This window comes from Papio anubis, chromosome 14 (genome assembly GCF_008728515.1).
Source record: "Papio anubis isolate 15944 chromosome 14, Panubis1.0, whole genome shotgun sequence".
In the NCBI taxonomy this organism is placed as follows: Eukaryota; Metazoa; Chordata; class Mammalia; order Primates; family Cercopithecidae; genus Papio; species Papio anubis.
Genome location: NC_044989.1, coordinates 102,306,291 through 102,369,161, shown reverse-complemented (window position 1 = coordinate 102,369,161; position 62,871 = coordinate 102,306,291). Strand labels below are relative to the sequence as shown.

At 41.2% G+C, this 62,871-nt stretch overlaps 1 protein-coding gene and 1 long non-coding RNA gene across 4 annotated transcripts; both read left to right on the top strand.

The window, feature by feature from the left end:
* Positions 1-15,290: 15,290 nt before the first annotated feature.
* LOC103877154 lies at positions 15,291-42,660 on the top strand. Its single transcript, XR_002516790.1, has 3 exons — positions 15,291-15,574; positions 37,671-37,775; positions 42,620-42,660. It is a non-coding gene; the product is annotated as an uncharacterized LOC103877154 (long non-coding RNA).
* Positions 42,661-42,786: 126 nt separating this feature from the next.
* NMS (neuromedin S) lies at positions 42,787-59,217 on the top strand. Of its 3 annotated transcripts, XM_031655445.1 has the most exons (8): positions 46,360-46,939; positions 49,176-49,231; positions 49,866-49,916; positions 53,987-54,010; positions 54,104-54,157; positions 56,125-56,199; positions 57,563-57,598; positions 58,183-59,217. In XM_031655445.1, the coding sequence occupies exons 1-8, from the start codon at positions 46,759-46,761 to the stop codon at positions 58,228-58,230; spliced, it is 525 nt and encodes a 174-aa protein (XP_031511305.1). In that variant the 5' UTR covers positions 46,360-46,758; the 3' UTR covers positions 58,231-59,217. The 3 variants fall into 3 exon arrangements, with proteins under 3 accessions (XP_021780811.2, XP_031511305.1, XP_031511304.1); XM_021925119.2 differs by lacking the exons at positions 46,360-46,939; positions 58,183-59,217 and adding an exon at positions 42,787-43,010 and having other exon boundaries at positions 57,563-57,978; XM_031655444.1 differs by lacking the exon at positions 58,183-59,217 and having other exon boundaries at positions 57,563-57,978.
* The last annotated feature ends 3,654 nt before the right edge of the window (positions 59,218-62,871 follow it).

Genomic DNA, 62,871 nt, shown 5'->3' with positions numbered 1-62,871 from the left:
CCTGTCCCTACTGAAAAAAAAATAAATAAAACTTAGCCAGGCATGGTGGCATGTGCCTGTAATCCCAGCTACTTGGAAAGCTAAGGCAGGAGAATTGCTTGAACCCAGAAGGTGGAGGTTGCAGTGAGCTGAGATCATGTCACTGTACTCCAGCCTGGGTGACAGGGTGAGACTCCGTCTCAAATAAATAAATAAATAGATAAATAAATAAAATGTGAATGTGTCGTGATTTTAAAAATACCCTAACTGTGATGGTTCATTGTGTGTGTCAAGTTGACTGGGCTAAGGGATGCCCACATAGTGGTGAAATTATTTCTGGGTGTACCTGTGAGGGCATTTCTGAAAGAGATTAGCATTTGCGTCAGTAGACTGAGGAAAGAACATCTGAGCAGCCATCACTCCATCCACTGAGGACCCAAAAGAACAAAAATGTGGGGGAAGGGTGAATTCTCTGTCTCTCTCCTTCAGCTGAGAATCCATCTTCTCCTGCCCTTCAACATTGGAGCTTCTGGTTCTTGGGCCTTTGAACTCAGAATAAATTACTTTACTGATTCTCCAGCTTGCAGAGGGCAGATGGTAGAACTTCTCAGCCTCCATGATTGTGTGAGCCATTTCCAATAATAAATCTCTCGCTCTCTTCCCCTCTGCCTCCCCAACACACTCACACATCTATGTGTACAACTATATATATTGCATCTACTGTGTATGTATATATGTAAATAATATATACACACATATGCATATTATATATATATATATGCACACTATGGTTCTGTTTCTCTGGAGAACTCTAATACCCTCATGCATACTCCAATTCACTTCGTTGTATGCATCAAATGAATGGAATTGTAGGTGGAAAGAATGCTCAGCTACTGTTCATTTCATTCTGGCTTTGTTGACTGGTAAATCACTTAACTTCTGGGCTTCCATCTTTTAATAAGAAATCAGTCTGTTATTTTGAATGACTGCTGGGTTCCCTTCCAGCTCTAATACCCTATTATTCGATAGAAGCTAGGCCTGAATCCATGCAGTCACCATATGGAATATACATTTATATCTGGATCTATGTTCTGTAACAAAAGTAACAAAATTTGGAAGGAAAACTGTAGAAAAATGAGGAGAAATAAGGAGAAAATGTAAGAAATGAGTAAGTTGATTTTTGTGTGTGGCATATAGCTAGATAATTACCCATCCAGCTGGTTGAAAATATAATCACTATTTTCTCTCCAATCATGGAAGGGTGAGACCTATTTTTATGTGTCTTATGGTAAGGAGAATGCTAATTAAAATAAAGTTAACTGTTTTCTTTTTTCATACAAGGTATGTTGCTCAGAATACAATTGTGGGACCATCTCTTATAGTAAAGTAATGTAGTGCTAGGTTGGCACTTGAAAAATTGGTCCAGGGCCGGGCGCGGTGGCTCAAGCCTGTAATCCCAGCACTTTGGGAGGCCGAGACGGGCGGATCACAAGGTCAGGAGATCGAGACCATCCTGGCTAACACGGCGAAACCCCGTCTCTACTAAAAACACAAAAAATTAGCCGGGCGAGGTGGCGGCGCCTGTAGTCCCAGCTACTCGGGAGGCTGAGGCAGGAGAATGGCGGGAACCCGGGAGGCGGAGCTTGCAGTGAGCTGAGATCTGGCCACTGCACTCCAGCCTGGGCGACAGAGCAAGACTCCGTCTCAAAAAAAAAAAAAAAAAAAAGAAAAATTGGTCCCATCTCTCTTCTAATATTGAGCTCACATCGCATGAAAAAATGTATCCCTCTGAGAGAAGACCTATTAATAATAAAGCATGAATAGACCGCAAGTACAAAAAAGTAACAAACTCCTGCTTTCTCGTTACTGAATATCTTAGGGTTGATATCAGGAAATCTCTGCATCAATTGCAAAGTTGGAAACTCACCACACATGTGCTTTATTTTCTTTACCATCCAAATCTCTTCCTGATAATAATTTAGCTGCAAAGGAGGTGCATTGATTCTTCTGAGCAGTGGGCAACCACTTGGAGCATGTAAAAAAAAAATTGCAGATCTGTGGGCCAATGTTTCTCAAGTAGGTCCAGGTGAAACTGGGAGAACCTAATTTTTAAAAGCTCCTTAAACAATTCCAGTAGGCAGCCAGGTTTGGGAACACTGACCTAATCAAGGCCCCAAACTGATGGATATAGTCAGTACTCAGATGCCACTGACTGTAATAAGATTCTATGTTCATTTAGAAACAGTTTTTGTAGGAACAGGGTAGAGAAACACTACACTGATTGTACTAAAACTCTTTTTGCAAAGTAATCACATATCCCTGCAATTGCGTACTTTTTTTTTTCTTTCAGGACTACTTTCAAAGTTTTAGTCTAAGTCCTCTTTGTTTTTAGAGTCTGAAGACTGCCCTGCTTCCCTGGCAATAATACACAGCATTGTGGAAGCGAGCTGCCCTCCGTAATCCGAGTGTGTGATCTTGATCACTTGAGAGCTCTCAGAACTGAATGAGTGATTCTGAAGCACATCAAAGAATACTAGCATTTTATCTGCATTTTCTATTTGGTAAAAATAGTTCTGTACACACCCTTACCTCCCCTTAATTGGACCACTCATTACTGGATGTTTAAAAGCTCTTTTTCCAACTTGGCTAGAGGCTTTTGACAATGAGTAATCCAAAACACTGAAATAGACCATTGCAGTGTGTACATTGGTTACCATTGGTTACAATCACCTCTGCTAGCTTTGGGCATTCTGTGATAGGAGAGGCCTGAGAATTCCCCCAGCCTTTAAATTGCTTTGCTTTGTACACCCAAAGACACTGTTTCAATGCTGCATTGCAGTTGTGAGCCTTTTCTTTCTAAATGAAAATTAAGAATCCAAATTCAAGTTAAAATTTAGCCACACTCAATGCCTGTAATCCCAGCACCGTGGGAGGCCAAGGTGGGCAGATTGCTGAGCTCAGGAGTTCAAGACCAGCCTGAGCACTATGGTGAAACCCTGTCTCTACAAAAAATACAAAATTAGCTGAGTGTGGTGGCTCATGCTTGTAGTCCTATCTACTTGAGAGATTGAGGTGGGAGGATCGCTAGAGAGCAGGAGGTCGAGGCTGCAGTGAGCTGAGATCATGCCACAGCATTCCAGCCTGGGTGACAGAGCAAGACCCTGTCTCTTTAAAAAAAAAAAAAAAAAAAAAAAAATCAGCCACATATGGGTCCTCCAAAGTAATTTACCTAACTGAGGTGACAATGAGATGAACACTGCCTTCATGAATGAGTTTGTATATGTGCAGGCCATGCCAACTATGTTTTCTTCTTTATGGTGGCCAGCAAATTTATTTGCTATCAGTTGTAAGAGGCCATCAAGGATCCAAGTGATACCCTAATTCCTAGTAAGAGTCAAAGTAAATAATATCTTAAAAGAAGTCACTACTCTTAACCTCTATTGAAGCCACTCCATTAAAAGCCACTGATAAACAAATTAACTCATTCATAGATGTTTTTCAAGTATTCACTGTATGCCAGGTACTGCACAAGGTTCTAGAGAGCCATAAATTATTAAGAACAATGGCAAACACTTATATAGTGCCTACTGTATGCAATCTATGTTTTTCAAACTGCACATAGCAACCCATCATTTAAAAGAATAGAAGATAATTGAATCAGAAATAGTAGAGTGCTTCCTTCTTATGAAGGGTAAGAATTATTTCATAAGGCTGGGTGTGGTGGCTCACAGCTGTAATTCCAGCACTTTGGGAGGCTGAGGTGGGAGGATCACTTGAGCCCAGGAATTCAAGACCAGCCTGGGCAACCTAGTGGGACCCCATCTCTACTAAAAATAAAAAATTAGCTAGGTGTGGTGGCATGTGCCTGTCATCCCAGCTACTTGGGAGGCAGAGGTGAGAGGATCGCTTAAGCCCAGGAGGTGGAAGCTGCAGTGAGCTGTGATTGCAGCACTACACTCCAGCCTGGGCAACAGAGTGAGACCCTATTAAAAAAAAAAAGAATTGTTTTATAAAAGCTTTATTTTATACATATACTCACACACTTCACACACTCACAGATCTATGTGCACTGGTCACAATATAACGTTTTTTGTATTGTTTTGGTCAAAAGTTTTAAAATCAGTGATCTACAGCGTAATTACAGAGAAATGTGCATTTTTTCACATTTTTAGTCACATTACAAGAAAATAAAATTATAGGCCAATATTTCTCAGACAGAAAACTCTTAAGTAAAATAATAGCAAATTGAATTCAATTTGCTATTGAAAAGGGTTAATGCATCATGACCAAGTAGAGTTTATTCCAGGAATGCAAGGCAGGCTTAATATTTGAAAGATAACCAATATAATTCACCACATTAAAAGAATAAAGGCAAGAACAGTGTGATTATTTCAGTAGATGCAGAAGAAGGCATTTGATACAATTAAATACTCACTCTTGATAAAATTCTCAGCAAACTAGACACAGAGAAGAAAATGTTCATAATCTGATAAAAGGCACCTACAAACAAATAAAAGTAAACAACCCCCCCAAATCTTATAGCTAACACTATATTTGTTGGGTGAACAAGGCAAAGCAATACACTATCGCCATTTCTATTCAACATTACCCTGGAGGGATCTTAGTTTAGAGAGAAAGAATAAAACTATCTTTACGAACAGATGAAATGGTTGAGTACAGAGAAAAACCAAACAATTAGATATATTAAGTCATTTAATCCTCACAACAACGCTATAGCTGGATAGAGATTTTCTGAGATTAATATTTTCCCTCCTTTAAATGTTTGGAAGACTTCACTAGGGAAGTTTGCTGCTAAAATTCTTTTGTGAGAAAGTACTTAATTATAGACTCAATTTTTAAAACAGATGTAAGGCTATTCCAAATTTTTATTTTTTATTTAAGTTTTAATACGTGGTGCTTTGGAGAAAATTTTTCAATTTATCCAAGTGATATGGGTTGGCTCTGTGTCCCCACCCAAATCTCATTTTGAACTGTATTCCCATAATTCCCACGTGTTGTGGGAGGGACCCAGTGGGAGATCATTTGAATCATGGAGGTCGTTTCCCCCATACTGTTCTCATGGTAGTGAATAACTTCGTGAGATCTGATGGCTTTATCAGACGTTTCCGCTTTTGCATCTTCCTCATTTTCTGTTGCCACCAACATGTAAGAAGAGCCTTTTGCCTCCTTCCATGATTCTGAAGCCTCCCCAGCCATATGGAACTGTAAGTTCAATTACACCTCTTTTTCTTCCCAGTTTCCGGTATGTCTTTACCAGCGGCATGAAAACGGACTAATCCGCCAAGTTTTCGAATTTATTTGCACAAAGTTATCCGTAATGTCTTATTATCTTTTAAATTATCTGTCGAATCTGAATTGAGGTTTCCCTTCTCATTCCTGACATTCATCGTTTGTGTTTTCTCTTTTTTCTTGTCCAGTCTTGCTAAGATTTCTAATTTATTAATATTTTTTAAAATCCAATTTCTGGTTTTATTGATTTTCTCTGTTCCAGCCTATTTTATTAATTTCTGCTTTTATGTTTATTTCTTCCACCTCATTCTTTTATTGCCTATTCTTTTTGAATTAGAAGCTTAGATTATTTTCCAACCTTCTCTTTTCTGATATTTGCACTTAAAGCTCTAAATTTCCCTCTAAGTACTACTTTGGCTGTACCTCCTAACTTTTGATATATAAGATCATCATTCAGTGCATGTTCTATTTAATTTGGCTCGCTTTTTCCGTCAATGTCCAGTTACTGTTTCTTTTCTTTTGTCTTAGGGAGTTCAGAAGTAGACAGCATAATTTTGCAAACATCAGAGCAATAAGCACATAGTTTCACAAATTGTTTTTCCTTATAATGTATCTAACAAAATATCTTTTGGCATTGAGTCCTGAAATAGTTTTGATCAGGAGAGCATGTTCTCATTCTTCCCTGCTTCTATAAAGTATGTGAGAAAGAGCATCTCAGAGTCTTTAAAAATATAAACTATTAGGCTGGGTGCGGTGTCTCACGCCTGTGATTCCAGCACTTTGGGAGGCGGAGGGGGGTGGATCACTTGAGGTCAGGAGTTCAAGACCAGTCTGAGCAATGGCAAAACCCCACCTCTACTAAAATACAAAAATTAGCCGGGTGTGGTGGCATGCGCCTGTGGTCCCAGCTACTTGGGAATCTGAATGGGAGGATCACCTGAGCCCAGGGAGGTCAAGGGTGCAGTGAGCCATGATTGTGCCTGGGCAACAGTGTGAGACTCTGTCGTGTGTGTGTGTGTGTGTGTGTGTGTGTGTGCATGCGCGTGTAAGAGGAAGGGTAGGGAGGGAGAGAGAGAGAGAACTAAGCTCTGAATTTTTTAACATCCCCAAATTCCTACTTAAGGGGTCTGGGGAGTTACATCTTGTAAACCATAAAGTCTTATCAGAGGGGTTTTTATTTTAACCCTATAGAGCGAGGTCTGCTTTCTAACCTGCCTCTGGCATAACATCATGTAACAAATAAGGCAAGAAGTCAAAATATTTTAACCCCAAATATATTTCCTTGCCAAATCTTGAAATTGCCCTGCAAAGTTTTCTCTTGTGAGAAAAAATTTGCATTCTATAGAGAATCCACTTTCCCCCCACTTTTTTCCTTCCTCGCTTTCCAGATCCAGGAGATCAACTAAGAGCCAGGCACCCTTTTAGGTCCGATGAGAAACATTTAACAATCTACTCTCTCTGAGGCCTGCTATGTGAGAGCTTCCACTGCACAATAAAACTTGGTCTCCACAATCTTTTGTCTTAACCTAAACACTTCCTTTCTGTCGATCCCAGTCTTCAGATAAACTCAACGAATTGTCACTTGGAGAATATTTAAGTCTACCTGTAACCTGGAATCTCCCCACCCACTTTGAGTTGTCCCCCTTTTCTGAACCAAACCAATGTACATCTTAAATGTATTTGATTGATGTCTTATGTACTCAATTGATGTCTCCTGTCTCCCAAAAATGTATAAAACCAGGCTGTGCCCTAACCACCTCGGGCATATGTTCTCAGGATCTCCTGAGGGCTGTGTCATGGGCCATGGTCACTTATATTTGGCTCAGAATAAATGTTTTCAAATATTTTACAGAGTTTTGACTCTTGGCTCTTTTTTCATCAAATTATATCTATATATATATGTACACACACTGTTAAGTGTTATTGTTCTTAACTTCCTTGTATTTGGGCAAATAAGTGACAGTGATCCTCTTTGTCTTAATAAATAAGACTCAGTGTATTCAAACTTTCCAGAGGATGGAGATGCTAAGTATTATAATCAGAGAAATACCTTATTAAGACAACTAATCAGAATTACAGACTTTGTACATATAAAAATTTACTTTCATAGTAACAGTATCTGAAATCCAGTTACATTTGCAAGAACAGCTTTATTATGCAAAACAAACTCTGTTTTCCCAGAGATGTGGAGGAAAGCAAGATGTTTTCGTCTTTTCTTCCTGAGGTATCTCTCACCTGTGGTGAGAATGGCCTGCAGTCTGAGACTAACTACTAGAATTCTATTAGCACTGAGAGAAAATACAGGCCCAGGAGACTTAAATCTTATAATATGAAAATGGGGCAGAAAAGAATTATTAACAAATGGAAAATGTGGGGCTGCTAATGTTTTTCTTCTACAATTCTGAGTCATTTTATCATGTATGGAAGGCCCTTAAAGATTCATTTTAGCTCCTGATACAGACATTACTTGACTCATGGCACACAGTGGGATGAAAACTGGCCTGGTTAATTGCAGTGCCAGGCTTTCCGGAAGAAGGTAGAAGTTGTTTTGATTGTTGAAAATCCGAAAATGTGTTTCAGAAGCCTTCACATTTTGCATAGCCCTTGACTTAGCCCTTCACTTAGATTGTTCTGAGGAAATAACCATTTATATGCGTGAAGATTTAACTATAAGAGCGTCCATTATAACATCACTTATAATTCTACAAAATCTGCAAAAAGCCTGTGTTCTCAGGCAAGATAAGTATATTATAGTAGAAAATAATGGAGCAAAAATGATGCTGCTGATGGATATTTCATAGTATAGAAGAACATTCATGCTGTATTTTTAGTTAAAATATGTTTAATATAATTCAGTTTTCATATTTTTAAAAAGAGTATATATTTATGGTATATGATATATTATATATTTATGCATTGATAAAAGACCAGAAGGATAAATACCAAATGTTGACAGTGGTTATCTCTTCAAGATTATAGGTGATTTTATTTCCTAAAATAGTTTCTAATATTTGCATTTAAAGAACTTTTAGCTTATCTGTGGTTTAAAAAACTTTTTAAAACATCCATGCCTTGTGTTTGTAATACTAAAAGTAGAACCAATTGGCCAGGCACGGTGGCTCACGCCTGTAATCCCAGCTCTCTGGGAGGTTGAGGCAGGCGGATCACTTGAGGTCAGGAGTTCAAGACCAGCCTGGCCAACATGATGAAACCCCATATCTACTAAAAATACAAAAATTAGCCGAGCGTGGTGGTGCACGCCTGTAATCCCAGCTATTTGAGAGGCTGGGGCAAGAGAATCGCTTGAACCCAGGAGGTGGAAGTTGCAGTGGGCTGAGATCATCGCACCACTGCACTCCAGCAGGCCGGGCAACAGAGTAAGACTCTATCTCAAAAAAAACCAATTGTTCTGTAAATTGCTTTCAGCAATTGAGATATGAATAAATATGGACACTGGCTGTGAAAATTTCCAGATATCTAACATTTGGGTGGTTTGTTTTTGTTTTCTCCTCTGCACCCTCTGGGGGTAAATCTTGTCCCCCAAATCCTCCCTGACCTGTTAGCTGGCCAAGGCCTGGGAAACAAGTCACAACAATAACCATGATAGAGATCCCAGGCCAAGGGACATTTATGATAATGGTGGCTGCCCAGCATCTTTTGACCAACCCTTTCAAGTTTGGAGAAAATTATTGTAAGCCCGAGGGGTTCTTCCTGTCTGCTGCAGAGACAAAACCAATTCGCTGAGACCATGGTATTGTAATAGAGAAATCATTTAACTAGTGCAGAGCTAGCCAAGCAAGGGGACTGGAGTTGTTACTCAAGTCAGTCTCCCTGATAACTCAGAAGCTAGGGTTTTCACGGATAATTTGGTGGGCAGGCGGCTAGGGAATGGGTGCTCCTGATTGGTTGGGGATGAACTCATAGAGGTATGGAAAACAGAACAGTCCTCACATGCTGAGTCAACCCCCGGGTTGGGGGGTCACAGGACCAGTTGAGTTATGAGTTCTGGATCCAGGTGGTCGGTTGCCGGAATGCAAGAAAATGAAAAATATCTCAAAAAACCAATCTTAGCTTCTACAATAGTGATGTTATCTATAGGAGCAATTGAGGAAGTCACAAATCTTGTGACTTTTAGCCGCATGACTCCTGAGCAGCAAGAAATTATAGAAAGGCAACCTAGGGGACAATGGCTGGTTAACGTTTAGCTATACCTACATTTTAGCAGAATTCAGGCCCCTCCCGTAATCCTAATCTTGTGGCCTTTCCTTAGTCTTATAAAAGCAGTTTTGTCCCTGAGCAAGGCAGGAGTTCATTTTAGGGAAGAACTATTATCATCTTTGCTTCAAAGTTAAACTATAAACTAAATTCCTCCCATGGTTAACTTGGTCTATGCTCAAGACATGAGGACGGAGAGCCTGTGAGGCTAGGGGCAAGACGAAGTCAGGCTTGCTAGGCTTCTCTCACTGTCATAATCTTTGCAAAGGCAGTTCCACCTTGTAATCTGTTTCACAAATGAAGAAGTCAGAATTCCAGGCTTCCTCATTGATGGAAGCAGGGTTGGTAGCCACCAGATGTGCTATGCACAGCTTCAATCCACACATAAGCAACGTGAGGCTGCGTGTGATGCTTCTGTATGGCTGGTATGGGCCAGGCAGAGGTGTCTGGATTACAGGGAGAAGTGGTTGCAAAGATAAGTGTGGGACACAACGACATGACAAAGGGAATTCTGGGAAATGTAGTTCAGCCAAGTAGAGCCATGCTGGGGATAGTTGCAGGGGAGGGGGGTGTTGGGAGGGTTGGGGTGTTGGGGAGTTTGTTGGTCACAGGCCAGGAGCCGCAGAGGGTAGAAGGGAAGGGTTTCAGTGGGAAGTTATAGGGTTGGGGTACGGTTTGTACTTAGCAAAGTGGGGAAAAGAACTCCAGGGATGGAAGGATGGGGACAAACAAAGATTGAGATCCTGAAGAGGACTGAGATCAGTCTTGATCAGTCGGTCTTGGTGGTCTCTAAGTAGAAAGTTCAATTTTCTGGTCCAGAGTACTTAGTTTGCTCTTACAGGGTGCGGGACAAGGACTCCCTCCTGCATTGAGGGAGGTAGCAGTAACCTGGCAGGGGTGGGGAAGGAGTCAGACACTTCTCTGAGGAGAGGTGGAGGTCTCAGAGTGCTCTCCCCAGGAAAAGCACCTTGTGATTTAGGGGCAAGGTTTACCACCTTGTTGTGTATAATATAAGAGAATTAGAGGTAGCCTAAATTCCCACAAAGGGGGTCTCTGTAGAACACTCCAGTTGTCACATAAAATGGAATCACCTGAAACCATTACTAGTGATACCATGTGAGAATATTTAAAAATAAAAGAAGGATCCCAGGAATATGAAGGTGGTAATGGCAGCATAGTTTTTCAGTCTTTCAAAATATCCACATAAAAAACAGAGTAACAAGCTAGTAAAGCCAAAACCCATGAACAACATTTGCAACAAAAGGTGAAAAGGTATTACCACAAACCTCAAAACACCAGTGGGCAGGGACAAACCACAGACTTGTCTCTGGCAGCATCTGTACAGGAGGAAAAGAGGGAAGTGATAAGGCAGCATCCGAAAGACCAGAGAACAGAAGCCCAAAACAGCACAGCGGACGGGTTTCTTCAAAAAGACCAAAAAAAGACTGGGCGTGGTGGCTCACGCCTGTAATCCCAGCACTTTGGGAGGCAGAGGCAAGCAGATCACTTGAGGGCAGGAGTTCAAGACCAGCCTGGGCAACATGGTGAAACCCCATCTCTGTATTTGCCTTAAAAATACAAAAATTAGCTAGGCATGGTGGCACGTGCCTATAGTCTCAGCTACTCGGGAGGCTGAGGCAGGAGAATCGCTTGAACCTGGGAGGCGGAAGCTGCAGTGAGTGGAGATCGTGCCACTGCACTCCAGCCTAGGCGACAAAGCAAGACTCAGTCTCAAAAAAAAAAAAAAAAAAAAAAAAATCCAAAAGAAATGAAAAAACAAAAAGGATTTAAGAGAAAATGACAGATATTGAAGATACACGAAGAACAGTGATGATGATAAGAATCCTTGAAGAAAACCAAGGCAAGGGAACAAAACCTATACTAAAATTTGTAATTCAAGATGACTTTTCTCAAATAAAGGAAACTTGAAACTACATATGAAACAGCCCATAATGTACACCATAATCATACCGGTATTATCAACACTGAGATGAATTCTAGTAAAGTTACTGGGCTTTAATGAAAAACAAATTATTTTAGCATCTAAAAAATAAAAAGAATTCATGACTTCTGAGGGAAATGTAATTAGATTATCATCAATCTTTTTGACAGCAATTATTATGCTAGAAGAAAATGGAGGAACATAAGTATAGTCTTGATATATATATATATATTTTTTTTAATGGACAGAGTCTTGCTCTGTTGCCCAGGCTGGAGTGCAGTGGTACAGTCTCGGCTCACTGCAACCTCTGCCTCCTGGATTCAAGTGGTTATTGTGCCTCAGTCTCCCAAGTAGCTGGGACTACAGGCGTGTGCCACCATGTTCAACTAATTTTTGTATTTTTAGTAGAGACAAGGTTTTGCCACGTTGACCAGGCTGGTTTTGAACTCCTGGCCTCAAGTGATCTACCTGCCTCAGCCTCCCAAAATGCTAGGATTACAGGCATGAGCCACCACACCCTGCCAGTGTTGAAAATTTCTTAAAAGTGTGATATCCCTTTTAAGTTTCTTTCAATTTATAGGTTCCCCCTCCATCCTTTCATTTCTTTACAATTTGTCTGTTGAAGGACCTGGTCTCTGTGATCAGAAGAGTTTCTCACAGTATGGATTTTGCTGATTACACATTCATGGTGCAGTTCACATGTTCTCTGTCCTTTGTGTTTCCTGCCAATTGGCAGCTCCATCCAGAGACTGGATTAGAATTAGATTCAGTTCCTTTGGCAAGATTCTGGGCTGTGTTTGGCCACGGGAGGCATGAGGTTTCTGGTTATCTCTTTTGTAGTCTTATCAACCATTGATGCTTAATGACTACCATTCTTCGCCAGTTGCACAATGTGATCTTCCAGTTCTAAAGTTTCTTTTTCATTTATCAGTTGTGAAACTTGTACAAATAGTCACTACCTTCACTACCTCCCATCTACTATTTGGTTGATTGAGGGTCTAGTTCATATGGCAAAGGCAGGAAAAGTGCTTGATTCTTTCTCTTTACTTACTAGTTTGCAATATAATGAATTGATTCCTCATCATCCTCTGTAGGTTAATAAGTCTTCTTTAAAAATATCATCGTGAACTTATAGACTCAAACATATTTCAAGGGTTTCAATACATTGCAATGAACAGTATTAAAGCTTGTACTGGCTCATCTTTGATCAGTTGGAGTCTCCTTGGGCTGGCTCCTGAGTCCTTTTGACATGATCCTGGTAGTCTTTGAGTGTTTCCTAACCGTCTGGTATGATAAGATGTGCTAGGTTCATCCTGTACATTTCTTATGCCAGAGCTGGAGTCATTTCCCCAAGAATCTCTGGATTATTTTTGTAAGACATGGTAATTTAAGACTAATTATTATTTAGGCTCCAGAGAAGTTCATTGTTAGTAGGTTTCACGTTGTCTTTCTGCCTTTTCATCCAAGCTAAGAAAATATATAGAGAGAATATATATAGAAAATACATGCATACATACCTATATGTATACTTCAAAAGTTCATACTGTTACTTCCAATTTTAATTTAAGACTAGAGCTTTTCAGTTTTTATCGATTGCATCTGCATTTCCTTTCTTCCATGTTGAGGGTCATGGTTGTGACCCTGAACTCGGAATACATATTTGGGTGAAAGAACTATGAAAAAACACAAAGATATGGTTACCTTAAAAGTCAGGATAGTGGTAAATGATAAAGAGTGAGAGGACTAGGCCGGGCGCGGTGGCTCACGCCTGTAATCCCTGCACTTTGGGAGGCCGAGGCGGGCGGATCACGAGGTCAGGAGATCGAGACCATCCTGGCTAACACGGTGAAACCCCGTCTCTACTAAAACACAAAAAATTAGCCAGGCGCGGTGGCGGGCGCCTGTAGACCCAGCTACTTGGGAGGCTGAGGCAGGAGAATGGCGCGGACCCGGGAGGCGGAGCTTGCAGTGAGCCGAGATCGCGCCACTGCACTCCAGCCTGGGCGACAGAGTGAAGACTCCGCCTCAAAAAAAAAAAAAAAAAAAAAAAAAAAAAAAAAAAAAGAGTGAGAGGACTGACTGACAAAGTTCTTAACTTGGGTGGTGTTTACCTAATAATAATTCAATAAACTGTATGTTTTAATTGTGTGGTTTTCTATATAGTAGATCCCCCATCATCCTCAGGGCATTCATTTCAGGACCCCCAGTAGATACCTGAAACTGTGGTTAGTACCCACCCATATACTATGTTTTTTCGATCTGATAACCAAGATGGGCATGGAGTGAGTGAGGAGCAGGTAGTGTACACTGTGTGGACATACTGGACAAAGGGATGATTCACCTTCTGTATGGGGCAGAGTGGAATGGCACAAGATTTCATCATGCTGTTCAGAATGGCATGCAGTTTAAAAGGTATGCATTGTTTCTTTCTGGAATTTTCCATTTAATATATTTGGACCACAGTTGACCATGGGTAACTGAAACTTTGGAAAGATAAAGAGCAGATGTGGGGGACTATTGTGTCTATTTTTATTTTATAATAAAAACATTAGAAAACAATTCAGTGATCAAAGGATACAAAATTTCAGTTAGTAAGATGTGTAAATTCTGGATCATAATGACTACAGTTAAGAGTACCATACTGTAGGGCCGGGCGCGGTGGCTCAAGCCTGTAATCCCAGCACTTTGGGAGGCCGAGACGGGCGGATCACGAGGTCAGGAGATCGAGACCATCCTGGCTAACACCGTGAAACCCCGTCTCTACTAAAAATACAAAAAACTAGCCGGGCGAGGTGGCGGGCGCCTGTAGTCCCAGCTACTTGGGAGGCTGAGGCAGAAGAATGGTGTAAACCCGGGAGGCGGAGCTTGCAGTGAGCTGAGATCCGGCCACTGCACTCCAGCCCGGGCTACCGAGCAAGACTCCGCCTCAAAAAAAAAAAAAAAAAAAAAAACAAACAAAAACAAAAACAAAAGAGTACCATACTGTATAACTGAAATTCACTGAGTGTGAATATGTGAAATGTGAAGTAATAGCAATGTTAAATAGCTTGATTGTAATGATCATTTTATAATGCATATGTATATCAAAGCATCAAGTTGTATACTTTAAATATATACAATTTCCTTTTTATTTTATTTTTTTTGAGACAGGGTCTCACTCAGTTGCCCAGGCTGGAGTGCAGTGGCACGATCATGGCTCACTGCAGCCTCAGCCTCTTGGGCTCAAGCAATCCTCCCACCTCAGCCTCTCAAGTAGCTGGGACTACAGGCACATGCCATCATGCCCGGCTAATTTTTTGATTTTTTTGTAGAGACAATGTAGAGACAATGTCACCCAGGCTAGTCTTGAACTCCTGAGCTCAAACAGTTGTCCTGTCTCAGCCTCCCAAAGTGCTGGGATTAGAGGCATGAGCCACTGCACCCAGCTAAATATATACAATTTCTATTTGTCAATTAAACCCCAATAAAGCTGATAAAGATGTAGTGAATCTATATATTTTGATGTTAAAATGTTTATCTAAAAAAATAATAAATCATGAACATCTTTTCTTGTTTATGTAGAATACAAATACACAACAGTATATGCATAGCGTGTTCCCCTTTGTTTTAGGAAGATTCTTTTTTTTTTTTTTTTTTTTTTTTTTGGAGAGAGTCTCCCTCTGTCGCCCTGGCTGGAGTGCAATGGTGCGATCTCTGCTCACTGCAACCTCTGCCTCCAGGGTTCCAGCAATTCTCCTGCCTCAGCCTCCTAAAGTAGCTGAGATTACAGGCACCTGCCACCACACCCAGCAAATTTTTTTTTTTTTTTTGTATTTTGTATTTTTTTTTTTGTATTTTAGTAGAGATGGGGTTTCACCATGTTGGCCAGGCTGGTCTCAAACTCCTGACCTCAGGTGCTCCACCCCTCTTTGGCCTCCCAAAGTGCTGGGATTATAGGCATGAGCCACTGCACCCGGCTGATATGTGGTAATTTAAAAAGAATTGAACTTTCAAAATTATGTCACTCAGAGACTAGATGATACACAAACTGGAGACTTCCTGGGAGATAACCAAAGATCTCTCCCTTTACTTCCTCTTGCAGAAATGAAGGAGTACATCGAGGAGGCCATTTCAACCCTTGACAGAGATATGCTACAGATAGTCTGTGCTTAACCATCAGGTGACATGGGAGGCGTCAAGGGGACAATTGTAAGTAAGATTAGAGAAATAGCTGTGACAGTTCCTTTATAAACTGCTTTTGACTATGTATTCTGACATTTTACTGAATATTACATTTTTAAAAGTGTTTAATTCTTTTTGAATGACCTTGTCTGTAGGCATAGCATATGTCAGGAAGATAATGAACAGAGTGCTAACCACGGTTATACATGAGCGATGGGATTAAGTTTTTGCTTTAATTGTTTTATTTTTACTTAGCTGAATTTCTAAAAGTTTCATCATGGCATTGAGAGAAAAAACCAAAAGCCATAAAAGAAGCAAAAGAATCACAGTACCAAAATTCTATATTTAAAATGTTGTGTTTTGTTGTTCTGGTGAATTTTTCCTCGTTTTGTTTGTTTGTTTTTTGTGGTATACCTATATCTCCCCCGTTGGATGATCTCTGGATCCCTCAAAGTTTGAGTTTCTCAGTTCTAGTGAGTTAGCATTGATGACAACATTTAGAAAAAAATGGAAAATCAGCCAGGTGTGGTGGCTCACACCTGTAATCTCAGCACTTTGGGAGGCCGAGGTGGGCAGATCACGAGGTCAGGAGATAGAGACCATCCTGGCTAACACGGTGAAACCCCATTTCTACTAAAAATACAAAAAACTAGCCGGGTGTGGTGGCAGGCGCCTGTAGTCCCAGCTACTTGGGAGGCTGAGGCAGGAGAATGGCGGGAACCTGGGAGGCGGAGCTCGCAGTGAGCCGAGATTGCACCACTGCACTCCAGGCTGGGCAACAGAGTGAGATTCTGTCTCAAAAAAAAAAAAGGAAAATATTGATTTTGCTCATATATCCATCAGAGTTCAATAAAAGAAGCACATGGCCACTAGGAGTGATAGAGAGTATGAGACCTATTATGGGGCTTTGGCCTGTAATAAATCTCAAGAAAGAAAAGAAGAATGTAACATGAGGGCAGGCAGGGACAGGCTGGGACCCACAAGGAGGGACTCCCACCAGCATCTACCTCCTCTCTGCCTCCACATCTCAGACTTGGATGATGCGTTCGACCAGCGGGAAAGGCTGGTGCCCTTTGCCACAGAGCTAAACATGTACCTGGCCCAGGAGGCAGAGAATCCGGAGGAGAAATTCAGCAGGACTGGAAGAGCTGTGGGTCAGCTGCTGCCCCACCCCAAGGTGTGCCCGCAGAGCCGCAGCACGGTTCATGGTCTGCACCCGCACCTGACACCTCGCTACCGCCTTCCTACTACTTCACTTCCAGCCTCACACACGTGCCTCCAGCAGCCACAAAGAAAGGGGAATTACAGCCATACGGCTTAACTACTTTGCCCTGGTAAAAGCCACTGCAGTGCCTATTTACTACTGACCTGCTGAAGGATCATGGACAAAGTGACCTATCCTCTGCGGCTCCCCAAACCTCTCCACTGTAATCAGAAGACAGCACTAGCCCCTTCTTGCTGTGTACATATAGAGTAAAACATGAGAAAGAAAAGAAAAAATTTCAGGCAACTGTTTGTATTCATTTTGTACCATCATTTTAAGTTGCTTTACGTTCATTGATTGTTCTCTGAAATAGCCCTGTGTGTGGATATGCTGCTTAATGTGAAGCCAACTATTAAAATACATAAAATGTTAAGATCCAATAAAAAGAAGCATGTGTATGTGAGCCAAGAATAGCCCTTAAGGGTATGTGGCCATCCCTGAAGAGCAAGTGAATACTTTGGGACTTCCCCCCATGGGAAAAGAGGGAAAACAATGATAATATTTTATCACTGATAAATGTCCCAAAAGGGAGAAAATAATGTCGTCTAGAGTTTCTAGCTGACATGCATCAGGAAAGACATTGTGTTGACATTTGACACTAAGAATGCGTAGGATCTGGGCAACAGGAGATGTGAAGAGAAGACATTTCAGGTGTAGAGAAAGGCAGGAGCAAGCGTTGGAATTGGGACTGTGTAGAGTTGATTGGGCTGGTGCTCTCAGATAAGAAGGGGAACACTCAGCTGGGAAACAATGCTGAGAGAAAACAAAGGGGGACGAGCCCCTTATAAAACCATCAGATCTCCTGAGAACTCACTCACTATCAGGAGAACAGCCTGGGGGAAACCGCCACCATGATCCAATCACATGGGAAACAATGATAATGTTTCTCTTTAACTATGTATGAAAACAGCAACTCACAACTCCCTCCTCTCTCAAGTTGTAAACACGTGGCAAGCAGATTCTCTTTCGTAATGATCATGCCCACTCAACCCAAATGTGACCTGTTATCATGTGTTGAGTGTCTACTGTGTGTCAGGTCCTGGGCCAGAAGTTGTGGGATTTTTTTTGTTGTTAATTTAGAGGGATATTTTAAAATTTGCCTTCTTTATTGATTTCTAATTGCATCCCATTGTAGCCAGAGAAGGTACTTTGTATGATATCTGTTTTTAAAATCTGTTGAAACTTAACTTGTTGCTTAAAATATGATCTGTCCTAGAAAATGTCCTGTGTGCATTTGAGAAGAAAGTGTGCTCTGTAATGGTAGGTGCTCTGAATATGTTTGTTTGGTCCAGTTGGTTTATTGTGTTGCTCATGTCCTCATGGGCCCCACTCAGACCTAATCTACAGGTTCAACAAGATCTGCAAGTAATTTGTGTGCACATTACATTTTGAGAAGCAATATTCTATGTATAATACTCTCCTATGCCATAACATAAGGTTGGAAGGTCAGATACTCTCCTATGCAAATTTGACACTGATTTTTTCCTGGGCTTGATGAGAAGGTAATCTAATTGATAGTCCTTATTTAATTTAAGCTTTGCCTGATATAAGCTTGCAGGATCTAGTTCCCATGCATGCTTGGCATAGCATACCTGTTACGTAGTTTGAAGTTATGTGTTTGAAACTTCCAGCGGACATGCCAAAAACAGAGTGATTGTACCTTCCTTGAGAGACGTGTCTGATCTTTTTCTTACCCTCTAATCTGATGGATTTTCTAAAAGCTTGCAAATGAAACAGGGTACTATAGAAACATATGGTCAATTTTTTAAAAGCATAACTGTAAATTATTCAAACCACCTTCTCTCCAGTCCAATCTCAAACTGCTAAGAATGTCTGCGTTTTAAAAGAGAAGCTTGGAAATCAAATGATTGAAAGAGGCCTTCCTGTGGATATGCTGCTTGATGTGACTCTGTCTGTGGTAGGTGGATGATCTATTGGAGCAAATGTTTTTTGAGAAGATGGATACATATTCCTTTTGTCCTTAGCTTTCCTTCATTAGCTCCAATCTCCACATTTTATCAGCCATCAGAGTGATGGAATCAGCAACTGGCATCTTTCAAAGTTCACAGTAGCAGCCTAGGAATAGAAGGGCTTTCAGTTTACGGAATCATTACCTGAGGAAAGGCTTTTCATAGGTAATCAAAATAGATCATGCTGATTTTGACATAAGGAGCACATTTCAAACGAATATTTTCACAGTCCTCCTGGCTCTGACTCTAACTCACCTTTCCAGCCTCATTTCCCAGCTCAGTGTTACCTTTCTTATCTGAGGACACCAGCCCAACCAAACCCTACACTGTCCTAACTCCAACACTTGCTCCTGCCTCTCTCTACATCCGAAATGTCTTTTCATCATATTTTCTCTTGCCCAGATCCTACCCATTCTTTGTGCCAAATGTCAACACGATGTCCTTCCTGATGCATGTCAGCTAGAAACTCTAGGCGACATTATTTTCTCCCAGTTGGGACATTTATCACTATATTGACATCATATTTGTCTTAGAACTTCCCTCCCCTAGTAGACTGTGAATTACTTGAGGGCAAGATCCTTGTCTAATTCATCTCTATATCCCCACAAATGCCTAATACAATACCTGCCATGCCAGCCCTCAATAAATAGCTTCATCCTTCCTTCATGGCTAATGATATCCAATACTTTTCATGTGCTTAATTGGCATCTGTAGTAGTCTTTTCCTTTTTCTCATGTTCTAATTGGAATTTTTGTTTATTATTGGGCTTTGAGAGTTCTTTATATATTCTAGATATTAGTCCTTGATATGGTTTGGCTCTATGTCCCCATACAAATCTCATCTCAAACTGTAATCACCATGTGTGGTGGGAAGGAGGTGGTTGGATCATGGGGACGGTTTCCCCATGCTGTTCTCATAGTAGTGAGTGAGTTTTCATGAGATCTGATGGTTTTATAAGGGGCGCTTCCGCGTTCGCTCCTCATCTTCTCTCTCCGGCCACCATGTGAAGAAGGTCCTTGCTTCCCCTTTGTCTTCTGCCATGATTGTAAGTTTCCTGAGGCCTCCCCAGCCATGTGGAACTGTGAGTCAATTAAACCTCTTTTCTTTATAAATTACCCAGTCTCAGGTATTTTTTATAGCAGTGTGAAAATGGACTAATACAGTCCTTTATCTAATATGTGGTTTTCAAATATTTTCCTCTAGTCTGTTGACTTGCCTTTTTGTCCCTTTGTAAGGTGTTTAGCAAAAGTCTTTACTTTTGATGAAATCCAATTTATCAGTTTTTTATTTTAGGACTCATGGTTTCAGTTTCAAGTATAAGAATTCTTTGCCTAGCTTTAGCCCTTGAATATTTTCTCTGATTTTTTTTCTCCTAAATGTTTTATAGGTTTACATTTTACATTTAGATTCAGTACCTAATTTGAGTTAGCTTTTGGATAAGGCATGAGACTTAGACTGATGGTCACTTTTTTGCCTATAGGTACTCAATTGCTCCAGCATCCTTTGTTGAAAAGGCTATTTTTTGCTGGCAATGTTGCAGAGAAAAGGGAACGTTTATACACTGTTGGTGGGAATGTAAATTAGTTCAAACATTGTAGAAAGCAGTGTGGCGTTTCCTCAAAGAACTAAAAACAGAACTTATATTCAAGCCAGCAATACCATTATTGGGTATATACCCAAAGGAATAGAAATTGTTCTACCATAAAGACACATGCACACGTATATTCATTGCAGCACTATTTACAAAGGCAAAGACATGGAATCAACCTAAATGCCCATCAATGGCAAACAGGATAAAGAAAATGTGGTACATATACACCATGGAATACTATGCAGCCATAAAAAAGAATGAGGGCATGTTCTTTGCAGAAATATGGATGGAACTGGAGGCCATTATCCTTAGCAAACTAATGCAGGAACGAAAAAACAAATACTGAGTGTTCTCACTTCTAAGTGTGAGTTACATGATGAGAACACATGGACACAAAGAAGGGAACAGCAGACATTGGGGCCTACCTGAGGGTGGAGGGTGGGAGGAGAGAGAAGATCTGAAAAAATGACTAACTGGTACTAAGCTTAGTACCTGGGTGACAAAATAATCTATATAATAAATCCCCGTAGCTTGAGTTTACTTGTATAACAAACCTGTACATGTACTCTTAAACCTAAAATAAAAGTAAAAAAAGAAAAAAAAGAAAAGGCCATCTTTCCTCCATAGAATTGCTTTTGCATCTTTGTCAAAAAATAGTTGGGCATATTTATGTAGACCTCTTTCTGGGTTCTCTATTCTGTTCCCTTGACCTCTGTGTTTATCTCTCTGTTGATGCCACACATTCTAGATTGCCGTAGCTAAATAAGAAGTCTAGAGATTGGTTAGATGCATTCTTCCTGCTTTATTCTTCTTTATCTAAGTCATTTTAGCAGTTCTAGTTTCTTTACATTGCAGTATAAACTTGTCTATACAAAAATTCTTGCTGGAACTTTGATATCAATTTGAAGAGAATTGACACCTTTACTATGCTGAGTCTTTTAACCCATGAACATGATGTGTCTCCACTTATTTAGAATTTCTTTGGTTTCTCTCATCAGCACTTTGTACTTGTCAGCATCCAAATCCTGTATCTGTTTTGTTAGATTTACACCTTGGTGTTTTATTTTTTCAGCAGTTGTAAATGGTATTGTATTCTTAATTCTGGTGTCCACTTGTTTATTGCAAGCATATAGAAATACTTTTTCATGTTTACCTTGCATTCTGTCACTTTCCTGAACTTGCTTGTTAGTTTTTGTTTGTTTGTTTGTTTTTGAGATGGAGTCTTGCTCTTGTTGCCCAGGCTGGAGTGCAGTGGCACAATCTCGGCTCACCACAACCTCCGCCTCCTGGGTTCAAGCGATTCTTCTGCCTCAGCCTCCCAAGTAGCTGGGATTACAGGCATGCACTACCACGCCTGGCTAGTTTTTTTTTTGTTTTTTTTTTAGTAAAGACGGGGTTTGTCAGGCTGGTCTTGAACTCCCGACTTTGGCCTCCCAAAGTGCTGGGATTACAGGCATGAGTCACTGCTTCTGGCCTTGCTTGTTAGTTTTAAGAGAGTTTGTTTTTTTATTCCTTGAGATATTCTGAACAGACAACCGTGTTCTCTGAAAACAAGGACAGTTTTCTTTCTTTCCTTCCAATCTATATGTATGTCTTTTATTTCTTATTCTTGCCTTATTGCACTGGCTAGATTTTGTAACACTATGTTGAATAAGAGTGGTAAAAACAGACATGCTTGGCTTGTTCTTGATTTTAGAAGGACATCATTCAGCCTTTCATCATTAAATATAATGTTAGCTGTAAGTTTTTCTTTGATACCTTTCAATGAATTGAGGAAGCTCCACACTATTCCTATTTTTCTAGGTTTTTTGTTTTTGTCATGAATGAGTGTTGAATTTTGTCAAGTGTTTTAATGCATTGATTGATATAATCATGTGGTTTCTTTCTTCCTAGACCTTTTTACATGGTAGATTACAATGAATAAATTTCAAATGTTGAACCATCCTTACATCCTTGCATACTTAGAATAAATTAGACTTTTTTTTTTTTTTTTTTTTTTTTTTTGAGACAGAGTCTCACTCTGTTGCCCAGGCTGGAGTGCAGTGGCATGATCTCAGCTCACTGCAAGCTCTGCCTCCCAGGTTAACGCCATTCTCCTGCCTCAGCCTCCTGAGTAGCTGGGACTACAGGGGCCCGCCACCACACCCAGCTAATTTTTTTGTATTTTTAGTAGAGACAAGGTTTCACCATGTTAGCCAGGATGGTCTCGATCTCCTGACCTCGTGATCCACCCGCCTTGGCCTCCCAAGCTTTTCTTTTTTGATCAGAAATTTGTTGACATTTGGCTGGGCACAGGGCTTCACATCTGTAATCCCAACACTTTGGGAGGCTGAGGTAGGCAGATCACTTGGGGCCAGGAGTTTGAGTCCAGCCTGGCCAACATGGCAAAACCTCATCTCTACTAAAAATACAAAAGTTAGCCAGGCATGGTGGCGCACAGCTGTAATCCCAGCTACTTGGAGGCTGAGACATGAGAATCGCCTGAACCCAGGAGGCAAAGGTTACAGTGAGCCAAGATTGTGCCACTGCGTACCAACCTAGGCAACAGAGTGAGAACCTGTCTCAAAAAAATAAAAATAAAAACAAAAATAGAAAAGAAAAGGAAAAAAACGAAAAGGAAAGAAAGAAAAGAAGAAACTTGTTGGCATTTCTGGATCACTGACTTCTCCAGTACCTGGTCAAAAGCCCAAGGAACTCACCACCATGTCAATCTTTGGGTCCCAAGGTTCCCAGTTGGTGTGCCTTCTTCTACCTGCTTTTCAGGGACCAGGCCTTCACAGTGATTGGTATTGTCTCCTAGACCAAAGAACCTAAAGCTGGGGTCTCTTTATGAATAAAATAACTAATGTAATCATGCATATAAAATAGACAACTTCAAATATTGGCAATCTTGATTTTGGTTTGTGGATTCCAAATGTCCAAAGGAAGTAATACACTGAATGTTTCAGGGCTGATGTGAAAGAAAAATAAATCCTAATTTTCCTTTTGCTGATCCATTTCAAGATAGCCCAGAATCTTTTCATAAAGATGCTTGATGGCATGGCGTGGACTTAGGACTTGGATTTGTGCTTTCTCATAAATATAGTGGTGTCAGATATTATAGCTGGGTAGTTATAATTGCAAGAATCGTGTAGTCTTCACACAGTAAGAAACTGAGTCAGCCCATGAATTCATCTGCAGACTCTCCGAATAGAAAATAACTAATTTTCTGTTTGTATGGAGGAATAAATGTGTTGTCATAGTTCAGCTTTATTTCCTGTGAACTGATGCCTTCCTCCATAGTGAGTCATATGTATGCCTCAGTGCGTTCTGGAAAACATGCTCCTGTGGTATCATGATGGGCAATAAAAACACAGGATCCCAAGGAAGATCGTTGCTAAATGGCATTAAAGTATAGAACTGGGATGAAAAAGTGAGCGGTGACATCTGACTAACAGGGAGTTGGAGCATCGTGCAAGTTATTCTTGGTGGATCATAAAACGAAAAGGCCAGGATGCCCACAGAGCAGAGGAGCCAGCAAAGCTTGGTTTGCATTCTGCCTCTCTAAATGAGACATTCTGGTCATAAAAGGCTCCTTGAAACTTCCCATCCACCAGGGCTGCTTAAACAAGCGCACGAATGGTATTTAAAGTGCTCGGATAACTGCACATAGATAGCATGGATGACAGCAGCAGAGATGGAGCTGGGCTGTGGCTCGGGTCACCCAAGATGTTTCACTTGCCTTCATGGAAGTTGTCAGTTATTTATCTATTTTTGGCATAAGACTTCTCTTTGTGTTTTTTCAGAACCAGTTTGAAAAATACCTTTTCATGTCCTGAGCATCCCTATAGGGATGGTGAGAGGAGAGCCCAGGATCATGCCGGCTACAGGCAGAAGGCAGAAGGCAGAAGGGATCCAAAGCAGGCTGAGAATGAGCCGTTGAGCAAACATAAGAAATTGCCTAGTTCTACTCGAACTGAGATTCTCACCTATAAGCAGGGATTCTCAAACTCCGATTGTAGCAGAATCTTCTAAAAAGTTTACCATTCAGATTCCTGTGCACAGCACCGGGCAATACTGATTGAGAGTGTGGAACGAGGCCCAGGAACCTGCATTTTTCATTTATTCCTCCAGATGTTTCTGAAGCAGGTGATCTGGGGACTACATCCAGAGAAACCTTCTCCTAAGAGTAGGTGGTTGTTTGTGATGGAGGTTCACGGAAAGAACTGTAGAAAAAAATCACGTGTCTGAATTCCTGAAATGGTACCAAAGCTAATGATTGCATCTCAGTTTCCAATGGAGCTGTTTAACTAATTCTCCCACTTCCAGCTTCAGATTGCTCCTTGAGATCCATCCAGCATCTCACAGAGACATGTTCTTGGCACCAAGAGAAGGTTTTGGTCAGAGAGAATGGCTGAGTCTCTGTGACTTTATCTTCACTATTGAAAAAATGACTCAAAGGGGACATCCTGCTGAGGTGGATAAGCAGCTTGTCTCTGCAAACAGAGAGAGCCGTACAGTCATTAGCGAGCCAGCTCCCTAACGGCTTCCAAAGAGCAAGAGCAGGAAGAAGCTCCCCTTGGTGCTGGTTTTCCTTCGTCATGACTCGTGGAGGTGGCCCAAGACTCTCTATCAAAGATCCGACTGGAAAGAAGAGGTCCTCTAGCCCTTTGACTTCAGTTTCAGAGCCCCTTTTATGCCTCCTTGGGCCCCCAGAATCTTCTTCACCTGCCCCTGCAGCTGTGCAAAACTGTAAAGCATGGTCCACAGTTACGCAGGGCGTCTCCGTTGCCATGACCTCAACCCCCAGCTTAGTCATGTTTTCATTTCTCACGTGTCTTCTCAAACATTTAATTATAAAATACTTAAACATTAATTTAGATGAGTTATTCTTTCAAACTCTTTGTTTAAATAAGAGACCCCAAAGAGTCATAGGTTTTAGTTTATTATTATTATAATTTTACCTTTGTGCAAATAAGATATGATGAAAGTGCTCGTAATCATCCTCTGACTTAGTGGAGAAGATGCACAGGTACCCATACCTTCCAGAAAACAGATCTCAAATGGAATTTTACCAGAGCAACACATTTTAAAGCAAGATCAGTGAGAATTACAGCCTTCACAGAAGCTACAGATTACTTCCACAAGCCATAGCAACAGTCTCGGAAGTTCAGATCCATTGTAAAACTCTTGTATTAGAAATGTTAATAACATTGGCAACCAGAGTTAAATGATGTAGAAGAGCATTTTATGTTTTCATTTAGTTTTATTTGTTTCGGTTAGGGAAAGAGGGATATATTTCCTTCTCCTTAACTAGCTATGATTTTTTTCCCCAGCAATTGAAAGTGCCTGTTATTTCAAGGTCTGGATTTCCATTACCTAGCACTGAGAGAAATAAAAACAGGCCTGCTTTATTAAAGTATCAAAATATTTTTAAAATAAAATATGAAGAAGGAAAAAGTGAAAAGAGAATTTAATACATTGAATATGAGGTTTGTAAAGTTTTGCATCTAAATGATCCTTTCTAATGCCTGGTTTCTTCCTCCCTGCCTCTGACTGGGTGATTTAGCTGTCCATCTCCTGACCGGGCTCCAGTGCCTGCCCACCACCCCCAGACCTTTCTCTACCTTCCCTCCTGTTTGTCAGAGGCACTAGAAGACTCATCCCTCCCCTTGGCTTATGACTTTCTCCCCTTATGTTACTACACTTGGTTCCTTCATTTCCCTTACGCTCAAGTCTACGCCACCCTTCAGCCGATACCAGCCTTTTTCTTGTGCCAGGACCTGCCTTCTGTCCTTGCAAGACTGGCCTGCATCTGCGTCCTCTGCTGTCACGTTTTCTGCCACCCATGCCAGCCCCTGCTCACCCATGACATCCTGAATGCCAAACCCAAAGCCTTCCCTCCAGCCCCCACCCAGCTTCGATGCTGAGCCCGCTTCTCCTGGAATGCTCCTTTGCAGGGTTTTCTCCCTGACAAATCCTTCTGCAACCCCTTATTGGCTTCTGTTCCTACCCTGTCGTTGAGCACTGATATTCTCCTGGGTCTCATCCATCCCTTGTCTCATGTTCCTTCACTCACTCATTCTCCTAAAGCAATCTCACCCTTTCCAGTGTTCAGCCACCATGCATGTGCTTCTGGTGATTAAATCTACATGTTACTTATGTCTCTTTCCTAAGTGCAAGGCACTTGTTTCCAGCGACATCCTAACACCTCCATTTGCCTTCTCCACAGGCAGGGATCCAACCTATCAACCCATGGCTTCCCTCCAGCCCTCCATTCCCAGTCTCCGTCAAGACCACCACCCTCTGCTCTGCCTTGCAGGCCTGACCCCTTCCTGTCATTCGGCCTCCACACCATCACTTCCAATTTCTGCCAGTTCTTCTGCTAAAATATCTGTTGTATCCACCTCCTCCTTTTCCATTTGTGGCAAAACTACTGTGCGTCTGGCCCTCACACTTTTTCCCCCTGCACACGCCTCCCAACTGATTTCTCATTTCAGCTCCTATGTCTACCATAAGCTTCTCTGTGTAGTCACAGCTGGGTCAGATCCCAAGCTTTCAAACACCAGTGTCTTCCTGACACTTACACAGCATGTCCCTTCTGCCCCATCAGGCTCTTTCAATACAATGTTCAGTGCCCGCCTCATCTGTAACTATCGTATTCCCCTTCCTTTTCACTTCCCTTCTCAATCAGAGGTGAGGTCAAGTTCTAACATCAGAGGATACCCAGCTGATGGTGGGCAGTGCAACTTGCAAATACAGAGAGTAATCATAGAAAAAGAACACCGCTTGTTTACCACTGCCTCTACAATCTGCAACCTGAAAACCTGTTTCCCTTGGGCCCTTCCTGCTGTTCCCCTAGCATCCTCTGGCCCAGTTCGAGCAACTTGCTGGAAGGTGCTGCAACTCTTCTTCTCCCTCCACTCTAGCTGTCAGCCATGCTTCAGTCCCCGCACGCCAGGAACCTCAAACTTCACTTTTCTCTGGAGCTTTCCGACCTCCCTACCTCTCCTGTTGTTCCCCCTCCCTGTCTTCCCTGTTCCCCCTCCCCTGCCTTCTCTGCTTGGCAAACCCCCACTTGTTCTTAAGCCCCCTGCCAAAGCCAGCTCCAGCTCAGCTGTAGAGCTTTGCCTACTTCCTTGCCTCTTGATGAATACCTCTTTTATTGCACTTCTCGCACGCTCTTGTAGGGAACTACTGATGTGTCCATCTTTCCTGCTGTGCTGTGACCTCCTTGAGCTCAGGAATTATGTCTTCATCTTCCTACCCCTGGAGCCTGACACAGAGTAGGAGCTCCATAAATGTTTAAAGAAAAGAACGAGTTACTGTCATTGTTCCTAGTGCTGTGGAAGAGCAATGGAGCTAGAAAACACAGCCCCCATCCTCCCGAGGGTAAAGGTGGTAGGGGCTGCAGTGTGAATATACAGGAAACCTCATAAGACAAGGCAGGGTAAGCAACAAATACATGGCGAAGTTGCGAGGAGGAAGCATTGTGTCCAGCTTCTCCACACACCAAGCAACAGTCCTCCTTTCCTTCCAAAGCCAATAGTCCCCCCTTCTCCTCCAGCTCCCTCCCTAGTCAGCAGGATAGAAGGACTTGTGCATCTGCCTACAGCAAACTGACTCATACCACCCACCCAACCCAGTCACCTACCCAGAAGAAACAGGCTGGACAGGCACAGAACCAGTGCCTGTGTCACTATCAAATCCATTTCTGAATCTGCCCAAGGTCATGTGGGCTGCTCGTCCCTGTTCACAGCCTTTGTTTCTCTATAATCTGCATACTTTGTAATACACTCTTCAGAGTTTATTGCAAGCCACTTATATTTTCTCGCCTTCAGTTAAACTTTTAGGCTAATTGGTCCCCATTAAACTCCCCCTTCTTCAAACTTGCTCTTGGAAACTCTTTCCAATCTTTGTAAGCCATTATCTTTTCTATTGATTGCCATTCCTATTCACTCTTTCTTGTTAAATTACCTGACTTTCATCTGTACTCTCCCATTACTTAGCCTCTCTTTTCAAACGCTAGCTACTTACTATTCTTTCCTCCTCTTAAATGGTTCCCATTCCAAGCCTCTGAACCTTCCCCTGTGTATTTGTTAGAGATTCTTTTATTGCTGCCTTTCTGTGTCTATGTTTAAAATAGAGTTTTTGCAGTGTCATTTCATCATAGTCTCTGACCGCCTGGACATGACTCTTACTTTTTCAACCTTTTATATCCCTGAGAGCTTTCCTCTAAATAACTCATTCATTCATTTATCTAACAGGTAGTGAGTGTTGAGTCACCTAATACTTGTATTGAGTCATCACCCAAGTAGGAAGAAAGACATCACTGCAGGTGTTTTAAACAGAGGTACTTTAATTTAGGGAACTGGTTACAAAAATATTGGAAAGAGTAGAGCAGCTAACATTAAAAACATTAGTTTTTGACAAGGATTTGGACAAGGATTTGGACAAGTGTTGACAAGGATTTGGAACAACTGGAATTCTTATACACTGCTGGTGGGAATGTAAAATAATATAATTTTGGTTGTTCCTTAAAAAGTTAGATATATGACTACCATATGATTCAGCCAACCCAAACTTAGGTATTTACCTAAATGAAATGAAAGCAGATACTCATACAAAGACTTGTACAAAAATGCTCAGAAGCTTTATATATAATGGCTCAAAACTGGAAACAATCCAAATGTTTATCAACAGAGCTACAGATAAATTGCAGTATATTCACATAATGGAGTACTACTTAGCAATAAAAAGGAATAAACAATTGAAATATGCAACAGCAGGAATTAGTTTAATTATGCTAAGTAAAAATTCAAAAAAATTAAAAGAAGTCTATACTATATAATATACAATTCCATTTATATAAAATTCTATAAAATGCAAGCTGTAATCACAGAAAGCCAATCAGCAGGCAGGAAAGGGGAGGGACAGATTGCCAAGAAGCACAGTAAACTTTTGGAGGTGATGGACATGTTCCTTATTTTTATTGCGATGATGATATCACAGTCTGTACTTATGTTAAAGGTTATCAAATTATACACTTTAAATATATATAGTTTATTGTACGTCCATTGTGAAAGGTAAATAAATCTTGCCCTAAAATCACTAAGCTAAAGGGAAAAATCAAGCTGAGAATTCCTTAGGGCCAACCTACCCCCCATTCTATTCAAAGTCAACCCCTCTGCTCGCTGAGATAAATGCATATCTGATTCCTCCTTTGGAGAAGCTAATCAGAAACTCAAAAGAATGCAACTATTTGTCTCATATCTACCTATGACCTTGAAGGCCCCTCCCCACTTCAAGTCTGCCCAGCTGTGCTTTGAGTTGTCCTGCCGATTTCCAGACTGAACCAATGTTTATATTCCGTGTGTTGATTGTCTCCCTAGAATGTATAAAACCAAACTGTGCTCCGACCACTTTGGGCACATGTCGTCAGGACCTCTCGAGGCTGTGTCACGGGTGTGTGACCTCAACTTGGCAAAATAAACTTTCCAAATTAACTGAGATGTGTCTCAGATCTTCAGGTTCACATTTTAGTAACTACAAGGGGGTTCTGAGTGGCAATGTCCCTGATCTTTGACAATTCTCCTATTGGTGCTTGGTACCAGCATGAGCTAACTTTATGGCTCAAACCAATAGGACAATTTGCTGAGGTCTGAGAGCACCCCCTCCAGAAAGTCCCTGATCTTCCAAAATTTGGTTGAGATCTAAAGTTTATTTCGCTGTACCACTCCTCTTTTTTTGAAGTTTTACTTGCTTCCAACAAGGAAGGCAAGATTTCCTGTTTCCGATGGAAGGCGGGTAACTCCTTTATGGAATTTGAACTTGCTTCCAAAAGAGAAGCTGAGTTTTTTTTGTTTTTGTTTTTGTTTTTGTTTTCCTGCTTTTAGGATGGTAGAGAGCAGTCTACAGCCTGAGTCCCAACCCTAGGGAAGTTACTGAATTGGGTTTTTTCTTGGCTAAAGTTAATATAAGTTGTGTCATTGTTTGTTTTGCTTAACTGTTTGTTGTTGTTGTTTCTGTTTTTGTTGTTTCAGTCTTTTCCTGTTGGGTTTGATCAACTCTATCTGACTTGATCAAATCCAAAGGAAAGTTCCAAATGATGGGGAACAAGCCCTCTGAAGTGGCTAAATTACCCCCACCACACACACAAAGATGGTGTGGTGGGAGAGAAATGGCCAGCAAAAGGGAAAAAAAAAAGAGGAAAGATTTTTAAAATTTTAACTGCTAGAGGGTCTTTGTTTACATAACAAGGCCAGCTTTTTGTTAGCCAGGTCAAACTGAAAGCAATGGCTGTCACCCCACGCTGCAGTTCCACAGCTAAGGTTCTGCCTTCTTTTTTTTCCACCACGGCAGCCTGAGTTTAGTTCCTAAAACAAGCCCTTTCAGGTGTGATACCTGGTGCTTCTGAAATAGCAACCATTTGTCCTAGCTGAAATATAGTAATGAGAATTTTACAAAGTTTTTTTTTACTGAGAGCTTAATGTTAAAAGTCAGCTTAATTAAAAGCTCACAACCAAGATGTGTGTGTGTATGTGGGCATGTGTGTGTGTTTGTATTTAAAAGGCCTTAATGTTTTGGGTTTTTTTGTTTTTTCTCTCCTAGGACCTTGCCGTTTCCCCCCCGCCCCCGCCACAGTTGACTGGGTTCTGTTTTCTTCATTTACTTCTGCTGTCTCTCCTTTCTCTTGCACCTTCCACTGCACAAGGGACTTAATCATTTCTAGTAGTCTGGGGTTCCTTAAAGAAAATGGCAAATGCACCAGACTCCCTGTGGAGGAGAAACCTGTTTTTCCTTGTGGAATGCCAAGAGTGTAAACAGACAAGTTCATGTCACCTCTTAAACTGCTTGCTTTTGTATTGCATTACATGGTTTATTGACTAAAATTATTATTACAACAGAAGCTACTCTTGGGTTTTTTTATTTTTTAAGAAGAGTGTAGTTTATACACTCAGAAATGTGTTTGTTTAAAAAAAATTTTTTAAGTGGCATACTGTAAAAATATCACATGGTCTAGCCTCATAATAATTCTCCCTTTTTGGAAACCCAGGATTCAGTGTGGGCTCTGCCCAGAGCTTAGAGATCCAGTTAAAAGATAGGTAGCTGGCCGGGTGCAGTGGCTGATGCCTGTAGTCCCAGCACTTTGGGAGGCTCAGGTGGGTGGATTACGAGGTCAGGAGATTGAGACCATCCTGGCTAACATGGTGAAACCCCATCTCTACTAAAAATACAAAAAAATTAGCTGAGCATGGTGGGTGGTGCCCATAGTCCCAGCTACTCGGAATGGCATGAACCTGGGAGGCGGAGCTTGCACTCAGCCGAGATCACACCACTGTACTCCAGCCTAGGTGACATAGCGAGACTCCGTCTCAAAAAAAAAAAAAAGGTAGTCCATATCTAAATAAAATTGGTCTCTTTATACAATCTGATGATAGATTTTTATGATTTTATGTTTGATTTGGTGTTCATCTTTAATCTACGTCTAGCACACCACACTCTTTCTCTCCATACCTTATGATGTAAATTTTGCTATTTGATCTTCATATGAGTTGTTTATTTTAATATGCAAATTTAAGGCTATTTAGCTGACAGCTGCCTAGGGTTGTGAAACAGATTATCAAGAATCTGAAAGTCTAAGATAGGGGAAAAAAAGGTTTTTATGAATCTATAAGATGTACTTCTGTTGGTATGCCTAATATGTCTATGCATTTGTGTGTTGTGTACTAATATATAAAGGAGCTCTAATTAATTAGCTTAAAGAGAAATAAAAGCACTTATATCAAATACTTCATCAGAAAAAGGAAAGACTAGTCAAATGCTTTTTCAAGTTTACATGACTTAAGTAAAATCTTTAATAAATAAACTAGCTTTAAAATTATTGGTAAAGTAACATTAGAAATGTCTTAAGAATTTCCAGCATACATTTTTGTTTGCATTTATCAATCAAGTAATTTCATACTTATCCCTGCCAAATGCTATAAGATGTTAAAATTTGGCATAGGAGTTACAAAACTATAAACACAGCCCAAGACAGAATGATCTTTGCTTGTGTAATCTTTAATACATAAGACATTGATCTTGGTTTAATAAAAATAGCTACATCTTGAATTATTTAGTAAAATTACCATAACTTCTTATCTTGTGGTTTTCAGCAGTTGAGTCCACAGGCAGTAAGGAGGTTTGTTTTGGGAAAGGACTGTTATCGTCTTTGTTTCAAAGCTAAACTAAGTTTCTCCCAAAGTCCAAGAATGAACAAGGACAGCTTGGAAGTTAGAAGCAAGATGGAGTAAGTTAGGTCATATTTTTTTCACTGTCTCAGTTAGAATTTTGCAATGGTGAGTTTTATAACTTTACATCATGACTATTGCAATTTTCATAAACAATCTAGGTAAACCAATAAAATAAAATATGTAGGCAAATGTAATGGGATAAATACTCATAGAGAAACTTGTCATAATTTAGACTCTAAAGTTATATTAAATTAAATAATATATTTTTCATTATTTGGGTATTTTTATATAAAAATGTATTGTAGGAAAATATTCTTTCTAAAAAAAGTGTCCTTTTAAAAAAGGTTAACAATTTTTGTCTAATTCAAAGGTTACATATAAAACTAGATAAAAGAAACCAGGAAATAAGAGAGATGTAAAGGATGTTATAGAAATAAAGATGTTATAGAAATATTTTTTGGAAAGAAAACTTAAAGAGAAATTATTTTATATAAGAAAGAACCTTGTATGATAAATTTAGACCTGGAAGAAAATGACTGGTTTTTTAAGAAAGAGGGATATTCAGGACAAACCAGAAAGTCCAAGCATGTCATGAATGGTCTGTGTAAGTCACAATATAAAAGGATTTATTTAAAAAAAAAACCAAAAACTTTTATATGATCAAGTTGTCTGTACTTAAAGGGAAATTATAATGGTCTTTCTAGAGGTTGGGTTTAATGTAAAAAAACACTTATACACTAAATAATTAATTAGAACAATAAAATTTCCTTAAGGGATTGATTTACTCTTAATAAATTGTTAGAGATTTTAATTTTTTGTTAATCCACAGTTTAACTTTTATTGCATCTCACCATTTTCAGTTTTCTCTCCCCTTTTAAAAGGCATGAAATAACGCTCTCCTTCAACTCATTTTCGGCTCGTATAAGTTTTTTTCTCAAGTTCTTTTTGTTGTGATCCGATGCTAATATTTTCTTAAAGATCTAAAGGAAATGTTTTCTTCCAACATAATATTCTATATACTGCAGAAGTTCTTTTCTTTTGCCTTTTGGTAACTGGCCTAACAGATTTTATGTTTTATTGAAATAATTCCTATGCCATTATTATTATGTTTGGGTTTGCTTAGTTAAAAAAAAAAAGATTAAAAAACATTTTTTTCAAATTCAGGTTATTACTTCCATGTATCTTTCTATATGTGTTTTTTTAAAGTACTTGTGACATTAAGTTACAGAGTTTTGACTCCTGGGTGTAAAAAGGACACCAAGTCCAAATCTTAAACACTGACAGCAGTGAAAGCCTCATCTTCAGGTCCCACAGAAGATGCCAATCAAAATAAACTGCATTTCCCAGGCACAAGGCCAGAAATTAAAGCCATTCAACTCTTCAAGGCCCAGGGACTATTGTGGAAGAGGTGGGCATATGAGATTGTAAGGGATGATTTTAAGAGATAAAATAAGTTACATTTCTTTATAAATTAACCATTGGTGTGAAAAGCACACTGATGCAAGACCAGGATACAGACCCCTGTGTCAGATTAACAAGGTTTTCTTGAAGCATTAACCCACTCATTAATGAAGGTTATATAGGTTAAAAAGGTTTATGGAAGTTATATCTTATGATCAAGATTAAAATTTTATAGATTGTAAAATTTTAAAAGATTTAATTGGCTTCATGCTGTTTCTTTTTTTATATACTTTAAGTTCTAGGGTACATGTGCACAACGTGCAGGTTTGTTACATATGTATACATATGCCATGTTGGTGTGCTGCACCCATTAACTCGTCATTTTCATTAGGTATATCTCCTAATGCTATCCCTCCCCCCTACCCCCACCCCACCACAGGCCCCGGTGTGTGATGTTCCCCACCCTGTGTCCAAGTGTTCTCATTGTTCTTCCTACCTATGAGTGAGAACATGTAGTGTTTGGTTTTCTGTCCTTGTGATAGTTTGCTCAGAATGATGGTTTCCAGCTTCATCCATGTCCCTACAAAAGACATGAACTCATCCTTTTTTATGGCTGCATAGTATTCCATGGTGTATATGTACCACATTTTCTTAATTCAGTCTATCATTGATGGACATTTGGGTTGGTTCCAAGTCTTTGCTATTGTGAATAGTGCCACAATAAACATACGTGTGCATGTGTCTTTATAGCAGGGCTTCATGCTGTTTCCATTAGGGCTTATTGTTTGGAAAATTAAGTGTCCTCTCTCAAAGAATAAATGTTTTCATCTTTTTTTGGAAATCCTTATCACTTTGGTTAAATGAATGACTTATTTTACAATGATCTGTGATCCTATTTTGTGATAGCAAGTGTTTTAAACCTTTGATATTTGACAAACTTTCCAAATCAAATTATAAACTATGTCTTTTTCTGGCCTAATTAATTCTTTAAGATTAGGGTCCCTAAAGTCCAAAAATGACATATTTGGCTATAATTTGGTATAAAAATTATACAGGAAGCATTGTCAAATATGAAACAGTGTTTGGTTTTCTTTGGGCTGTATTTGTATAAATATGTTATTGGTATATATTCCAAAATTATGAGAAACTCCTATAATTCTGATATGACTTAATGTACTTTATAAGTAATAATTATAATTATTATATTAAATTATTGTGTGCCACAGAGGTAACAAATTTCCTTATCAATTGTGTCTTTGACTATGGCTGTCCTAAAACTTTTTGTCATCCATGGACAATTGTTGTCTTGTTTAGGTCCTCTTTAGAAGGTGGTTTTGTAATCAACTATAAAACTTTAACAGGTGCTCTTGAATGCAGGTTTCTGATAACTTTGGAGATTGTAACATCAGAATAGAGGAAAAACTTTCAGGATTCACAGAGAGCTGAAATGTTCATAAATATCAAGCAGAACAAGCTACACGGACTAAACTAATAGAAGTCTGAAGTAATCTTTTTAACTTTTTGTGTGAAACATTGCTGATCCTTTGTTTTGTTTTTCAAAACTTTTCTTTTGAGCTATTGACAGCTTTTAACAATTTAGTATACTCCTATGAACAGAATTTGGAGCATACTTGTTTCTCTCTACCTGATTTCTCTAGAATTTGGAAACTATTTATGAGTATTCTTAACTTACAGGAATAGAGTTATTTGCGTAAGTGCAATAAGAATCTGTTTTCATTTGTAGCAGTACATAATTGGAGAAACTGGTTATTTCACCAAGGCTTTGAGTGGAATGGTGTGCTTTCCTTTAAGGAATCAAACTTTACTTATGTACACAATAAAATCCCCTTTGGAAAAACTAGCCTCATACCTTGTCTACACAGTGTCTGTACAGGATTTCTGGTCTGTGGTAAGTAAAGAATGTCACTTTCTGACAGGCCCAGGAGCCCCAAGTTTATCTTGGGACCTCAAGAAGAGAGGAATTCACTCAACTCATAGGTATTTGGTGGTAAAAATCCATAGCTGGGCTCAGCTTTACAAAAGTCTCATCTGAGATTCCTTCTATGGAACAAAGTTCCATCAAAGCCAATTTAAAAGACTATGTAAATATATATTTATATATATTCTTGCTGCAGTGTATACAAATAATCAGGCCAACTATAATAAAGAAAATTAGTCCTACCATGATTTGTCTTTAGTAAATATGGGAAACTGAAGAGAAAAATTATGTTTCAAAAATCATAGTACACCTGTTGTTAGATTCTAGTCTTGCCTACTGTTTTTTAACTTTTATTATTTTCTACAGTTTGGACTGAATTCTAATTTGTTTTGGCTACAAGTCTTCAAAATAATGTTTTCATTTTTTTCTTCTTTTTTTCCCCTCATTTTTTCTAATTTGGAGTCACTGAAAACTAAGCTGTGCTTCTTTTAAGCCCTGTGAAATGAAGCCAGACAACTTAAACTTCAGAAGAAAATAACAGCAACCTGTTTACATACATAGGCCTCTTTCATACCTGCCTACTGATATATAGGCTTCAGAGTAATATGGCCTATGTCAGTTTTCCAGGATTGTTCTCTTGTTTGTTGTTGTTTTTCTCTCTTCCACCCCCTTTTTTCTCTTCACAGGACATGAGAATTCAAAACATGCTAAAAATGAGCTTTCCTAATAACTTGAGACCTGTCTAGGAATAAACCATCCTAGCCACGAGAGATCAGACAAAACCTGAGACCAGAGACCCATTTTCTTCTAAAATGCCTTCTCCAAAAGATTTTTAAAAAGAAAAGGGAGGAAAAGTAAAAGGAAAATAAATCTTGGTGCCCCAAAATCACTAAGCTAAAGGGAAAAGTCAAGCTGGGAACTGCTTAGGGCCAGCCTGCCTCCCATTTTATTCAAAGTCACCCCTCTGCTCACTGAGATAAATGTGTATCTAATTGCCTCCTTTGGAGAAGCTAATCAGAAGCTCCAAAGAATGCAACCATTTGTCTCTTATCCACCTATGACCTTAAAGTCCCCTCCCCACTTTGAGTCTTCCTGCCTTTGCTTCGAGTTGTCCTGCCTTTCCAGATTGAACCAATGTTCTTGCATATGTTGCTTGATGTCTCGTGTCTCCTTAGAATTTGTAAAGCCAAACTGTGCTCTGACCACCTTGGGCACATGTCATCAGGACCTACTGAGTCTTTGTTATGGGTATTTGTCCTCAATCTTGGCAAAATACACTTTCTAAATTAATTGAGTCCTGTCTCAGATATTTGGGGTTCACACAGTTATATCTCAACAAAATCATAAAGAAATCATCCTGGATGGAGGCTAGAATTACAAACTGGTAAAAAGAAACATTACCCAGGGATTAGCAACCACAGAAAGCCTCATTCTTGCCTAGGGTTTGAGGAACTTAAGGAAAAATGGTGTGTTTGCAAAGCCGGTGTTTACTTGGCCGCTAAGACTGATGGGACCCCACTGGTGCTGCTGTTTTAATTATCATCTCTACTTATCTTCAGGAAGCTGGGAGCACACACTCTCATTACCCCGCAGGACCTGGGGAACCTGAAGTCATGCATAGGTGTTGTTTTAGGTGCTGGAGCCAGAACCCATGAATACTTCCTCTGCTGGAGGCATAACCCCAGGCAGAAAAAAAAAAAAAAAAAAAAAAAAAAAGACTTCTTTCTTGTTTTTGTTTTCCAGCTTCTTTCTAGCCTTCTCTCCCATTGACAGAAACAAACTGCAAGCCAGCTAGGAAGGGAGTTTATTTGGCATGTTTACAGCTCTGTATGATGCGGTGGCGGCGGGGTAAGTAAGGAAATATGTTTATGGAGTCAAAGTCTAATGGGCAAGTAGCTGGCACAGCTCTCTGATACATTACTTTTGACAAGGAAAATATAAAACAGGGAAGGGTATGTGGTTCTTACTTTGAGGGGTCTTTGTCGGAACACCCTGGTTCTTCCAACATTTCATAGCTCTCTAATCCCCTGCCATTACTAAATAGCCCAGTATAAAAGCAGATATAAAGCCCAGGAGAAAGTGCAGGACTCAGGCACAGAAGGTGGGAGGAAATGAGAGAGTGTATTCATGTGGGTGGGGACAGTATCAGCTAATGGGGGAAGCTGGCCTTTTCTGCCACCAAACGGCTTTGGGGGATTTGACAGGCAGGCTCTAAATAGACTTTTCTACAAACGCTTGCTGTGTAGATAAAACTGCTGGGGCTCAGAATATGCCACCCCAAAATATGACATAGGAGACCAGAATATGCCACTCCAAAGTGTGATGGTAGAGGACCAGGAAATGCCACCCCAAAATATGTCATTTTGGCATAAAGGTTATTTTCAGCTGATTATTTTTGGAAGCAGCAGACACAGGAGAAGCTCTAAAAACAGAGACATTATCCCTTTTAAGAAAAATGTACTTTTATAAAGGAAATCTCCAGTTGTAAGAGTGTCTCTCTGCAGCAGGATGAGAAGAATGAAATTCTTCCACTAGAAATTCTTATCAATGGGGAAGGCACTGACTTAGATCTGCATAACAAACCTCACCTACCTTTATGGCACTTTCCCTGGCCCTTCCTCGTTCCCTTCTTTCTTTGTTTCAGCTGAGGATGGTATTTGAGCCACTTCTTTGAGATGTACTTTTTCCCTGGGTATCTCCCATATACACAGGCAGTATCTATGTGTCTTAGTCTACTTGTATTGCTCTAATAAAATACCTTAGACTGGGTAATTTATAAGGGACAAGTGTATTTCTTACAATTCTGGAGGCGGGGAAGTCCAAGATCAAGGTGCTGGCATTGTCTGGTAAGGATGGCTCTTTGCTTCCAAGATGGTGCCTTATTGCTATATCCTCTAGAGGGGAAGAATGTGAGGTATTCACATTGTGGAAAGAATGGAAGGGCAAGAGAGTATGCCCTTCACACTGGAGCCCTTTCATAGGGATACTAATCCCATTCATGATGGCTCTGCCCTTTTGGGAGATAATCACCTTCCAAAGACCATGTCTCTCAGTACTGCTACCTTGGGGATTAAGTTTCAACATGAATTTTGGAGGAAACACCATTATTCAAACCATAGCACCATGGTTAAACTTCTGCTTGTTCTTCTCCTGTTAATTTGTCTTTCTTTATAGGGGTCAATCCCAATTAAGATCTCAGAAAGGGTAGAGGAAGAATTATCGTTTTCCTCCCTTATGGTGCTCTCAAATATTCTCATATCTACATCTTAATTTACTTTAGACTTTTAAAAGAATTCTTGAAGGACATTGGGTATCACTGAGGCACTCAGAAAGCTGTGCTTTGAATACAGAAACTTATAATTGATTTAGAAATTCCATTTTCTTGTATTTTACAAATTAAAATTGAGTTCCCTGAAAGCCTGCTGAGTTTTATCATAGTAACCATTCACAAAGCGGAAGCTAATTTAAAGTGGAAAGGAGGAGGCATTTTTAGTGTCGTTCTCTGACATTTCCTTGTTTCAAATGGTCTGGGAACTCTACATGGTGAGTTCATTTATTCAAAAAAGTTATATCTCATTAAATTGACTTGGCACTGACAAATCCACTGGTTATAGCCTTTTAAATAGTGCCTAACAAATGAAACACTTTGGAAAAAAATTAATGGAATAAAATAAAGGAGTTGATCTTTTTTTCCCTTCAACTTTTATTTTAAATTCTGGGGTACATGTGCAGGATATTCAGGTTTGTTACATAGGTAAATACGTGCCATGGTGGTTTGCTGCACAGATCATCCCATTACCTAGGTATTAAGCCCAGCATCCATGAACTATTCTTCCCAACGTTTTCTCTCACCCCACCCACCCCGCAACAGACCCCAGTGTGTATCATTCACCCCCATGTGTCCATGTGTTCTCATCATTCTGCTCCCACTTATAAGTGAGAATATGTGGTGTTTGGTTTTCTGTTCCTGCGTTAGTTTCCTGAGGATAATGGCTTCTAGCTCCATCCATGTCCCTGCAAAGGATATGAAAGCAGTTGATCTTTTATATATGCAAGTTTAGATCTTTGAATATTAATCCATATGCTTATGAGTGTTTCAGACTTCATTAAATTTTTTAAATTTAGTTTTACTTATACAAGTAATTAATAAATAATCAATGCAAGAATTCAAAAATATGAAATGCAAGAATTTAAAAGCTTTTTTTTTTTGAGACAGAGTCTCGCTCTGTGGCCCAGGCTGGAGTGCAGTAGTGGCACAATCTCGGCTCACTGCAACCTCCACCTCCCAGTTCAAGTGAGTCTCCTGCCTCAGCCTCCAGAGTAGCTGGGACTACAGGCACCCACCACAAAGCCCAGCTAATTTTTTGCATTTTTGGTAGAGATGGGGTTTCACTGTGTTAGCCAGGATGGTCTCGGTCTCCTGACCTCGTGATCTGCCCGCCTCTGCCTCCCAAAGTGCTGGGATTACAGGCATGAGCCACTGCACCCGGCCAAGAATTCAAAAGCTTTTAATGATTTCTCACAATCTCACTGCATGAGAATCTCTGCTATTATTTTTGGGTGTGTGCAGCATCCCATTCTTTTACTTTGCATTTACCTACGTCTGTACATACATAACTACATGTTCTATTTTTCAAAACTTTTACATAAGTGGAGGTTGGTAGATTGCAAAATTGGCCATAACACTTTGTGGTTCATCTATCTCATCATTGAGAGGTGAAATTTATTTTCCCACCCTTTGAATCTGGGCTAGCTTTGTGACTGGCTTTGTCCATTATAATGCAGAAGTGATGTAGTGCCTGTTGCAAACCTAGGACTCAAGAGGCCTTGTAGCTTCTCCTCTCACTATCTTAGAACTCTGAAATGAGCGTGAGATCAAGCCTGGGCTAACCACCCTGAGAATGAGAGATTATATGGAGAAGGGTCTCAGGCACCCGGTCTATTTACCAGGTGATTACAGATGTGTAAGTGAGTCCACCTGAGAATAGCTGCTCTGTAGAACCAAAGGGTCTCAGGCACCCTGTCTACTCACTAGGCGGTTACAAATGTGTAAGTGAGTCCACCTGAGAATAGCTGCCCTGTAGAACCCAGCCCAAACTGCTGACCTTCAGAATTTTGAGCTAAATCAATGATTGTTTAAACAACTAAGTTTTGGAGTGATTTGTTATAAGCAGAAGCTACCTGATACTTGTCTTACATGGTGGCAGGCAAGACAATGACATGAAATTTTGTAACATTTTTTCTTTACTCATGTTATAAAGAATTTTCCCTGTGAATACATGTAGGCCTATCTTATTCTTCTAAATAGTTACATAGGCTGGGCATGGTGGCTCACGCCTGTAATCCCAGCACTTTGGGAGGCTGAGTCGGGCAGATCCCAAGGTCAGGAGTTCAGACCAGCCTGGCCAACATGGTAAAACACCGTCTCTACTAAAAATAAAAAAATTAGCTGGGCGTGGTGGCACATGCCTGTAATCCCAGCTACTTGGGAGGCTGAAACAGGAGAACTGCTTGAACCCAGGAGGCAGAGGTTGCAGTGAGCTGAGATCACACCGCTGCCCTCCAGCCTGGGCAACAGAGCGACTCCATCTCAACAAAAACAAAAAAATCCACAGTTACATAAATTTCCATATTATGGATCCCTTAGTTTATTTAATAATCGATTCCATTGTACGTATGTATCAGCTTTTTTTCCCAATCACCTCTTGATGGACAGTTAGGTTTTTTCTTCCTTTTTTCCTTTCCTTGTTCCTTTTTGCCTGCCTTCCTTTCTTTCCCTCTCTTTTTATATTATCAGTAATTACCCCTATAGCTTTTGGAAACACTTATCCTATGGTGTTTTTTTCCTTGCTAATATTGATTACGGCATCTTTTTATACAGAATTATTTAAAATACTTTAAAATTTTTCAATCTTTTCCTTATTGTCATCCTTATTTTACGTTTTGCTCTAGAGCAATTTTCCTGTAAAAATTTTTGCTCAATTTTTTTCTAATACAGGATTTTATGTAAGTGTCTGTGTGTCTGTATATGTGTACTTTGTCTTCTTTTATGTGATGAAAAGCCAGGTGTGACCTCAGGAGGAGACACAGGAGTGGCACAGGGAAAAACAAAGTGTACTACACTCACAGGTCCTGGAGACAGGAGGACCATGAGGGAGAGGCACCAGGGTGGTCAGGAGGTGGAAGACAGGAGCAAAGAGAAGATCTAGTCCACCCCCTTCATGGGGTTTTATGGGGAAGGGCAAGGCAGGGCAGGGTGAACAGTTTAGGAGTGGCTAATGTGAATACTTGTGGAAGGTTTGGGGCTGTGGAGGTGGTTCCTAGTTGCCTGGCAGCTGGTCCTGGGATGTTTCAGGCAGAAGGATTTTGCCTCCTGGGGCTTAGGGGCCAGATAGAGGAGTTATAGCCCTGCCCTACTTAGTTTGTCATCGCAGGCGTGCTCCAGGCTGAGACCTTGCTATCTCTAAGCGTGACTAGCCCTGGGAGGAACGGTCTTTCTCCAGCCACAAAGATTTTTTTTAAGATCTCAAAACAGCATAATGTACACAGAATTTTAAAATAAATATAATACTCTGTGTGTGTGTGTGTGTGTGTGTGAGAGAGAATCAGGTTTAGTTTATTGATCTTCTGGAATTTATTTTAATTTACAGTAGTCCCCTGTTTTTTTGTTTTTGTTTTTTTCTCTTGCCCAGGCTGGAGTACAGTGGTGTGATCCCGGCTCACTTCAACCTCGGCACCTCGCTTCCTGGGTTCAAGCGATTCTCCTGCATCAGCCTCCCGAGTAGCTGGGATTACAGGCATGCGCCACCACGCCCAGCTAATTTTGTCTATTTAGTGGAGATGGGGTTTCACCATGTTAGCCAGGCTGATCTGCAACTCCCGACTTCAGGTGATCCACCCGCCTCGGTCTCCCAAAGTGCTGGGATTACAGGCGTGAGCCACCGCACCCAGCCTACATTAGTCCCCTCTTGTCTGCGTTTTCACTTTCCACAGTTTCTGTTCCACTAGTCAACTGTGGTCTGAACATAGGACATATGGAAAATTCCAGAAATAAGCAATTAGGTTTTTCAATTGCGTGCCCAGGTGAGTAGCATGATGAAGTCTCTGGGTCCTGCCTCTCTCTCCTTGAATCCTCCCTCTGTCCAGCATCTCCGTGCTGTCTACGTGCTCGTTAGTCACTCTGCAGCAGCCTTGGTTAACAGATTGATGGTTGCAGCATCACAGTGCTTGTATTCAAGTCACCCTTAGCTGACTTCATTATGGCTCCAAAGCCACAAGAGTAATGATGCTGGCCATTGAAATATCCCAAAGAGAAGCCATAAAGTGCTTCCTTTAGGTGAAAAGGTGAAAGTTTTTGGAATAATAAGGAAAGAAAAAAAAATCGTATGCAGAGGTGGCTAAGATCTACAATAAGAACAATTTTCTAGCTGTGAAACTGTGAAGAAGGAACGAGAAATTCATGCATACTGTCTATAGGGTTTGGTACTATCTTCAGCTTCAGGCATCCACTTGGGTTCTTGGAATATATCCTATTAGGATAAGGGGAAACTACTGTATAGTGTGGAATAGGGTATTTAATTTTCACCAAATAAATAGCCAATGATCCTGAACACCATTCAATGAGTAATTCACCTTTTTTCACTGATTTGAAATGTGCCTTTATTCTATATTAATCTAATCTGCTTCAACTCTCTCTATCCCGTTCTATGGATTGGTTTGCCTGTTACTATCAGTAACAAAATGTCGACCACAATACCACAATTGCTACAGCTTCATGGTACATTTTGGCATTGGTAAAGTGTCAAGTTTTTCCCCCAAAATTTGTCAAATGTTCTTGAATATTTTCTCTCCCAAACTACTTTCAGAATATGTCTTAAAATTTCATGAAGGGTCATTTTGAATTTAATTAGGATTACACTGATTTTACACATGAATTTTGCCATCAATTGAATGTTTAACAACATTGAATCTTGCTGGTGAGGATAATGATATGCCTTTTCATTTATTCACACTTCTTCAGTACAGTTTTGTAGTTTTCTTTTTAAATGTGTTGCACATTTATTCTCCAGTTTTGCCCTCAGTATTTCATAGTTTTTTAAGCTATTTACATTTTGACACATTTCAAAATTTATTTTTGCTCTTGTCCTAAGAAAATTAGTACTGAAAATAGTTTCCCTGAAATTTGGTCAATTTGGTAAACTTTTGTTAATTCTAATCATCCACCACTTGATTTCACTGAATTTTTAGTAGATAATCTGGGTAGATAATCGTATAATTTGAAATCAAGGAGAGTTTCCAATTTTTACTTTTCATTATTTCATTTTATTTTTGTATTGAATTGGCTAAAAATGCTTTCATGTTTGTATTGGTCTTCTTGGACTGCCATAGCAAAACCCACAGACTGGGTAGTTTAAACAACAGAAATGTATTTTCTCACAGCTCTGGAGGATGCAAGTCCAAAATCGAGGTGCCAGCAAGGTGGTTCCTGGTGAGGCTCTCTACTTCGCTTGCAGACAACCTCACACCACCTTTTTTCTGTGCATGCATGCAGACAGAAAAAGATTTCTAGCATATTTTCCTCTTCTCATAAAGACACCAGTCCTGTTGGATTAGGGCCCCATCCTAATGTCCTCGTTTACCCTTAATTACTTCCTTAAAAGCCCTGTTTCCAAATACAGTCACATTGGGGTCTAGGGCCTTAACATATGAATTATGCAGAAAACACAAATTAGTTTACAACAATGTTGTTGAATAGTAACAGCACGGGCTTTTAAAATCTTTTCCAATTTCTAAGTTAGTATTGAAAATAATATTTTTATGTTTTTCTCCTGAATATCTGAAAAATAGTGTAGGCAAAATACGCAGAAGAAACATAGAGTTGATATAAATCAGAGCTATCACAGAGGTTTCCTTGACACCTATGCATAAACACCAGTTCACCGGTGAGCAGATGTTGAAAAAGTACTTGTTGATTGACACTTATTAAAAATACCACAACTGTTTGCTATTATGTGTGTCATGTATCTAAAATGACCATAAGTGACAGTGTTTAACATCATGTAGATAAGTGGTTTATGTTGAAAAAGCATTTATTCATGTTTTGCCTTTCATTCAGTAAAGACTTGCTGTTAGGAAGTGGGTGGATTTTAATGTAAATGGCATAATCGCTGCTTGGTATTTAAAGACCTTGGGTTGGTCTCCTAGAACCAAAGTGGTAAATACTGTGGCAAATAGAAATCTCTATTTCTTACTGGCTCAAAGGCAAAATATTATGACTATAAGGTAGTTTATAATTATCAGCCTGTTATGAATTGAAAATTTTTTGACAAAATGCCACATTTTAAGTCAAAACTAAACAGCTCCTTCTGAGCAACTCCCACTCAAAATTATTCTTTAAAAGCTCATTCATTAAAACAATTATATATTATGACTTAGGTAAAGTATTAACATGTTTGAGCCATGTGTAAACATCCAGCAGTTATTAGTAACCACCTAATCTCTAAAACAGCAAAAATTAAAGATATGCAGCCAGGTGCAATGGCTCACGCCTGTAATCCCAACACTTTGAGAGGCTGAGGTGGGCAGATCACGAGGTCAGGAGTTTGAGACCAGCCCGACCAGCATGGTGAGACCTGGTCTCTACTAAAAATTAAAAAATTAGCTGGACTAACTAGCTGGTGGCGGGCGCCTGTAATCCCCGCTACTCAGGAGGCTGAGGCAGGAGAATTGCTTGAACTCAGGAGGCAGAGGTTGCAGTGAGCCAAGATCTCACCACTGCACTCTAGCCTGAGCGACACAGTGAGACTCCATCTCAGAAAAAAAAAAGAAAGAAAGAAAGAAAATTAAAGATATGCATAATGAAAAAAACCAAAAGATATTTGTTTCATGTATACTATATATGTTGCCCTTTTTGCAAGAAATAGAAGACTTCAGTCTTTCTCCTGCTTCTTTCTATCTCATATCTAATCCCAAGGATGGATGCACGCTTAAAAAATTACTTATCAATTAGAATTCCATATTCTTACAGAAGTGACTGGGCTCAGGTACCTTTGAGTCCAAATTTCTTCTCTCATCCTTGATAGCTGGATGATCTTGGACAAGTTTCTTAATCTTTCCTAGCATCTGTTTCCTCATTCACAAAATTAGAGTAATAAGACATTCCTAATAGATTTTCTGTGAGAATTACATGAAATAACCTGTGTGAAATGCCTAAAACAGATCCCAACATGTAGAAGCTCGGTAGATGAAGTTATTTAGGATTATTAAACATTGTCATGTTTTCCTGAGTGCTAACAATTTGAAATCCTTAACTTGTTCCTTAAAATGAATCTGGAAAGACCTTAAAGAGGCTAATTTTCAGCCATGATCTAAAAAACAAACAAACAGAGCCCCAATTGAACTTTAGATTTTTTTAAATATTATACCCAAGACTCCAAATTTTGTCCTTCTTAGACGCACCAAGATGACACAACATCCTTTGTTAATGGTGGAAAATAAACAGCTTCATAGGAAACAAGACTTTATCACGCAATAATTTATAGATTTGTGTCCAATTTTTTATTAAAAAGAGAAAAAGCCCTTCTTGAGTCAGAAATATTTCTCAGATCGTTATAGAATAACAATCAGGACTCTCCACCTTTTATTTTCATTGCTGGGTTGTAAAAGAGGACTCTCTACAATGCCTACTCCAGAAGGATACTATTCTACAAATAAGGGCCCAGCGTGACATTTATGAGAAAGCCGGGTTCCTCCTGTGCAAAGCTGATTGGTGATCAGCAAATGGGCTCCCGGGCGCTGCCAATAAAGGCACTTTCTTTGCTGGGCTGATCAGATGCAGGACAGAGGGTTGCCTCTGCCTGTGGACCTTGGGGAAATGCACAGCTCTTGTCCTAGCAGCATCCGTCTGTGGCCAGCAAGGAGAAACCAGACTCTAACAATGAAACCTCTTCGTCCCCAGTTCCCTCTCATCTTGGTCATCTACTGCTTCTGCATGCTACAGATTCCCTCTTCAGGTAAGGGGAGTTTCATCAGACTCCATCTGGCCTGAATTCTGAGGATGACTGAGGCAGACCTTGATCCCCCAGGGCAGTTCTGGAAGGAGTCAAGCTTTATTCTCCCCCGCCAGCCCTCATTACTACCTTCTTGATTTCTGGCTGCAATTTGTTTCGAACCTTTAGGAGAGGATGGACACAGCGAGATGCTGCAGCCTTTTACCAAAGGAGACTTTTCCCTGTGGGACTGTCTTTAAGCTGCTCCTGCCCCAGGGATGTCCTGAGCATATGCCGCTAAAACTGAAGGGTGAGGCACGTCCTGGTAGGAGTTAGGGGAAGACACCTCTTGTAGCCATTTCTGCTCCCTGGATTCTGAAGAGACGAGGACAGAGTTGGTAAAACTGAGCTTACAGCCCCAAAGAATGGGAATTGATGGGCAGTTCGAGACGGGCGCGGGAGGAGCGCACAGTGGAAAAAGGAGTCTTTTTCCAAGCCTTTCCCTTGGGTTTTAGAGAGGCAGGGGTCCAGAGTTTGGTGGAAGCAGCTACCTCCCGGGGCCGGTGAGCTGTCCGCGGTGCTGACCAGGCGCTGGCATCGCCTCACCAACTCTTGAGAACCAGCTTCTAGGGAACAGGGATGGAGTGAGGGTCTGTGGTTGGAATCTTACCACCATCTTCATAGGATGCAGGGAAGTGGGTGGTAGCAGAACAACTAAGGTTGGAAACCCATACCATTTTAGATTTTTCCATTAGAATTTTGACTTAGGGGAGTAGAACATCTTTGGAAATATATTAACAGAGAAAATATATTTCAAACAGTATGTTCGCTTTGTCATGTCCTACAATGTAATCACAAAACTGGGCCTTGCAAAGGACCATGAAGGTCATCTGGTTTAACCTCTGACAGGGTGCAGGGATCCCTTCTGTAACTTCTCGATTCTATTTAAGTACTTTCAATGACCCCAACTCACTGCCAGCTAAGACACCTAGGTGCTGCCTCTTTGCTCCAGTAGAGTCCTGTTTATATTATACTTTTGTAAATCTGTTATTACCTTTTATTTATCTTTTTATATGTTTATACTCACCTCCCTATTTTTTCCTATTTGACTTTATGTTTCCTGCGGGCAGGTCTTTACGTTTTATTAACAAAGAACCTCTCCATAAATCCTTTTAGGATTCCTTTGCATTACTTTGCATTGTTGAATGATTCCGATTGTCAAAAACTTCTTTACGCTAAGCTTAAGTGTGATCACATGTAACTTTCTAACCATCAGCCTTTATTCTGTTATTTGGGGGAAGCACAGGATAAGACTAATATCTCTTACTTATTGCAGTTCTCAAAATAGTTGAAAGCAGTTAACATATACTTCCTAATATTCCTGTTTCCAGAGAAAACTATGCTCAGTGACTTTACCTTGTATCTTACCATTTCAAGTCAGACTATTACCTTTTAAGGTTTAGGCCCTGTTATTTGAATATAACATAACATTGCCTTAGCTTTATCTTGCCTCAGAGAGAATGCAGGGGACAAAATACCACTCAGTTTTCTTTTGTCTTGTTTTTACACATAAACTGCTCTTGAGTCATACATTCCCTGTTCCACACGTTAAAAATCTAAGTGCCAGGTTTTATATTTATCCACCTAATTTCATCTTGTTAGTTTTGACCTATCCAATTGATTCTTTCAACTGCACTATAGTTATCCCACCAAGTGTTGTATCACAAGCAAATGAGAAGAGGAGTTCATTGAAGTTAGACAAAAGGTTGACAGGGTCCAGCTGCATGCCAGCAGCCTTCCCCAGAACCCATCCCTAGAGAGTCTGTAGCAGCAGAGGGATGGGTATCCATGTGTCTTCAAAGTTCAAGGGTGATTCTGATGTCCATCCTTTGTTGACACCATTTTCTAATATGCCATCCTTATGAATTCTATCAAAATACAAACTAAGTTGTTACCTTGGGATTTTTTTCCTCCTCTTTGCCGAGTTGCTAACAGTTGTACCGAACACTCATGGTAAATTAACAACCATGCTATTTTAAATTAATCTTTGTATATTCTAGTGGCAAGTAGAAGTGTATTTTCTTTGTAAATCCTTTTAACAACATCAGATCAAATCTTATTTTCCCACTGACCTCTTTTGTATGGTTCTTTGGTGGTTTATTACTTTAATAGAAACTGTCTGTTTCTCATGGTAAAGACTTTGAAGTAAATGCTATGACCTCTTTTCTCTAATTAATAATTTTATGATTTCTCACAATAGGATTTCCCCAACCTTTAGCTGATCCTCCAGATGGCTTGGATATTGTGCAGCTTGAGGTACCCAATTATTCAGTAATGTGAGATTTTTATTTAGTCTGGACCTTGAATACATCATGTGCATAATGTTCACTTAAAACTATTTTGAGATCAGATTTTTGGCTGCAGCAGAAACTCACTGTTGCCATTTTTCATGGCCTCATTTAGGGCATCCTGAGGGTTGTGTTGAAATTCACTGCCACTGTGTGAGAAGATAATGTGAGGTTCAGAAATAGGACAATTTTAGTATTTTAAATCTGTTGTAATAAAATTCTGCTGACTGAAGAATTTATACTTATCTTTGATTCATTGTTTAAATTTTAAATGCATAATCAATGTACACATTTTCAAGGTACATGTGATATTCTGATACTTTGATATAGTATGTTATAACCAAGTTGGGGGAATTGGAGTATCAATGGATATTAAACATTTACCTTAAACATTTACATTTTCTTTATGCTGGGAGCATTTAAATTATTCTCTATTAGCTATTTTGAGATATCCAATAGATTATGGTTTAGTATAGTTACTCTACTGAATTATCAAACACCAGGCCTTGTTTCTTCTATCTAATTGTATTTGATTACCCATTAATCAATCTGTCTTCATCCCCCTCATCCCTTTTATTTGTTTTCTTCATTTCATTTTTTAGCAACTGGCATATTGTCTGAGTCAGTGGGCATCTCTTTCTCACCAACCTAAGGTAAAAAAACTGTGTGTATGTGTATGTGTGTGTATATATATATATAAATATATATAATATACATGTATAATATATAATATATAATATATATCTGCAACAAACACACTCTTTTGCTACCTACGGGAGAATGCTGTATGTATCTGTAACTGTGCATTTGTATGTGTGTTCAAGAACATAATTTTATACAAAATCAAGCAAATATCTTAAATATAAATTACTATAAAATATGGGTAGTTCATTTATATTCTTACAATTATTATAATCATATATAGTTAAGCTAATTATATGTTATGATATATTGCATATTATAAATTGATATACCATGATATAGCAGTTCTCCAAAACAATAGTTATCATGTAAAAGACTTTACAGTAACTAGCCGGGCGTGGTGGCTCACACCTGTAATCCCAGCACTTTCGGAGGCCAAAGTGGGCCAATCACTTGGGGCCAGGAGTTTGAATCAAGCCTGGCCAACAAGGTGAAACTCCATCTCTACTAAAAATACAAAAATTAGTCAGGCATGGTGGCGCACCTGTAATCCCAGCTACTCGGGAGGCTGAGGCAGGAGAATAGCTTGAACCTGGGAGGCAGAGGTTGCAGTGAGCCAAGATTGGGCCACTACACTCCGGCCTTGGTGACAGAGCAAGACTCTGCTTCAATTAAAAAAAAAAAAAAAAGTTTCATTTAAAAGACTCTACAGTAACTGGCCAGGCGTGGTGGCTCACACCTGTAATCTCAGCACTCTGGGAGGCTGAGGTGGGTGGATCATGAGCTCAGGAGTTCATGACCAGCCTGGCCAACATGGTGAAACCCTGTCTCTACTAAAAATACAAAAAGTAGCTGGGCGCGGTGGTGCACGCCTGCAATCCCAGCTACTCAGGAGAATCGCTTGAACCTGGGAGGCGGAGGTTGCAGTGAGCCGAGATCGTGCCACCGCACTCCAGCCTGGGTGACAGAGAAAGACTCTGTCTCACCAAAAAAAACAAAAATAAGAAACTTTACAGTAACTGTAGTAACCACACAGATATAAAGTAAGTTGATTTACTTGAAAGAACAAAAGGGTGGTAGGATAGTCTATGATGCCTAGGATAGCCTCTGCATTTTCACCTTGAGAGATGTGTCTCTTTATCCCTCACCTCCCCTAACCCACAGCACACTGTGCTCCAGCCACAGTGAACCTCTCAGTGTTCCCCAAATGCACCAGGCCCTTGATGTTCTTGCACAGTCTTTTCCTCAATCAGAAATGGCTTTGCCTCCTTCACAGGCTTCAGTTAACAGTCCAGACTCTAAAACAAAAATACCTGGTTTCAAAGTCCAGCTCTGTTTAAACTTGGTAGTTTCTCAGTTGCTCTGTGCCTCGACTTTGTCATCTGTAGCATACGGGTAATTGTCATAGTACCCTAGAATGCTGTTGTAAGGATTAAATGCTTCATATTTGTGAAGTGCTTTCAACAGCATCCAGAATGTGGCAAACGACAGCCCTTAAGTGCTAGTTGTTGCCATTGCCTGTTGATGCAACCAATTCTCATTCTTCAAGACTCAAACATCACTTTCTCAAATTTCCTGAATATATCATTCCCATTTCTTCTTATTTTCTGTTTACTATGCATATGTTTGAAGGCAATTGTTAGCGCTCATTTTCAGGAATAATCTTTACAGCCTTGGTCTTGGAGCAAAAATTCAGGCTGAAAACTCAGAGTTCTTCAACCCTTTGTTACTTCCTCCACATGCTGCACAGACGGGACTTCCCTATCCCTCAGGTGAAGACTATGGGGGTGTCCTCTGCATCCGCAGAGGCAGTGGAAGTGTGGCTGTCCCAAGGCAACCTGCAGTATTAAATTGGGTTAAGGATCCTCAAGAGCAAGGGCCCACTAAGAATGAATTTCCTTCCGCCTTCTCCATTTTTCCAAGCCTCTCCCATTCACTGTTTCCAACTGCAGAAGAGCAAGGGGTTGCACAGTGAACAAAACTGCCAATATTTTAAAGGTATTAATGGAGAAACTGGCTCTTCCTGGCTTGCTGCTTCCCTGAAATGTGACTGTTGGCATGTCACTTCGTCTCTTGGGGCTTTGGTCTCCTCAACTGCCCAAAGTCTGGATGTGTCGCCAGAGCTCTAAGTTCACTCCTGTTCTGGTTTCCAGAATAGGCCAAGTCGGTGACTCTAGGGGACCTTTACCTCAAGGCAATTCAGAAAGCAGTCACATTCTGCAAATAATGACAGCCACAAAACTCTTCACGCTTCGTGTTTCTGGTCACCACATGGGATTAGAAGACGTTTCAATTGGGAAAATTGCAATAAGTTCTTGTGAAGCTCTTATTGCTCTACTATTCATTCATTCAAAAGATATATTTATTGAGAGCATGCCACGAGCCGGGTGCTAGGGATACCGTAGTAAAACAAACTGAACACCTGCTCTCATGGCATTTGTACTCTAGTTGGGGAAATGAATCATAAATAACATTGATCAGTAAAATTTGAAATAATTTCTTCTCTAAACAGAAAAAAGTAGGCCGGGCATGGTGGCTTATGCCTGTAATCCCAGAATTTTGGGAGACTGAGGCTGGCAGATCACTTGAGGTCAGGAGTTCAAGACCAGCCTGGGCAACATGGTAAAACCCTATCTCTACTAAAAATACAAAAGTTAGCCAGGCGTGGTGCCTGTAATCCCAGCTACTCAGGAGGCTGAGATAGGAGAATCGCTTGAACCTGGGAGGTAGAGGCTGCAGTGAGCCAAGATGGCACCACTGCACTCCAGGCTGGGTGATGGAGTGAGACCCTGTCTCAAAAAAAAAAAAAAAAAGAAAAGACAAAAGAAAAAAGTAAAGTAAGGAAGGGGCATATGAAACGTTGAGCAGGGTAATTACCACCAGGAAAAGCATCATCACATTCCTCATCAATTTTTGCCCTGAAAAGTAAACATAATAGTATACAGCCGATGAATGTGATACAAAAACCAATTGTTTGTCCAATAAGTGTCCATAAACACACACACACACACACACACACACACACACACACTGTTGTGAACAGATGCTGACAAGAAGACCAGGAGCTGTAAAAATAGGAAGTACTTTCTGCTAGCTAAAAATGGTGATCATAAGGAAATAGAGTTAAGTTTCACAGAGCCTCCACTATTGGTAAAGTTGGTGGATTACAGTGTGTGTCTGTGTGTGTGCCCATGTTTGTGCATCCACACATATGTACATGGTAGAGAGAGAGAGAGAGAGAGAGGATACATAGGTATTGCTCTTTTCCACTGAAGAAATTCTCCACAAAGTTTGCAGGAAGATGTAACTGTATTCGCAGCAATACAATTAGAAGTATTATTAACGGCTTTAATTTTTGTCTTGATTGAGGTTTCAGCTGATTCAAAAATCTTTAAGCATGGGTGAGATGTGAATGATCAGTACTAGCCAGATCAGAAGATTTAAATGATTGTTCACAGTAATCATCTCTAGTGACTTTACAAAACACGGACATGAACATTCACTCTATGGTTTTGTAAGAAGCCTTCTTCCCGGCATCTCCTTGAGTGAGATAAGCCCACATGCAGCCATCATCTACGCAAGCCAGGGCTGAGGTGTGTGCACGGGCAAGGGTTTAGAAATGGAGAGTTGGACTTTCTGCAAGGTGAGCAAAAATTCATGTAGAAAGCTTTTGGAGAAAAAGCAGCTCGGTCAATATGAACTATAAAAACTGAATACCAGGATACACTCTGCAGCAAATCAAAAACTGTAATAGTTAGTTTATTCCACCCATAGTCAGACGGTTATTTTCTTCTATGCATCAGAGAGTAGGTCTCTCCTCCTCACCCCCTGCAAACTGAAAAGATGAAATGAGATATTTTCACATGATGATGTATTGCTGGCAGTTTTCTTTATTGTAAGATCCTGCATCAACTAGAGTCTCATTAAATTTGCGTAATAGAGGAATTTCTTTTCAGATTGCCAATGTATCATAATATTCAGGTAAATCCAGTAAGGTTCATGGTGTACCTGACAGAAAACGTTATCAGTTGCCTGCCGCTGTAAAATTTCACCTAACTTACCCTCACAATTCTCTTTCCAGGATAATCAAGACATATACAAAAGGGTGAGTATCGCCCAGCCCAGTACAAGCGCATGCAGCTTCCATGTTTAGAGCAAGTGACACTCAATACTAATATCACTTTCTTTTCTTATTTAGTTTTTGTTTCACTACTCCAGAACTCAGGAGGCAACACATCCAGTTAAAACTGGGGTCAGTATTTTATCATAATCATCCGTCTGTAAAAGTGGCTCTCCCCTGCATGTCGTCCGTCCCTTCTTAATCTGTGCAGGCAAGTAGAAAAGCTGGGGCCTCTGGACATCCTCTGCGTAGTAGCTTCCCAGGGGCTTTTCCCTGGGACTGCAGGGATTCCCTTTCTCCCTCTGGGGTGGGGGGTGGTAGGTGGCCAACTTATCTGAGAAGGTAGAGAATAAATTATAGAAAAGGAAAAATAAGTAGGAAGTAACTTTTTAGTATGCACTTAAACAGAGGTACAGGAAGAGCCTGGTAAACACTGTGTTCTGTTTACATTGTTCTTACTATCTGTTTTTAAATTTGTGCTTTGTGATGTGTGTGGTACCATCCCCCAGTAGTGATACATGGATGAACATCTTCCGTGGCTGTCGTGATGTGTATGTGCAATGGGAATAGTAACCATCGCCTCTAACTTTCTTCCTACAGATTTGAGTTACCCTCGGGAGCAGCTTATGTAGGTGAATTTCTATGGGGTATGATTTGAGGAATATTGGAGAGGCCATAGAATATATATGTGTGTGTGTGTGTGTGAGTGAGTGTGTGTGTGTGTGTGTGTATATATATATATTTGAGACAGAGTCTTGCTCTGTCACCCAGGCTGGAGTGCAGTGGTACAATCTCAGGTTACTGTAACCTCCACCTCTGGGGTTCAAGCGATTCTCCTGTCTCAGCCTCCCAAGTAGCTGGGATTACAGGCATGCACCACCATGCCTGGCTAATGTTTGTATTTTTAGTAGAGACGGGGTTTCACCATGTTGGCCAGGCTGGTCTCAAACTCCTGACCTCAGGTGATTCGCCCGCCTCAGCCTCCCAAAGTGCTGGGATTACAGGGGTGAGCCACCATGCTCAGCGAGAATATAACTTTTAAACCCAGTCATAGCAAGTAAAACTCTACCACTAGAAAGTCTCTTACTTATATATTCAAGGCTCTCCACGTCTTAAAAGGATCCTTAAAAAAGCAAATAACCAGGAAAAAAATGTTTCCCCTAAGAATCAATCAGTATTACAGATGTAGGAATAGGGCTCAGGTAAGGAGGGGGATTTTTTTTAGATGGAGTTTCGCTCCTGTTGCCCAGGCTGCAGTGCAGTGACATGATCTCGGCTCACTGCAACCTCTACCTCCCGGCTTCAAGCCATGATCTCTTGCCTTAGCCTCCCAAGTAGCTGGGACTACAAGCACGCGCCACCACGTCTGGCTAATTTTGTATTTTTAGTAAAGATGGGGTTTCACCATGTTGGCCAGGTTGGTCTCGAACTCCTGACCTCAGGTGATCCACCCACCTTGGCCTCCCAAAGTGCTTGGCCTCCCACTGCACCCGGCCAAGGAGGTGGATATTATCAAAACCAACAAGGGCACCACGAAAGGAGGAACAATGGAAAGGAAAAAAAAAAAAAACAAAAACTGTAACGCGAATCAAGTTTTACTCTAAACCAAAGCACACAGGGAGGATTCATGAGGACTAGATGAGGACAGGTGTGTACACCTGGGTGTGCATGGCAGTCACAGACAAGATCAGGAAACCAGAAGTACCTGGGGAGGGTTACAGGGGCTGCCCTCCACCTTTTCTCTTGGATGAGGAGGGCACCCCTGGGGAGGGAGTAAGAATACATGTGGAGTTGCTTCTAGGACAAGGCGCTCCGCTCCAGGAGCACAGAGTGCTGAGGGTTAATGCAGAGAAAAGTCCGATTTACCTTAAGGGAATATTTTTAAGGGTTGTGTTGGAATTGAAACCTGTTCTCAAGGCAAGCGGCTCTTTATTGAAACCATAAAATTCCAGGCTTCCGCTGGAAAATGGATTTTACTCTGAAAATTAAACCCATTTGTAAGGGAAGTGAGGAGAAAGGAATGCACATCGCCCTGGGCTCTCAAAATACCCCTCTGTGGATGTCCCCCGTCTGACCCTCTCCGCGTCTCTCTGTTGCAGTTTCCTCCAGTGCATCCTCTTATGCATCTGGCTGCCAAGCTCGCCAACAGACGGATGAAGAGATTTCTGCAGCGAGTACGTGCTTTTATTCTTCCACCATAGTTTTATGCCATTCACAGTTCCCTGAATCATGGTGAAAGCGTGCTGTCACCTTGGGGCTCGCTGTCATTCTCTCCTCAAATTTCAATCTCCACCTTGGCAGGGAGTGCTGAGCAGAACTGCTGATCCTTTGACCTCCCTGGGCCTTAGTTTCCTCCACTGAAACCCCATGAGGTGGCTTGAAGGACCCGGGGAGAGATTCCATGGCCCAGCCTGCTTCCATCCCTCTCCTCTTCGGCTCCTTTCATCCCGAAGTTGTGTCTCGGTTTTGTACTTTTTTTCAGTTCCCCTGTCTCTTTCCCCTGACACGAAACTTGCCCTGGGGATGTCTTCTGCTTCCCATGGCCCTACCTGCCCATTGTCCATTTCTCAGAGCTTTCTTCTTTAGTTTTTATTTTTTAATTTAGAAATTACCAGCTGAACCTGTTCAATGGTAATCAAAGTTTTGTTTCATGGTAGCAAAAATAAATAAACAAATAGCAAGAGAGAAAATTTATGTTGAACACCCTGCCCAGATGGGGCGATCAGCTCATCCCAGTTTGTCCAGGACTTTCCTAGTTTTAGCTCTGAAAATCCCAGGGCCCCAAGTGCCTGGAAAACTGGTTGGCCATCCTGGGCACCAGCAGCAGTTTGTCCGACCCCCTGCTAACCGCAAGCCTCCAGGTCCAATCTGATTCCATTCTTACACCAGGTTCACAGGCAATGAACAAGCTGAAGAAGCCAAAATGGCTAATCCTTTAAAAGTGTCCTAAGGGCTCACGCCTGTAATCCCAGCACTTTGGGAGGCCGAGGCGGGCGGATCACGAGATCAGGAGATCGAGACCATCCTGGCTAACATGGTGAAACCCCGTCTCTACCAAAAATACAAAAAACTAGCCGGGCGTGGTGGCGGGCACCTGTAGTCCCAGCTACTGGGAGGCTGAGGCGGGAGAATGGTGTGAACCTGGGAGGCGGAGCTTGCAGTGAGCCGAGATCGCGCCACTGTACCCCAGCCTGGGCGACACAGCGAGACTCCGTCTCAAAAAAAAAAAAAAAAGTGTCCTAAGCTTTGCAATGTGCCCGTTTCAAAGTTGGCGCTGTTAGGAAGAGCAAGCAAACTTCACGTACTTGGACACAGATGGTAACTCAGCCAAGACGACAAGTTTGCCTTCTTGAGCAGGAGCTTGCTAGAGAAGATCATGGCAGTGATCCCACCATTTGCCCTGCTCTCCACCTCCTCTTTTGCGCCAGACTTCTGACTACCTTAGAGGGAAGCCAGGGACGGCAGGATCACTGCAAGACCACTGCAAGGTCATGATGTGGTTCCTGTTGGATTTACCCGTGCCTCATTTCCTTGCAGGGTTCGGGGACTGCTGCAGTGGACTTCACCAAGAAGGTACACAAGAGCCTTGGAGACTGTAACCCCCAAAGAAAGCCCTACCTGAGAAGGGTGGGGAAGTCCTTGGAGCCAGCCACCCTGCAGCCCCTCCAGACCACTTCTGGGCAGAGCTAGTCTCAAAAGGACCCTGAGAATCTTTTGTGACGGAGCAATTAAGTTCAGGTCTCCCTGGGGGCAGACAGGAACATGGGGCAATGCCTCTGGCTATTCAGATTTCACCTCCAGCCCCACAGATGAGTCATGTGGAGCCAGCTGCTCCTGAGGTCTTGCTTTCTCTCGCTCAGGAGCCCACATGCCATTGTACAGACTCCAACAGAGGCACTGCCAGAGCACAAACCCCAAACACTGGGGGTTCTCAAACGTGGCCATGCATCAGAGTCACCTGGCTAAAATTCAGATTGCCCCCAAAGATTCAGTGGGTCTGGATTGGGGCAAAGAGTTTGTGTTTCTTACAAGTTCCCAGAGGTTGTTGGTGCCACTGGTCTGGGACCACCCTTTTTTGAAAACTGTCCCTATAGACATTTTTTGAAGAACTTGGAATGCAACATGGTTGCATAATGGCTTATGTTTTTATGTTGCAGGATCACGCTGCCACCTGGGGACGACCCTTTTTCCTTTTCAGGGTATAGCATGTTTTCTCACTTTTGCTTTCTCACCTCGATTCACTGCAGCCATCCCAATCATGGAGTGACTGCAAACAGCAGAGCCAGGACCCCTTGGTGAACTGGTGGATAATTATGGGGACTCTCTCACCCTTCACTGGGTATCACTCCAATCAAAATCTCCTCCTACAAGCTTGTAAAGGCAAGGGTCCAACAGGAGAGAGGCTGAGAGCACCAGAGTAGGCGTAAGGGAGTTCTGATGACAGACAGACACAGGCTAGACCAGAATCTGAGCCTATGTTTTAGAGCGTTAGGGTCCAGCATTCATGGCCCCAAAAACACATGGCAGGAGGAGCTTAGGCACCATCCTCTCCTCCTTCCTGGGTAACAGAAACTCTTGCAAGGGTCACAGGGTCGAAGAGTTATCTTTTAGATTTTAATCGGCCATTCACTAGCTGTGCTCCACCCTTGAGATTCTCAGTATCTGCATAGAAAAATGAGCAAATCAGACTAGATCCATGCCCCCAGAAACTGCATTCTGTGATTCACTGGCACCAAAAGGTACTCTGCAAAAGTCAGAAAAGATTGGAAAACACTGCACCCGACATTCACAAAGACTCACAATACACACTGGCCCATCGCAGGCTGTAGGAAGTCCTACAGAACACAACCTGTGTCTCTTGGCTTAAGCATTTGTTTCCCGAACATAGGGACTGTGGAGCTGTTTCCCACCCCTGTCTCACTCCCATGGGTCTGTAGGACCTACTCGTTTCCTGGAAAGTGCTTTGAGAACAGTCCATCTCCATGACGTCTCCAGACTGGGCAGTCCTGTGCTGGATGGTTTGTGGAACCTCCCACCACATAAGCAAAGGCTAAAGGGTGGGATGATGGGTAAGTGACAGTGTTGGGATCCTAGGAGCAGCGAGGTTCCTGAAGCACTGTCCCAGAGGACCTCCAGACTGGTGCTAGCCCAGGGCGAGAGCTTCCCAGGTGAGTCCCCATGGAAGGCAGTGAAATCCCTGTTAGAAGAATGAGGCCTTAGGGTTCAATAGAGAGAAGAGCCAAATCAAGATAAGGCTGCAGAAAGTTGTGTCTCAGTATCCATAAGTTGCTCCTTTTTTTCCAGCCCAGGAATGGAAGAAACACTGAAGATGAGGGCCAGTAGGTAGTCCAAGGTCAGCTTCATCACAGTTTTTCTCTTTCAAGCAAATTTTATGTGTCTGACTGGAGAGAGTGAGAGGCAGTCATGGGGGGGACCATTGTTTAAGAAAGCAGCACCCTGCATAACCCCCAAGGACTCTGCCCCTTCCCTTTTCCTGCACACAGGACCACAGAGATCCCCACCCCAGCCTAGCAGATGCAGGCTGTCTGGGCAATACTGTAGCCTTCACTTCCATGCCCAGCTCTTCGGAGGCATGTGGTCTCCAGCTGTCACTGTGATGGGGATGTAGGCTCATTGCAGCCCAGCTGGGCCCTCCGTGACTTCTCACCTGGCCCCCTTGATAAGAAAACACCACCCTGTCATGCTTGGGTGGTGCACCAAGGAGTTCTGGAAGCTACCAGGCTCCCTACACTGAGAGCATTTCTAAGTATGGCCAGGCAACGCTGTTTCCCCCTTCCAATGGTGCTCTGAGATCCAGAGTTTTAATTTGGAGCGATTCCTTGGCCTTCAGCCCTGTGGAAGAGGAAGTGAATGCTCAAGGGCAGCTCCGGCCCTCCTCTGTCTCTCATGAGGATGTGGTCCCAAGGATATGAGGCCGCTGTCCTATGGATGCTGCCAGCAGGGGCCAGCGGTCAGGGTCCCAGCAGTCCAAGGTGTCTGAGAAAGCTGTCGCCCTGCTGGGAAATGGCACTACCCAGCAAACACAAGGCGAAGATGTTCCCTGAGGCCATAGTGCTTACACCAACCTAATGGCCTGATGAGATACAGCAAAAACAAATCTTATAAGTACTGATTGTGGGAAAAGCAACCTGGGCCTTTATGACATGTCAAACTGAGGTCTAATTGTGAAATATGTTACATAATAACCTGCCCATGGGCTTTGTCTTGATTCTGAGAATGATTTCACCAGAGTGGTACATTTTTCTTTTCTTTTTTAGGATTCAGTGGTGAAAGAAAGCTGGATCTGATGAGGCCATCCAGGGATTATGTTGAACAAATATCAAATTTCTTTCCACGAACCGTATTTAAAGATATTTCTCTTGCTGTATATTCACTAGCTATTCAGCTTCATAAAAGTAAAGTAGCATTGTGTGATATTGTGAAATATATGTTTGGTCTTTGTCCATATTTCTTGACATACAAGTTCTAAAATTCTTGAAAATTTCAAAACGTTCAGTGTCTCTTTGTATACTGATGATTGGCAGTGGCTGCAGCCTCTAGGTAGCTTTGGGGTGGGGCTGGTCACCAGGAAGACCAAGGCAGGACTAGAGGATTGGGACTTTCAGCCCAACTCCAGTCTCCAGGGAGAAGAGGCACTGAAAGTTGAGTTGGTCACCAGTGGCCAATGTTTTAATCAGTCGTACCTATTGTGAAATTAAACAATTCAGACTTAAGGCTACTGGAACGTTAACTGATTTGAGCCTTGAGAGAGATGTGAGTGTGTGGCCTCAGTCGTGTAACATGCACCTGCCACTATGGCTTCTCCAACTATAAATGAACTCTCTTCCTTATTTTTTGTTCTGTAATCTGTAAAATGACTAAGAAAGACTGAATGGCACCAGAGATAAGACCCCTCCGCTCTTAATTACTGACCTTTGTTAGAAATTAACTTCTTCCTTTATTGTCTTGCACTCAACTCAGACCAGATGACACAGAAGACCCCATGACTATTACACCCACAATGTGGAATGTTAAATACCCATCCCGAAAAAGAACACAGCCTATAACCCGTCCAGTTGCCTTAACTATGCACTAACCTTGTACGGACAGTGTTAAAACCCTATTGAACTTCCTGAAACCTTGCCGATATCAACAACCCTCAAACCTCTCCACTTCAGAATGCTGATTCTATTAGCTTGGTGTTGGCATTTCCAGGTGGCTATTCTCAAGCTTTGAGCTCAAACAGATTAAACTCTGTATTTAATCATATTTTCTGAATCTCATTATTTAAGGAGGACACTATGTAACCCTAAGCTTCCATAGAAACCCAAAAGGACAGGGTTTTAGATGGCTGGACACATGGAGGTTGCTGCAGGGTGGTATTTCTTCATCTGTATCCTTAGTAATACCTTTTATAATAAACTAGTAAATGTGTTTCCCTGAGTTCTATGAGCTACTCTAGCAAATTAGTCGAACTTAAGGAGGTGGTCATGGGAGCCCCAATTCATAGCCTGTTGGCCAGAAGCACAGGTAAAATAACCCGGGGCTTGTGACTGACGTTGGAAGTGGGGCACGGTCTTGGGGACTGAGCCCTGAACCTGTGGGATCTGATGCCATCTCCAGGTAGATAGTGTTGGAATTGAATTGGAGGGCACCAGCTGATATCTGCTGCAGAATTGATTGCTTGCTTGGGGGAAAACCCCACAGGCATTGGGTATGAGGGCAGAGGAAACACTGTGTTTTCCACTCATACTGACACTTTATTTTCCTTTCCTATTGGAAAGTCTTGGGGGGTGGGAGGACTGGGTATATGTGTTTTTAATAATAGGACATATTTTTAAAATTCACCATCTTTGGCATTGGTTTAGCATAGCTTAGCTATCTTGTTATTATTGAAGATTGAGGGATGGGATTGGGATAGGTGGGATGGCTTCAGATACTGACTCCTCTACTTTTAGCTGGGTGACCTTGGACAGGTCACTTCCCATTCCTGTGCCTCAGTTTCCTCCATGGTAAAATGGTGTTGGTATGGTAATCATAGTAACTTCTTGGCCGGGCGCGGTGGCTCAAGCCTGTAATCCCAGCACTTTGGGAGGCCGAGACGGGCGGATCATGAGGTCAGGAGATCGAGACCACCCTGGCTAACCCGGTGAAACCCCGTCTCTACTAAAAAATACAAAAAAACTAGCCGGGCGAGGTGATGGGCGCCTGTAGTCCCAGCTACTCGGGAGGCTGAGGCAGGAGAATGGCGTAAACCCGGGAGGTGGAGCTTGCAGTGAGCTGAGATCCGGCCACTGCACTCCAGCCTGGGCGACAGAGCGAGACTCCATCTCAAAATAAATAAATAAATAAATAAATAAATAAATAAATAATCATAGTAACTTCTTCACATAGACTTTGTGAGGACTAGTTTGTTTAAAAGCCTAGTTGCTTTTTCCACTGTAATATTACTATCCTGTATTATTTAATAGTTTTATAATACTGTCATAACAAATAAACAAGACTTGGTAGCCTAAAACAAAAGCGATTTATTCTCTTACAGTTCTGGAGCCCAGGAGTCCAAAATCAAGGTGTTGGCAGGGCCACACTTCCTCAAAAACATCGAGGGAAAGTCTGTCCTTGCCTCATCTACCTCTGGTGGTTCCAGGTGCTCCTCTTGACTCGTGGCAGCATCACTCCAGTCTCTGCCTTGCCCTCCCGTGGCCTTCCCTCTGTGTCTGTTGTCTGTGTCTTCTCCCTTTCACATCTCTTACAAAGACCCTCGTCATTATAAAGACACTCATCATTGGATTTAGGCTCTGGCCTGATCTAGGATGTCATCATCTTCAGGTCTCTCACTTAATCAC

Coding starts and splice junctions, on each gene's coding strand:
- NMS (XM_031655444.1), top strand. CDS start 46,759: ATGCAGGACAGAGGGTTGCCTCTGCCTGTGGACCTTGGGGAAATGCAC. Junction 54,158..56,124: donor CACATCCAGTTAAAACTGGG/GTCAGTATTTTA, acceptor TCTCTGTTGCAG/TTTCCTCCAGTGCATCCTCT. Junction 56,200..57,562: donor TGAAGAGATTTCTGCAGCGA/GTACGTGCTTTT, acceptor ATTTCCTTGCAG/GGTTCGGGGACTGCTGCAGT.